This window comes from Pinus tabuliformis, chromosome 6, assembly GCF_031772625.1.
Source record: "Pinus tabuliformis cultivar Carrire ecotype Pingquan chromosome 6, CPIR1, whole genome shotgun sequence".
NCBI lineage: Eukaryota > Viridiplantae > Streptophyta > Pinopsida > Pinales > Pinaceae > Pinus > Pinus tabuliformis.
The window spans coordinates 528,766,052-528,838,140 of record NC_142292.1 but is presented as its reverse complement, the minus strand read 5'-3'; positions in this window follow the sequence as shown (position 1 = coordinate 528,838,140).

Here is a 72,089-nt window from a genome sequence, read left to right as displayed (position 1 = left end):
TGAAGTGTGAGATCTGAATCTCTAGGATACCATAAGCCATAGTTTTGAGTTCCTTGAAGGTACTTGAAGATTCTCTTCACTGCCTGAAGATGAGTTTCTTTTGGATTTGCCTGAAACCTTACAACTATTCCCACTGCATGCATAATATCTGGTCGGGTACCTGTCAAATAAAGCAAACTCCCAATCATGGATCTATAGGTTGGTTGATGCACAGCTGCTGATTCATCATTTGAACTAAGGTTGCATCCTGTAACCATGGGGGTACATACAGGTTTCGAATCTTCCATGCCATACTTCTTCAAGATCTGCTTGAGGTACTTGGTTTGAGACAAGAAAATACCGCCTTCATTTTGTTGGATTTGCAATCCAAGAAAATATGTCAATTCTCCAAGTAATGACATTTCGAATTCTTTCTGCATCACCAATGCAAAGCTTTGACTCATAGCTTCTTCATTGCTCCCAAAGATAATATCATCTACATACACAACAAGTATTAGAAATTTGTTATTTTCAATTTTTATATATAGATTGCTATCTGCTGATCCTTTTGAAAATCCTTGTTGATGAAGGTATTTGTCCAATCGATAGTACCAAGCCCTTGGAGCTTGTTTAAGCCCATAGAGAGCTTTTTTAAGTCTGCATACAAGATTTGGATCATTTCCAAGGATAAAGCCATCTGTTTGCTCAATGTACACTTCTTCTTCTAAGTCTCCATTCAAAAAGGCTGACTTCACATCCATTTGAAATACTTTGAAATTTTGAAAGCTAGAGAGGGCAAGGAACATTCTGATGGCCTCAAGTCTAGCAACAGGAGCAAAAGTTTCTTCAAAGTCTATTCCTTCCTGTTGAGCATACCCTTTGCAAACAAGCCTGGCCTTGTTTCTAATAACTTCCCCATTTTCATTCAACTTGTTCTTGAAGATCCATTTTGTTCCAACCCTGGAGTGGTGTATTTCACTGAGGTTGTGGTAGAGTGTAAGGTTGAAATTACTGGCTGGCTGACTGGGAATGATATTGTGATGCATAGGAACAAGGAGGGGCTATAGACTAAGAGGGATGAGTAGGGGGGCCCTTTGAAGGTATAGTTGTGGTTTGGTTGTGTTATGTAACCAACTCAAGAAAAAGATAGAAAAGATAGATCAACGCCTTAGAATTCAGCCTCTTCGAGGGGGAAACCTCCTTTATATTACATAAATGAACAATTCTTGGATGATTCAAATGACAAAACCTCTTTTCTATATATAGGAGTCACAATATAACCCAGCTGACCTAACAATAATAATATAAAGCCACAAAAATAACAATAGAGGGATTCTATGGGGCACAGTAATAACAATATGGGGACAATAGGGGCACAACAATATTAATAAGGGATACAACTACAATAGTAATGGGGTAATCACTAGTGTTATAGGGACGCAACATTCCCCTCTCCTTCAAAAAAGTGTTATCCTCAATGCTGGAGTAGTTCTGGATGCTTCTGTATAAAATTCTCATACTCCCATGTGGAATCTTCAGCGGATAAGTTCTTCCACTTGATAAGATACTCTGAAATTGATTGATCTCGTAGCTGTCGAGTTCTTATTTCTGTGACTGCTTCTGGTTCCAATATAATTTTCCTTCCTCGTCAAGTTCTGGCAATATTGTTTGAACTGGGATCTTGTCGCCTATAACCTTCTTTAAACATGAAACATGGAAAACTGGGTGCAATCGAGAAGCTGCAGGAAGCTCCAATTTGTATGCCATAGTACCAATCTTTTGCAACACCTTGTATGGACCATAATACTTTGGTGATAATTTATTATCCTTCTTTACTTGCTTGAGGGACATTTGCTTATATGGTTGTAGCCGTAGGAATACCCAATCGCCTACAACAAAACTTCTTTTGCTGCGATGTTGATCTACTTGTGGTTTCATTCTATTCTGTGCCAACACGAGGTTATCCTTTAAGAGTTGGAGGACTTGTTGTTGATGTTTGATGTGATGTTCCACTGCTTGTACCTGTTGTGGCCATCAAAAACCCCCCTTCTTATTGAGTTTTATTCCTAATACTAAATAAGAGGGGACCCTTGGTTAAAAATCTAAAAAATTAAAATAGTTTTTAAATTTCCTTTTTTGAATAAAATTACTGTCATAAGCTTAGGAAACCCTCTTGGAAAATACAAAAAAGCTAAGTTTTATAATAAGGTAAGATAAAATCTTTCCTTAGGAAATATCGCATCACATAAGATAGCGGGACGCCACCTTACAAGCGCACTTCCAACATTTGCGAGATCGCGATATGCGATGAAAAACAAATATCGCATCGCATGCAGCACAACTCTCATTGAAACACTTCAATTTTCCGATATGCGATAACGTCAATTGCAAGATCGCATATCGCAGAAAACAGGTTAACGAAGTTTGTCATACATAACATTTTTGTGATTTGCGATATTGCGATGTTGCGATTTCGCGATGCAGCGATAATACTATAATGTGATGTCACGAGCGATTTGCGATTTCGCGATGCAGTGATAATACTATAATGCGATGTCATGAGCGATTTGCGATATTGCAATATTGTGATTTTGCGATGTTGCGATTTGCGATGTTGCGAAGCAAATCGCAAAATCATGTCATCGCAGATCTTTCAGATGCGTTATTCAAGAAAAGTAATTTCCTTAAGCTAACACATAGTCATGCGCTTTAATGCTAATAAATGAGGTAGTTTCCAGTTTTAATGGATTATGGGTGCGTGCTTATCAAAAGAATCATTTCACGTAAGGTGGTATGCTTGATATGTCGGCAACATTTAAAACTTTTCCCATCACCTTTCCCTGTCATTCATTTTCGCTTCACTCGTGAATTGCAGGAACGGAGGACAGAGGCCAATATAAAGAATTACGCAGGTTGAAATGGGAAAGAAAGGAAAAGCACCAAGTTTAGAAGAAAAGGAAATGACGCCCTTAGATATAGACACAGCTTGTAACAGAGATGCAGGAATAGCTACATGGGAAGGCATGTATAATCTACTTCAAGAGGAAAATCCCAGGGTGATGGAAGTAGTTGCTACCATGGGCTCAAATGGGTCTTTAGAAGCTTCCCTTTTAGAGCTAGCCTACTCATTCTTACACCGGATAGCAGCAAGGCTAAAAATCCTCCCATACACGGACATGGTCAAGTGGATACTAGACAGCGCAGAAATCAGAAATAGACAATTCAAAGTTCAGGGTCAAGGACTCATTGGTTCATTTTCTGCATAGGATTTAAAGCTCATGTATCATCTTCCTGAGCCACAGGCAACTTATAACAAGCAGTTTATGGAGAAATTTGTAAAGGAAAATCAGGACCTGGCAGAAACCACCAAAGACTGGTCTAGGAGGGACGAACTGCTGAAGAAAGATAAACACGGTATGCACAGTATTGGTTCTCTTGCCTCCCCATATTTCTTTGCTGCTGCCATGCTCTGTGGATTGTTCGGAATGCCAGATATCAACAAATTTTCATCAAAATGGCTACCTTTATTAGATGCCGCCACAAATGCCACTATTGTAGATTGGGCCAAAATCTTGTCTGATAACCTAGTCACGACCATTGTCAGTTACAGGTCTAAAAGAGCTGCGGCTCAGAGAATTTATCCTCCTTTTTACCTATCTGCATATGTAATGGATGCGATATGTTATGTTTCTAAATTTCCTGTTATGGGTTGGAAGTGGACAACTCAAGACCCCCTACCCATCCACGTCTATCATAAAGAATTGTGGGATTCTCAGTTCACTCCATACTTCTACCAGATTTGTCATGGAATTATGCTACCCTTGTACAGAATGTTATATGATAAAGACCCTCCGAGATGCTCGCCTGAAGCAGAAGTAGACATCCTCACTGTCGCAAGATGGTTTGGGGAGGAATTGTTTACTTATGTCAGGGTATTTGGAAGTACTGCTCCCCCTCATGTCCTACCTTTGTATATCCCTGATAAACTCTTGGCTCGAGAGATTGCCTATCAAACCTGTGGGGAAGGTGGTCTAACTAAAGATTTAAAGGACAAAAAGAAGGCTATATGGCCACAGTTTCCTGTAGCCTGTGGGGCCTTTTCACTTTTTGATGTAGGTCACACATTCACAGAAGTAAATAATATAACGTGCCTACAGTTATTCAAATTTTCAAGAAGACCATTTGACCCTAATGAGGTTGCCTAGAATTTCACCACTGTAATCAAGATAAAGGTGTTCTCTAGAGAAACAAATTCATTCGATGATATATTCCAGTAGAAGAGCACACTTAAATAATTTCTGCATGCAGCCCAATTGTAATTCTCTCTAGAAGAATTTCAAAATTTTAAAATATACAGGAAGAGAAGGTTAGCCAGTATTCGTTTAGAGAAACTACGCATAAAACCCGCAAGAGAACCAACTCCAAGTGTTAGTCTTAGTGGGAGTTCAAGCACTAATGGATCTAAATCCAAGTTAGAAAAAGAAATGCTTGAACATTCTAAAAGATCCGGAAATGAACAGGATAAGAGCAAAGGATCAGTAAAGGATACTGCCCAGTCAATGGAACTTCTACACCAACATGTTATTTCCTCCCCGCAAAGAGATCCTCCCCCTCTCATCATTCAAGCACCGCCAGTCATAACCAAGCTAGACAAAGAATGGGAAACCTTCAATGACCTGGTCAATCTTGAAGGAAAAACCCTAAAAACACCTGTGAGCAACACACAGGTATCAAAAGAAGTAGTCACAACAACAGTCAGCGATGTCTCAGATATGGAGCATATTCCTATTGCCCCATCCTCTGAGCTTATGCTCAAAATAGAAGAAATTCCTCCCCTTGATGTGTTTTATAGCCCACAGCACAAAGCAGTAGTAAGAAGACAGAGGAAGAAAAGGAAATTGGAAAATGTACTTCCTCAAGACGCAGAACAATTAGATGTCCTGTGGCAAGATCCCACTAGCAATCCTACCGAGAATCTCACCAAACTATCTCAGACCGCAGGAGGATATGCCTCCACGACTATTGATAAAGCATCTGAGGTACAACAATTGTTAAAAGAAAGGGAAGACCAGATACAAGTATTGCAGTAACAGTTGCAACAGGCAAACACCAACAATGAAGCACAGAAACAGCTTGAGAGGTTGCAGCAGGACTTCCAGCAAATGCAAATAGGATATCAGAAAAGTTTGGATGAGAAAGGAAAGCAGTTACAGGATCTACAGGAGATGCACAAGGACAGTCCTAAACCTGCAAAATTTATCACAGAGTCCATTTCCTTGAATGAACAATTACTACAGCAGCAAGAAGCATTGGGCCAAAATATATCACAGTGGAGCTATTATTGTGAAATTAGTGATAAAACCACTAATCAAGTGGTAGATTTAAGAAGTGACTATGATCTAATTGATAAACGGGTGACTAAATATTTGGCTTGGCAAGAAAAAGATGAGGGAAAAAGAGCAGATACACCAAGGATCAATGAAAACCACAAAGAAATTCTCTTTAACAAATGGGACGAGAAAATCAGGGAGGTAGAGCAAGCAGCAGAAGGAGCAGCTACGACAGCAAGCAGTATTATTGATTGTGTAAATGAAAATTTGCACAGGGAAAATTTGATCGCAGATATCACTCCAGGATATTTACCTAATGCACAGAAACTACAGACAGAATGGAAACAAATAGCTCAAGAAAAGGCACAATCAATCCAAGGGTTAACCAGGTTGAACTAGGAATATTACTGGGTTTACTTGGTTAACCCACATAGCCAATGGATGACTGTTAAGTGTATCATCAATTCGGCCGAAAAGATGGTGCTAGCGCTTGTAGATTCTGTTACTCAGCTCAGCTAAAAGCAGAAGTCAACCAGCGGACTCTGCTCAAACAGATGCTGCATGCGTGCGATTTCAAGGACCAAATACAAAAGTGGTTTAGTCTTAGATTTAATTTTAGCTTTAATTTTGTTTTATTTTCCTCAAAAGAGGACGGTCATTTAAACTGCATCCTACATTTTTGTAATAATTTATTTTTAGAATTAGTTAAGTAGTATTTAAACCCTTCTCATGCATTTAGAGAAGGGTCCTGAAATTTATCAAAAACTTATCCCTAGAACATGCACTTATGTACCCTCTGAGGAGGCTTTGATGAATGAATGGAACAAGATTTATTAATGTTTGCATTTGATATCTGCTACTGATGTTGCACTTTTGTACTCTTAGTGGATATTTGGTCAAGGAGAGATAAATCGTGATCACTTGAAGCTCATGAGTAGGACTAGTTATAAATGGTATTTCTATCTCTTAACTATTTCTGCCTTGTGTTAGAGTGATTTCCAGTTCAGTTATTTATATATTAACGTATGAATGCTTGAGTTATCATTTGGCACATTTGTACGGTGATATAAATTTATTTATGCTTAGTGTATGGATAGCTCATTATGCGATATGTTTTACACCACTGTTTTGTCTAACTTTTTATACGAAGTAGTTCATATGTACTGAATTCTTTTCTTATAACAGCTGAATGATCTTTATTACTAGTTGTTGTTTGAAATCATTTTAGATCGCATAGAAGAAAAATCACACCCCGGGTTAGTGTAAATTTACATATTTTTGTCATTACAATATAGTTTCTTTATTATTAGATTAGAATTAGATTAGGAAGTATTCCATTTAGAAACTGTTAGAAATAGAAATATTAGATCTTTCTCTCACACACACACAAATTGGGAAACTGGTCCCATATCCCCAGTCGAACCCGCTATACCAAACGGAAAAGGAGCTGCCAACCAAGGTCCGGACCGGGCGGGTATCCCCCTTGTTGTAGACCCGATTTTCGAGGCTTCAATAGAACCTTAGAACTTTCTCTTTAATATGATGTGATGGATGGTGGCTGATATCCGTAAAGTGCCATAAATGGGGTCATTTTTGTTGATGTATGGAAGGAAGTGTTATACCACCATTCAGCCAGAGGCAACCATTTGACCCATTGTGTTTGTTTATCAGATACAAAGCAATGAAGATATCCTTCCAAACATTTGTTTACTATCTCAGTTTGCCCATTAGATTGAGGATGATAAGATGAGCTATGAGCTAACTGAGTACCAAGACAAGAAAATAATTCTATCCAAAAATTTACAGTGAAAATGGGATCTCTGTCACTTACAATAATATTTGGGTTTTCATGTAGCTTTTGAATTGTTTCCATAAATGCAGTAGAAACTGTACTAACTTTAAATGGATGTGATAATGCACAACACTGTGCATACTTGGTAAGTCTGTCAACTACCACCGTGATGACACTCTTTGATAAAATTCATTGAAACCTCTTCCCAACGTTGGATTGGAACGGATAAAGGTTGTAATAGACCCAGCGTCTTAATTGTTTCAACTTTATTTTGTTGGAAAACCAAAAATTCTACCACAAACTTTTGAATATCCGTTTTAAGGCCATCCCAAAAAAATTCCTTCTTAACCCTGTGGTAAGTTTTTAAAAATCCTGAGTGCCCTCCTAAGGTAGAAGTGTGCAATTCCATAGGAATCTTTTGTTTTAGCTAGGAATTCTTACAGAGGTATAAGCGATCTTTGTATCATAACGAATCATTTTGCCAGCTAAATGTATCAGACGTACTGGAATCTTGTTGTAACTTTCGAATAAGTGCCCACACTTCTTCGTCATTCTTCCATTCCTCCCTTGCTTCTCTTATCCAATCTGGTTGGATAATAGAAATGGCGCACAACGATGCTTCCACATCCTCATCCTTTCTTGAGAGTTCATCTGTCACAACATTTTTCTTCCCTTTTTTGTAGATGATTTCAAAGTCATAACCCAACATCTTTGTGACCCATTTTTGTTTCTCTTCAGAGGATAGTCTTTGTTCTAAAAAGTATTTAAGACTATCATGATCCATTTTACCTTGAATTGTCTTCCCATTAGGTAGGGTCGCCATTTCTCAAGTGCATGTAGTATTGCCAACATTTCCTTCACATAAATAGCTTTGGGTAAATTCTTTCCTTTGATTGGATGACTTTTAAAAGCAATGGGTCTTTCATATTGCATTAAAACAACACCAATTCCATTTCCTAAAGCATCACATTCCATAATAAAGGTTTTGGTGAAGTCCAGTGTAGCTAAGATCGGTGCTTGGTACATTGCCTCTTTAAGATGTTCGAAGGTCTTTGTTGCTTTTGGAGTCCATGAAAATTCATCTTTCTTCAATAATGTTGTTAGAGGTGCTGCTATTCTGCCATAATTCTTAACAAACTTGCGATAATACACTGTCAACCCGAGAAATCCTCGCAGATGCTTTATGGATGTGGGAATTTTCCATTCCTTAATGGCTGTAATTTTGCTAGGGTCTACCTTAAATCCTTCATGAGATACAATATGACCCAGATATTCCACCTCTTGTACCCCAAAGAAACATTTGGATCTTTTTGAATATAATTGTTTCTCCTCCAATAGTTGTAGCACCCTGTCAACATGATCCTTCCAAGACTTGCTATAGATTAGTATATCATCAAAAAATACTAACACAAATTTTCTAAGGAATGGTTTGAAAATGGAATTCATCAAACCTTGAAATGTTGAAGGTGCATTGGTAAGGCAAAAAGGCATGACCAAAAATTCATAATGACCCTCATGAGTTCTAAATGCCGTTTTTGGAATGTCTTCAGTCTTCATTCTGATTTAATGATATCCTGAACAAAGATCCAACTTGGTGAAGTAAATTGATCTATGCAATTCATCCAGTAATTCATCAATGACAGGAATGGGAAACTTATCTTTAATAGTGAGCTTGTTGAGATCCGTATAATCCGGACACATGCGCCTTGATCCATCCTTCTTGTGCACCAATGCTACTCGAACAGAGAAAGAACTTTGACTCGGTTGAATTATACCAGCCTCTAGCATTTCTACAACCATATGTTCAATTTCACTCTTTTGGGCATAGGGATATCTATACGGCTTGATGTTTGGAGGAACACTTCCTTGAATCAGATGAATAGATGATCATGATCACGAATAGGTGGGAGACCTTTGGGAGTCTCAAATACCTTGGAATGATTGTCCAAGGCTTTTTGGAGATCTGGAGAAATAGATGATTCCAATGTGGAAACATCTAGCGAAAATAATTGTGCAATTACACCTCTTTGTTCCCTTTTTAGAAGCTTTGTCATATCATTAGAGCTGATCATCTTTCTTGGTTTCCCTGCAATACCCCTTAATTCAACTTCCTTTCCTTCCACAAAAATTTCATGAAAAGTTCTTGAAAATTAAAAGCTATTGTACCCAAGGATTATAGCCATTGGACTCCTAGTACAACATCAACACCTCCCATAGGAGTGGAAAGCATTGGGCTAGTCAATACATATTCTCCCATGGATAGCTTGATATTATGGAACTTTCCAGAGCAATTTATTGTTCCTCCATTTGCAACCATCACTTGACACTCTGGTGTTGGATATAAGAAGCAATTCAATTCTTTTGCTACCTTACAATGAATAAAATTGTGGGTACTTCCTGAACCAATCAACACTATTACCTTTTTCTTCTTGATTTGTCCTTAAATATTAATTGTTTGAGGAGTGGTAATTCTCGCCAATGCATTAGAAGATATGGTCAGATTCATTTCTTCTTTATCTAGGCTTTGTTCCTGGAGTATATCCTCTTCTTTTGACCTTTCTTGCTCCTTTTCTTCTTCCTCTTCACAATCTATGTAGAATAATTTCTTCTCAGCACACTTATGACCTTTAGTGTATTTGCTATCACAATTGTAACAAAGCCCTTTTGATATTTTTTCTTCCTATTGTTGTGGTATCAACCTTATAGGTTGTGGAATACTAGGGGCAACAACACTTCCATCTTTATAGTTGTGAGTGGTATGCTTCCTGGTTGCCATAATTTTGCTTTCCATTTTTCTTGCTAACCTGAATGCCTTCTCTAATGAATTAGATTCCCAAAGGCGAACATCATGTTGGATATTATCCTTTAAAGTCCCTATGAACACATCAATCCTATGCTCCTCTGGAATATTTTTTACCCTTATGTTCAATTTTTTGAACTCCTCAATGTGCTCCATTATTGAACCCTTTTGTTTGAGACTTATCAATTGACTAAAAAAAGTGTTGCTTTTTGTATCCTCATAACGTGCTATCAATTCTTTCGTAAAAATTGCCCAAGTGATAAATTGTTTACTAGAGCAAAGCCATTGATAAATCAGAGAGAAAGTTATGACAATTTTCCCTAGGTCACCTGTTTGGAATGTAATTCAAGAGTCTGCAAAAAGACCAACTTCCTCAGATCATATCTCCGCAAATATAGCACAAAAAGCTCTGAAATTTGGACCTGAGGTTCAGTGCGATTTCTTCTCAAATGGATGTTTTTTTAGCTTCTGAAACATCGTAAAAAAAAATTATAGCGAAGAGGCCACGATGACCTATTTGGAGCAGCGAAACCCTAGAATTCAAAGCTCTGATACCAAATTTTATGTAACCAGCTCAAGAAAAAAATAGAAAAGATAGATCAACGCCTTAGAATTCAGCCTCTTTGAGGGGGCAACCTCCTTTACATTACATAAATGAACAATTCTTGGATGATTCAAATGAAAGAACCTCCTTTCTATATATAGGAGTCTAAGGAGTCACAATATAACCCAGCCGACCTAACAAGAATAATATAAAGCCACAAAAATAACAATAGAGGGATTCAATGGGGCACAGTAATAACAATATGGGGACAATAGGGGCACAACAATATTAATAAGGGATACAAATACAATAGTTATGGGGTAATCACTAGTATTTAGTGACCCAACAGGTTGGGGTTGTAATGTGCATGCAATGACACTTACATACCCTGTTGGTATGGTTTAGGCTCAGGAGGTCTCCATTGGTCGATGTAGCAAAGTTTCTTAGTGACCCCTTCAACTCCTTGATATATAGCTTTGAGTCCAGGTAAAGAAGGGCACTTTTCTATAGAATGGTTTTCTTCACAGACTGAGCAAATTTCAATACAGTTCAATGGACATTCATTCCTAAGATTCCTCCAAGTGCATCTAGGACAAAAGATGGCTAAGGATATCTCTGCTTCCTCTTGCTTCCTTTTGATGTTCATGGTGTCCAATTGCAAGGAAAGGTTTTGCAACATCTCACTTTTCAAATCTTCCACCATATTTCCAATTTCACCCTTAATGGATGAGTTGGAAGATGATGTACTGGCCATAGGTTGACTACTCCTACCCTTTTTCCTGGCTACCTTAGAATGGTTTCTAAAGACAATCTTGATATCCTCATAGGGTAATTGGTAGATATCTTCTCCTGTTAACATATGTAAGGTATCAAGAAGATCTTCCCTTACTTCTATGAGTAGGACCAACTTTATTGACTCGGGGTCAAATGTGCACTTGGCCCTTTTGTAACTGAGCTGGAATATCTCTTTGTAGTGTTATAAGGATTCATCTTGGCCCATTGTCATCCTGAAAATTTCTTCTTTAGTATCCTTTGACCTAAAATAGTCTTGATATTTGTTGTTAAAACCCTGCTGCATCTGAGCCCAAGTTGTGATGCTATCTCTAGGTAAACCCATGAACCAACACAATGCTGCATCCTTGAGGGTAGATGGAAACAATTTTAACTTTTTTTCATCATCTACATAGTCATATGTTCGGCATATAACAACAAACTCAAATAGAAAAGTGTTGGGGTCCTCTGTGGTTAGGCCATGGATATGAGGTAGGGCAGAGGGGTTAATATTCTTCATCTTTGTGTCCCCATTGGTTTCCCTAATGGGGAAGGCACCCTCAATGCTCTCTCTATTCCCTCTGTCATTTCGGTTTTCAGCCATCGGTTCAGTTAGAATGGGTTCCTCTTCTTCGTCTTCCCCTGTAGGTTCTTCAAGTATGTCAGATTGCTCACCTAAAGGTTCCTCCAGTTCACAACCACCAAAGAAGAGAGAAGATCGGTTGTTGGATGCAGTGGGGGTATTTGGCAAGAATTTCCCTAAATTGTCCCTATTCTTACGAGGCATGAAAGGAAATGTTTTTGGGTTGGTTTTTGTAAGATTTTTTTTAACTAGAAAGTGCTTTGCAGAAATAAAATCGCTGATTGGATGAAAACTACTGAAACAAATGTTACTTGCTGAATTGAAATTCTACTCGCAGAATGGAAAGGAAAGCAGATAATGGCAACATAAAGAAAGGAAGCTTCTAGATTAGTTTTGCAGAAATAAACTAATGTCAGAAAATTGGAGACTAGAAAATAGAAGAAAAGAAAGCAGTAATCACATTCCACTTAGACACCTCCTCGACAAAGATGGCAAAAATTGATGAGCGCCAGTATTGCAACAAGGATGCTACAACTCCTGGGCTACCAACTTTACTTATCAACCGGGGGTTCATACAAACTTGGAGGTGACAGTGCTATATGTACAAGTAAAAGTGAAGGTCCTACTAATTGTCACTGTTCATCTGGCGAGAGACCATAGGGGTTCCAAGCCAGACTTCTATAGAGCTAGAAGAATCTTGATTCTTTGATGGAAGAAGAGAAAATTTATTCTAAGAGAGCTACTCTACTGCAGTGAAGAGGAAAACAACATGCAATGCTAAATCACACCATATCCTAATTAACCATTTAAACAGTTATGCTAAGCAAAATTGGTAAAACAACACTAACCTAATGTTGCTATCTATGTTACAGAAGTAAAGAACATCAAACCATACTAATGTGTAAGTAAGAAAACTAAACTAAATCTGTTTTCACTTTTTTAGTTTCCATTGGTAAAATCAAGCATGGAATTTAATTGTTCTTATGGATGTGATAGGTGGATGGGTTGGGCCCTAACCCAAGAGATTCAGTCCTCTAAGTTAGCTCAGTGCTGGTTCAAAACAAAACTCATTTTTATTATCAAAACCGTGGATTACATAAACAATTGTCACAAGTCTTGCAGCTCGAAAATGGGGTAGATTTTTACAATCAAAAATCCAAATCCTACTAAGGTCCTATACCTCTCTACTTATACATCTGAAGTCTCCAACAACTTCCTTAAAATTAGGGAGGCTCGGCTCCGAAACTCTAGATAAACTGGTCCTTTGTCTTTCACTTGCTCGGTTGCCTTCTAGTCCTCATGATTTGGCTGTTTGCACTCCAAGCTGATGGAGGAATATTTGAATGGAGGGGTAGTAAATGAGGAGGATTTACTTCCTATAATTCCTCTCCCTTGCCCCATTCGAGTTTTTACCAAGGTCTTTGCCAAAATTCCTTGCTTTTGTCCTTTAATCCTGCATTAAATGCACATTATACCACAAAGCAAAATATCCAACTCTAACTCATCTCATACACAAAATATAATCAAAAGTATGCAATAAGTTGTCAGAATAGTTGGTTTTACTAAGCTAGGAGGTGAATTGAGGCCCTTATAATTACCCAATGATGAGGCTCATCAACTCCATGTGAACATTTGATACACATCTCACAGATGGTGTTGAATTCTTCCTTTGAGACATCCTCTTTTCCTACCACGTTTAGAAGTTCCAGGGATTCTTCCCTTAGTTCTCAGAGAAATATTATCTTTAAAATATCCTTATCCAAATCACTATGGTCTGATATTTGTAGGTTGTATTTAAAGCGTTCCACAAAGTCCTCCATATTCTCATCCTATTTATACATAATCTTGAATATTTCCTCTTTTAATGTACCGAGACTTGCAGTAGTCCTGGTATTTTTCAAGGAAAAATTGCTTAATGTCATCCCATGTTGTAATATATTTTCCAATAAACCCATAAACCATCGCAGAGTTGCTCCTTCTAAGGTATCAGGGAATATCTTCAATTTTTTAGAATAAAAAATACAGTCATATCCTTGATAAACAACATCAAATTCAAAGAGGAATGTGTCTGGATATTCTGAAGAGAGACCATGGATATTAGGTAACACTGTTAAAGGAATAGGTTTCATGGGTGCATCACCTCTAATATCTCCAATTGGGAATTTGATTGTATAATTTGTGTGAGACATGAATATATTCCAATATTCACTTGGAATCTCAACAGGTTCTGGTTGTTCTATAATGCGAGGTTTAGTTTGTTTGAGAGCACTCCTTCAATCAAATGGTGTATTTAGTTCCCTTGAGCCCCCTTCCTCTTCTAAATGTGTAATGCTCAATTCCTCAAATCTTCTACTTCCTAATTCTTCTTCCTTGAGTTTTTATTCTATTATTGGGGGATTCTTTGGTTGTGAAACTCTTTGGCCTTCAGATCTCATATGAGATATAACCCTAACAACAGCTCTTGATGATGCTCATGACTCGACTCTTGAAATTATTTCTTTGATATAGGTAATTCTTTCTAGATTTTTCTTTCCTCGGTCTCTTTTTGGGGGTCTTCCTCTGCCCCTTTTGTTTATTTCTCTATTCATACAATCTAAAAGAAAAGGAAAAACATCCAAATAAATCTAAGGCTCGGGTCTTGTAATAGGGTAAAAAAACTTGTTTAAGGAGGATGAGAGGGCGGCCCCTATGATTAACAGAAAAATAAGCAATCCAACAGTTTAAGCTCAGGTCCTGGAAGAGGTTTAGTATGGACTTCACCTAACTAGGGCGAGAGAGTGCTCCTAAAATCAAGAAAACAAAAGAAAAATAAAACAATCACAACATCTAAATCTTGGGTTGTGAAAGAGATAATAATTACCTAATCAGGATGAGAGAGTTTTCCTATGGTCAATACTAGTTGTACTTTTTCGCCTTGAATAGCCTCCCTGGCAACGACATCAAAATGTTGGTGTTTATATATGAATTATGAATTTCACCCCTCTTCACATTTATTGTCAACCCAGGGTTCGTCAATTATTTCAAGGCTACCATGCAAAATCTATGCAGGCCACCGGTTCCCTACCCAACATTGATAATTCCCAAAGTACAAGGTCTAACAAGCATAATAAATGGAGTAACACCAAACTAATTATAGTAACAACAGTCTGAATTCAAAGAAACTTGAAAATCCAATAAATCATTAACATCAATAGAAAAACAATCATAATAATACAACCAACATAGATCTATGCAAACAATTAATCCAACAACACCTGATCATGAGAGCGTGCCCGACTCTTTGATCAAGGCTGTGGTAAAGAGTGAAAATCACACGAAGCTCAAGAAATCGGATTTTGTGTTAATCAAGAAGAAAATATAATAGAAGTTTTTTATTACACCTCTCAGATCAGATCCTCCCCTGCATTTATGCTTTGTTAACCCTTACTTATACATTGTATCATTACATAAATAGTATTCAACAAACTCAAGAATTATTGCAGCCTTGTCTCCTCACAAATATACAATAATCATTTGAATAGAAATGTAATGCAAAAGATATTAATCATGTCGATCTATCAACTCCTCGTTGGTGAACATCATTACAGCCGTTGTCCTAGAATATCATTGCCAGCTCACTAACAATCATTATGCTGATTTGTATCCTGTTGGTCTTCATTATCTTGATTCTGCAAAGGAACATTAGTCAGCAAGTCGTATAAGAAAAGTACCCCTAGGACTATGTTTCATTTATCAATATTTCAAGAAGACATGCCAAATGGATATACCTTCATTGTTTTGAGAAATGAATTGACCTCACAAAATCTATGGAATGAATAAGGTGAAATAGATAAAATTAAGTGAAAATGAGAAATTTTATCAACCAACAACGACTTGGGTTGAGTTATTATTATGAAACCAGCTCGCAAAAATATAGAAACCATAGATCAACGCCTTATAAATAAGCCTCTTTCAGGGGGCAACCTCATTTACATTACACAAATGAACAATTCTTGGATGATACAAATGACAAGACCTCCTTTCTGTATATAAGAGTCTAAGGGGTCATAATATAATCAGAGCCGACATAACAATAATGATGTAAGGGCACAATAATAACAATAGTGGGCCTCTGTGGAGCACAATAATAACAATATGGGGACTACATGGGTACAACAATATAATAAGGGGGTTGTACTAATAATAATAAGGGGTTACAGTAGTAGTATAGGGGCCTAACATGCCCCTCTCCTTCATAAATTGTTGTCCTCAACGCTTGAGTAGTTTTTGATGCTTTTGTATAAAATTCTTGTCCTCCCATGTGGAATATTTAGCGGGTAAGTTCTTCCACTTGGTGAGATACTCTGGAATTGATATATTTCATAGTTGTTGGGTTCTTGTTTCTGTGACTACTCTAGGTTCCAATATGATTTTCCTTCCTCTTCAAGTTTTGGCCCCTATACTACTAGTGTAACCCCTTATTATATTGTTAGGCCCCTATACTACTAGTGTAACCCCTTATTGTTATTAGTACAATCCCCTTATTATATTGTTGTACCCATGTAGCCCCCATATTGATATTATTGTGCCCCATAGAAGCCCACTATTTTTATTATTGTGCCCTTACGTTATTATTGTTATGTCAGCTCTGATTATATTATGACCCCTTATACTCCTTTATATGGAAAGGAGGCCTTGTCATTTGTATCATCCAGGACTTGTTCATTTGTGTAATGTAAAGGAAGTTGTCCCCTCGAAGAGGCTTATTTCTAAGGCTTTGATCTATCTTTTCTATCTTTTTGTGAGTTGGTTTTATAACATTTGGTATCAGAGCTTTCGATTCTAGGGTTTCACTGCTCCAAACAGGTCATCGTGGAATTTTTACTATAACGTTTTTCTGCAATGTTTCAGAAGCAAAAAAAAAACCCATTTGAGACGAAATTGCGGTGAACCTCTGGTCCAAATTTTAGGGCTTTTCCCACTACATTTGCAGAGATATGATTTGAGGAAGTTAGGGTTTTTCTAGACTCCCAAATTACATCTTAAATAGTTGACCTGGGGAAAATCATCATAACTATCTCTTTGTGAATCAAATTTAAATTTCTTAAGAAGTTACGGAAAGACGACGGATTGTAGTTTTCTATGTATAGTTTTCATATTCAAAGGTGAAAATAGTGACACGTGGCACTTCTTACGAGTTCAATCTTCTTAAAAGGTATATAATTAGGTCATGTTGGGAGATAGTGCATAACGAATTCTTGGAGAATCCAATTTCAATCAGACTGGTGGCTTTGGAAATAGAACGCAGAGCACTACTGTAGGTCACAATTTTAGAACTAGAAGATCCAAAATTATAGAGTTATAGTCGTTTCAAGATTGATCTCCTAAAATCAAGAAAAGTCGATATGAGGAAGTTTGATGGCAAGGATCTGGTAAATTGGATACTACAAATGGAGAAATATTTTGATCTACATGGTGCACCACTGTTACAAAAGGTACATATTGCATCTAATTATTTAGAACTAAATCAATTTTTATGGTATAAAGGGATTTTTTCTCATAAACCACTTGTCATGTGGTCAATTTTCACGGAGGAAATGATAGCAGATTATGAGGATACTAAGAGCAACACCTTCTTTAAGCAATTGATAAATCTTAAACAAAAGGGTTACACTAGTAGTATAGGGGCCTAACAATTATTAGTCATGGATCCTTGGTTGGAAAATTTCTCTGGAGCCCTATAACATCTTGGGTTGAGTTATTAGTCATAGTCCCTTGGTTGGACAAATGCTCTGGAGCTCTCGGTGGGTTAAGTTACTAGTCTTGTAGCCTTGGTTGGAAAAAGGCTCTGGAGCCCTATATAACAAGTGGGTTGACTTACTAGTCTTGGGGCCTTGGTTGGACAAACACTATAGAGCCCGATAGCAGTGCTGGGTTGAGTTACTAGTCCTGGAAGCTAGGTGGTAATAAACTCTTTGGAGCTCTCGAAGGCCTGGATAGAGACCAATCTGATGATGGTTTTGTGTTGTACGACCATGAGGTGGAATCACTGTATGATGGGTTAAGGTGGTTGGCCACTGGAAGCCATGGATGGTTTTGATTTGATGTGTTTTATGAGATCCCACATTCATGCTTGGAATATGGCACAGGGGTGAATGGATGAAGAGATATTTAGCTCAGCCATTCTATGGTCGGGTGGAACATGGTAGCTCCATATCGGGTTGGATCTTAAATCATTAATATGAGGTTGTTTCTCATTGTACTTATATGAGTAATATATTGGTTTATATGTGGATTCTATGGCTATTATATCCTTGGTATTTCTGTTGTTATTATGTTGGTTATGAATATGTATTATGGTAGTGGCTATATATAGCTCCCATAATGTTTTTACTTGTATATGAATGAACAATATATCTATGGCCTAATTGATGAAATTCAAGCTAAAGTGACAAGGAAACAATGCCTCATAGGGAATCTTAGATAAGTATGAGACCCCTATGCTCATATATGTTATTTACACCCGTAGATTACATATTTGTGATATGTTTGAAGAATGCCTGTCATGGCTAGTAGGGCTCTAGTCAAGTTCTTATTCAGGTAATTGCATTAGTACTATTATTTCCATGTTATCGTATTGTTCTGAAGGTGTCACTGAAATCGTAGGTTAATCATTATTATGTGCATTGTGGTTATGTGTATTCCTTTCATTCTATTGATTCTACAGTTACATACATGATAGATTCTAGTTGATTAGATTAGTCATATGCATGTGTTAGATAACCATGAATGATAGTAACCTGTGGTTGTATGCATTGCTATTGTTGTTTTATGTTAGATAAATTGATGATTATGTTATATGTTGTTGATGAATATGTTATAGGTTAAAATGTTGTCGTTATGTCATAATTAGCTTGATGATTAGGTTATATGTTGTTGATGAGCATGATATATAATGCCTTCTCGTTATGTACTATTAACTTGATGATTAAGGTTATTGCATTAAGATCTTGATGTTACATGTATTGTGTTAACTTGGATTGGGCTATGCAAATGGTTAGGGTCATGACATTCAGGTATGAGTTAATATGTTGTGATATTATGTCATACTAATATAGATTGATGGCGCATATGTGATTATTATGTATGAATGATAATTGTTTATGATTTTATGATGTGAACATTCTAATTAGTGACTATTATGGATATCATGATATTATTTTTGTTTGAGATGATGTGTTATGAGGTTATATCGTGCTAACTATATTGATTTTGCAGACAAGATACCCTCCCCTGAGATACATTAAGGTATGAGTTGGCTTATGTCATCTATTGGATGTTTGAGCACTTGATTATGTCATCTAGTTGATTTAGTTAACATGGTATGTTTGAAAGTTGGTTGAATGTTTCATGAATTGCATAATATGAGTATGTGTTCAAATGATCTTGTTTTAAGATGGTTATACTAATGCATATGTTTTGAGACAAGTGATATGTACTTGAGTGTAAGTAGGTGATAGTTGTAGCATTATGTATTATGAATTATGAATGCAAGTTGATTGTGGAGTATGACATGGTTGTCAGACTTGGTAAAGGTTGATTTAAAATTCATAGAAATGATGCCTTGATTTGTGGAACATGTGACTAACATGTGTAAACACTGTAGGAAACATGCTTTTTATTAGCTTGGCAAGGTAATAGTTGATACATTTACATAACTAACAGTTGGGTGATGTGATGTTAGGGTCCAACCCTAACCCCCTTATTTATGTAATAGGGTCGAGTCATAGTTATAGTTAGTTAAAGAGTCAATAAAGCCCATATTAATAATTGTAAGTTGTTGACCCGCATTTAAAGAAGGGACCACAGTTAGTTGCAAATAGGCCATGGTATTAGATAGATGGTATTAATAAGAACCATGGTACTGACCCATGGTATTGCATGTATGAATCCTATATAAAGGATAGAGACTCCCCTTGAGGAGAGTCGTGTCTTATTTTGTAATTTAGCCCAGCTCTATTAGAGGTTGCCCCCTCGAAGAGGAAAGTGAACATTGCTTTCCTTTCTGAATAATAAAATACATGTTGTTATTTCGTATTGTTCTGTTTTTTGGGTATATTTCTTCGCATATTTGGTATTCTGGTATCTTCTCGCAGGTCAAGAGAATAACAAGTGGTATCAAAGCACTTTCTAGGGTTGGTGGCATCTCCATTTTTAGCAGATTTTTTTTTGGCTAGAGACGTGTTCCGACGTCTTTAAACCACAGGATCTGTTGTTGAGTGCATAAACCTGCAGATTTGGGGAGGCATACATGCAGGAAATACAAGAGGTGGTCACACTTGTTATACTCCCTTGTAACCCCTGTGGGTACTCCTTCGAGTAGTAGCACATTAGATAGAACCATGCATAGATTGTCTTCCAAGCACCCTCTAGCTATATCAGAAGCCCCTTAGGCTCTCTTGAAACCTCGCCATAGATAAACTATCAACCATCTTACTGATACAATACACCGAGAACAGTACTCAGGGAGATTACTCGCGTGTATGATAAGGTAGTCGGGTTGTACAGCGAAGGGTATGGTTGATCCTCCTTGGTTAGTGCCCTGAAAGATTGGGCCGAGTACTACTGTCGAACCCTTATATATATTGCGATCTGTAGCACCTTACACTCCTTGATACCATAGTTCCCTTGTCTCTTTCTAGATCACACTTCATCTTTTCCAAATCAGGCAGGTTGGGTTTTGTCGCAGCTGCAACAATCAGTTCTGTCATTCAGATCTATTAGATCCGCTAATCATATCTATCATATTTGCTATTCAGATCCAACAGTTTGGGTTCTGTAACAGTCACAACAATCAGATCTGCCATTCAAATCTAGCAGCACTAGGGGTTTGATCACTGCCACATTGCTACTCATACTCTGTAGTTGAGGGTTTCACCGACAGATCTGACTATTTGTGTGGCTCCTATACCCAGGCGTGATTCTTGCAGGACATTGGGTAGAATTAACTTTTATGGGAATCGACTACTACAGTATTCCTAAGCGAGGAGTAAAAATCCTTTCAGAGTTAAAAAAAAAAAAAAGAGTCTGAGACTAGTGAGCACTAGTATTGCAGAAATAATGCTGCAACTCCTGGGGCTTCCTTCTTTACTTTTATCAACCTGGTAGTTCGTAACAAACTTGGAAGCGACGGTACTGTATGCACAAGTACTAGCTCTAACTGCAGGCTGTCACTTGTTTAGCTGACGCAAGTTTGCTAGGAGCTTAAGCCAACTTCTATGAGTTCTCAAAAGAATCTTTTAACTGTGATGAAAGAAAACTAACTCTACAAGGGCTATTCTATTTGCAGAAAGAGAAGAAAAACTGAAATGTAACACAAACCCTATCAAACCCTAGCCAACAATAATTTACCAACTAACCCTACTTTTGCAGGGAAAGAGATGAAAACCAATGGAATGAGTGCCATTGACTACTAAAAAAGTAAATTGCATTTATTCAAGCTACTTCTGAAAAGAAATGAGAAGAAATCATCTTTTTGTGCTTTTGAGTATTTTTATGTGAAATTATTATGCTTGCGATTTATCTAGTTGTGATTGTGCAGAGGTTTGGTGGCAAAGGAGGATGGAGTTAGCTTTGGCAGAGGGTGAGGGAGGTGTGGAGAGGTCCTAAGAAGCCCCTAATACCCTTCTAAAGACTTCCATGGCGATTAGACTTCAAAAAATCATTCATAGGAAATTCTACAGGGGGCTGTAGGGGATATACAGGAGGATCTATAGGAGGAGGCTGAGAGCTATTTTTGGAGTTTTGAAGGTGGAAAAATGGTGGGAAAGGAGAATTGAAGGCTAGATAATGGTGTTGAAGTGTCTAGAACTTGTCAAGAAAGATCAGGAATGAACATGATGGTTGGATTTGTTCAAATGGCAAGAAAACAACTTTATGGAGAAAAACGCAGAAATTAGGGCAGTTTGGAGAAATGTTGCAAATGACTTGGGAAATCTATGAGAAGTGAACTAGTGCTGGCTGTTTTATGGATGTATGGTGAGTTGAGGTGTCCTGCAATAGATCTTCACATCTACTTACAAAAGCTATCCAAAGAAAGGACTAAAAATTGAAATTTCTCTAGCTTGACCTAATTTCTGACCTAAAAATACAAAATGCTGAATACGAACCCTTGAACAGAAAATCATGTAGATAGATCTATGGTAAAATAACAAGAAATGATCTAGGCAACTGAATCTGAACCAATATCAGTCTTTCCAAATCAAAGTATCACACTACCAGTTGCATGGAAGAGCAAAAAATTGTGTTTTTGGTGGCAACAATAGTGCCTTGACCTCAAATCATAGTCTCACGAAGGGAGAAAGGAGATCAAGAACTATTGTTGGCCTTTTTGAATTTTATTCTGTCACTGCAGTAACCTACTTGAACAACTGAAATAAAAAAAACTATGCTAACCATCAAAAGCAACCTAATCTAACAAAGTCAAATGAATCTATGCAACAGAAATTAACTCATGAACTGAAGCAAAAATATATAAGTACATAGTAGGAGGTGCTGGGAAGCTTGGTATGTGCCCTAACCCAAGAGTTTCAGCCCTCTGAAAGAGATCAGTGCTTTCTCAAAAACTATTTCATCTTCATTATCAAAAATAGCAATCACACTACACAAACTGTTCTAAAAAAGGAACTCGAAAATGACCTGAACACAATGCTACACAAAAGTGAAAAAATATACTAATAATGGCTAACCTAATAAGGCTCTAAACCTCCTTATTTATACAAATGGATTCCTCCAACAGTCCTCCTAATATCAAGGAACTCAGCTTCCTAGAATTGGAGATAAACAACAGTCCTACTTTACTTTCTCGGCTACCCTTAGGAATCATCAATGTGGACCTTTGTGCTCTGAATTGCTGATGGAGGATTCGAGGAAAGGGGTCATAAATGCAGGAGACACCACCCTACAAATCCTCTTCCCTGTTTTCCTTGAGTTTTGGCTACCATTTGCTCATAAATCCCTTGACTTTGTCCAAAATTGGCCAAAAAATCTGCATAAAACAACATTAGACTACATGGCAAAGTGACTAACCCAATTCACTCTATTAGCATAAATATATTCAAAAACATGCAATAAACTAATGAGAATGCTGGATTAAGTTGAAATAAGAGGCAGAATGAACTCATATAATTACCCATTTATGGGGCTCATCATCACCCCCCTACTGAATGGGTTGCTCATCTTCTGAGCAACTAATCTAACTCTTCATCCTTGATGGCTCTAATAGATTCCTTGACATCCCAAGCCTCCGATGTGATGTCTTCCTATTTATCATGGAAACCTACTTTCCAATCCACTTCTTCCCACTATTTCTATTCTTCCTCCTTTCTTACTCCTTCCAACATTCCTAGTAGCAGTGGAGGATTGAATTTAAGGCCAATCCAATTTGCCTTCAAGCTTTGCATTGAGTGCTTATACAGGGGCACTCTTCTCATGGCTTCCCTCATCCTGTTTGGGGAGCGATACTCCCTGATCCTTAGGCTATGTGGAAATGTATTCCACCTTCTCATGCAGGCACGGATGTAGTCATCTCCAAACAATCTCTCCATATCCTCGAAATGAGCAATAGCCTAGGCTTGCTTGTCAACATAGTTAGGGACAACTTGAGGATTAGCTATAAGGTGTTGGTGGGCAGGATGAGAGCTAAGGGGTCTACTGGTTCTGCTCTAATCATTCGGGGCTCACTCAGCTCTTTTGCCATCATTTTCTGGATTTCTATTGCCCTTTTATCTTCATGGCTCATCCAAGTTGCCATAGCCATCAGCTGCAAGTCTCCCAATGTAGCATTTGGATCCCACAAATTCATGTCAGTAAGTTCCATGTTGTGCAAGTAAAATTCTGCTAGCTTTGCTTTATCCTCAGCTGAACTATGAACACATAAATGCATGAATTGGCCATAATCCTGAAAAGGTATTGTGCCCCTCGGGGCCAATGTATTAATCTAAAATTGGAGCCACTGATATTTGAGGTACAGTACATATGATTTGGCTGGCTACCTACACTGCAATGCCTCCATTGCCCAGCTAGCTATGCAGGCTAACTAGGCTTCCTTTTCAAAATTAGCACTTCATTTTCTGTCTGGTATTCTTTTTCTGTTGTTGTTTTATCAATGTCTCGCTGTCTGCCTGGGGTTCCTCTTCTTGTTTCTGTCTTTTTAAGATCGACAACTCCTTTCCTCCTTGAGGTTCCCTTTCTTGTAGCTTCTTCTTCAACATTTCATTTTGTTCCTCTAATTGAGCTCTTCTGATGCTTTCTGTATGCCTAACCATGCTCAATTCTTTGCCCATCTCTCTCAACTTGTTTTCCATGTGCCCAATGTCTTCTACCGCTTTTGATTTTGCAATCTGCATCCATGTATGGGTCCTGACTCTTTCATTTTCCAGCGCGAAGAAAAGAGGCACTGCAAACTTTTGTGGGATGATCTTCCCACCTTCCAGAAGGTTATAGTAGGAGCCTAAGTTAGGCTGAGGTCCAGGCTCTGGTATCTATTTTTCCTTATCTTTCTCTTGGGTCTATTATTCTGCCTTCTTTTCTAGTTTTTCAGTTTCTTTGAGCTTTGGCAATGTCTCCTGTAGAGAGCTTTGCGCCTCATATAGGACTGCTTTAGAGTCCATTAGTTTGATCCTTTCTTTCCAGGTAGAGGTCTTAGGGCTTCCTCTCTTGTAAGTGATGGATATTTTGGAGGGAGATTCCCCCTTCGTTATAGTAGGTACATCCTCAATGATGATGGGCTCTTTTGAAGGTGGTTGAGGCTTCTCTATATTGATTCTAGTGCTCTTTCGAGCTTTGAAGTACATAGATGGTTGTATCTTCCTTTTTCCTTTGGGCTTGGCTGGAGTACTAAGTGCAGCAAGAACAATTGCTGCTTCTCTTGCTAGTGTCTCAGGAGACACTTTTTATTGATGTGCTTCTTCTTTTCCATCAGTTATTTTTCCTGTGTCTGCAGTCTCTAATTTTGTTTCTGCTATCTCTGGTGTTGTTTTCTCCTCTACTTGTTGAGTTTCTACCTTGCCCGTGACAACCTTTTTCTGAGTTATCTTGGGCTTCTTCTTTTCAGTTATTGTCCTCTTCTTTTTCTCTGTTGTGGTTTTCCCTTTTTCTACTTTTGATGCTGTCTTCTTCTCTACTTTAGGCTCAACTGTGGTGGTGTCATGTTTCTCCTCTCCTCTTTGTTTTTATTCTTGTTCTTCTTCCAATTTAATGTTTTGTTCTTCTTCATGGATTTCCTTCTCAGCTTCCTCTTTTTGTTCCTCTTCTTCATTGCCAGATGGACTAAGGTCATCAGTGAGAGATTTTATGTCATCTTATTTAGTCATGTTCCTGAAAATTTCCCAGGCTATAGGGATTGTGTATGTGTGGAGGGCATCCTCCACCAGCAATTTAATGAGTGCATGGTGAGCCAGTTGGTCTGGAACCCTTGCATTCAATTTGGTGCTACACTCTATCAAGGATTGGAGGAGAAAGTATGGAAGACTGAGTTGTCAAGATGTAGGCATGTCCATGCCATAACTTAGTTCATGTAACAATTTGAAATGATACCCATAGACTATGTCGTATCTTCCTTCAATATACTTCATGATCTAATAGCTAACCTCACCCCATGGATAAGGTATACTTGTCCTCTTGATGCCATTCTTATCCTCCATAGGATGTTCATCAGGCTGGAAAAAGGTCTTCTTAGCAACTTGTCGTAATGGTTTTTCTTCTTTGCTCCAGGGGAGTCCAAGTGGAAGACTTGTAATTTTGCTGATGAATTCTGGTGTAAGTTCTATGGTTAGACCCCTGAAACTGGATGTGGCATGGGTTTTTGAATGGGGTCTTAAAGATAATAAAAATTCCTCTGTAACTTGCTCATCATACCCATGAAATTTCTCAAAGAAAGGAATCCAATTTTCCCTAGTAAAGAGGGCCACCACTTCTGGATGTTCATGTAATTTAGTTGAATTCAGAGGCTCCTTCCTCATAAAATCCCCTGTCATGATGTTTAGTGATTGCTGGAAATTCTTAGATGAAGAGGGAGACAACAAATTTCAAACCCAGAAATATAGGAACAGCTGAGGTTTTTTTTTTGGAACCAAAGAAAGTTTTTCGTGTTTCTTCTTTTTAACAAAAACAAATTGCAAGTTTCATGCCCTTCAAACTCTGTTCTCAACCTTAATTTAATTCTTGGGCTATTTGAGGAAATCAATGTCCTTTTTTTTTTTTTTTTTTTAATCAGAGAGTATACAAGACAATGTTTTTTTCTTCACAACGTAAGCAGACCACCCAATGCAAATTCACTGTTTTACAGTCTTAATTTCCTATGGCTGCATCACTTCTTTACAAAGGAGAATATCATGGAGGAGAAAGAGACAAAATTTTAGTGTAGAGAGTAAAATTAGTAAAATGGAGAGACTGTATATTATTTAAAAAACACAGGCAGACTTTTGTTCTTACTTTTTCCTTTCATTTCAGCTCAATATTTCAATAAAAATCCCACCACCTTTTGTAGATGTATGAAATTTGGAATGGGTTTTACTGAGCCTACCTTTTTTTAGCTCAAATTTGGCATCAAATCCCGAATTTTCCCTCTACAGAGCTTTTCACTGGCCTTCCTGTATAAAGGCTCTTGCAGACTGCGTTTCTGCTCCTGTAGAGTGTGATAATACTCCTCTAGAGCCCGAGAGCAGAAGGGTTTTGAAACTAACAGAGAGTGACTATTTCGAGGTTTTGAAGGTGGTAGGTAAGTTGTTGCAGTCGAAATCACGACGATGCAAATGAAAATAAAGGTGATGAAGGCATCAACTGCAATGTACTTAAGCTTATGGAATTTTCTGCGGTGACGAGGTGAGGTGGTAGGAAGGGTAGGTTATCCCCATTTGGACCGTTGGTCCTTGCTCTAGTGCCATTATGATACTTCATGCCGCCTGCCAACAATCACTTCCATCATTCCCGTTATATGCTGCCACCACTACTTGTTTTGAGTTTTCTTCCTGAGTTGACTGAACACATGTGCCGATTGCACCCACTGAACGTTGTTTGAATTGGACAAGGCTTGTTTGAACTAGACGAGGGTGGCTAGTTAGCTAGCCCTCGATTTCGTTTAATCATGACCATCTCAATTGTTCATGCAGTTTCTAAATTATACTCATGCAACAAAGGAACGAGTTTCGTCACTTACCTGTTAGTCGCTACCGTGCTTTGCATGCTCAGACTTTTGCACTCTGTTCATGGATTACTACTGTTATTGGTGCTTGTGGCTTCTGAACTGGTGGCTTGGCTACCTCATGCTAGTGTTTTATCATCTGTGGTTGCATATACCCCGCCTTTGGAGCTTGATTTTTAAGGGGATCAGCTGTTACAGGAATCCTGCACAATTTCCTGTAACTGCTTCTCCTCTAAAATTTCAGGCTGAGGTTTGAGTAGGGACTTAAGAGATAGCTGAGGAATGTTTTGAAGGAAGAGGAAAAGCAGCTGGTATACACTAGGTAAGAAATAAGTTAAGGATGTTGTAGCTTATTCTTCATTTTTTCTCTTTTAAAAAAAAAACAAAAGAAATGGGATTTCTGTGTGTTCTGCAGGGAAGAAAGAAGCGAGTGGAAATGCAGTGGTGCATGTATGGAATGGAGATTTGGGGGGATGAATGGTAGAAGGGAGGTCCATAGGTCTTCTGGACAAATTACTAGCCCTCTGATTCTTTTCTGAACTTGATTTCGAGCTCTTTGTGGTTTCTACAGGAGCCTCCTATAGAATGCACAGAGCTTCCTGTAGGATGCATAATTTCTAGAACAAGTGAGACTAAAGCCTAGGAAAAGAAAATGGTGATGGAGAAATGATATACCAGGGGTGTATTCAACCTGGCCATGTCCCTTTTTCTTCTGTGACCCTATTGTAATCTACAATGCATTCAAAAGAAGTTAGTTTTTCTGTTTTTTTTCCTTTTTCTCTGTTTTTTCTTTCTTTTTTTTTATATGAGATAGTTGGGGCGCCTCTAGGAGGTTTTCACCCTCACTGCTTGCCCTGGGTGCCTCCAGGAGGTTTTCACCCAGGGATATTTTATTCCTCCATTTTTTTTATATTTTTTTTTGTGTGTTTAAGGTGTGGGTGGAGTGGAGGTAGAGACCTGCTCCACTACCAGCACTGTTTTACTTAGACTCTCAATGAATTCTTGCTTGAAGAGGGGCTTCCTATAGATCTTCAACCTATGCATATTAACGAGCATGGGGGTGGCTTCTTCATCGATGGTCCCAATCAGAACTCAACCATTGTCATTGCACTTTCCTACTGTGTATGGTCCTAGCCATCTTGTCTTCAATTTACCCTTGAAATATTTATATCTTGAATCATATAGCATCGTCCAATCTCCTTCCTAGAATTGTTTCTCTTTGAGGTGTCTGTTAGGCCATATTTTCCTTTGAAGTTGGACTACCTTTGAGTGGAGAAGGGCCTGCAATCTCTATTCATCCAATCCATTTAGTTGAAGTAACATTTCATTTTGTGCATGGCTCAGATCTAGGTCCAGCTGAGCTACCATCCTTAGTGTGTTATATTCAAATTCTATTGACAGTAAAGCATTCTTCCCATAGACCAGCTCATAGGGTGTGAACCATATGGTGGTTTTCCAAGTGGTGTTATAGGCCCAGGTGGCCTCAACCAATCGATTTGCCCAATCTTTTCTGCTGCTGCTCACTACCTTGGTCAAAATTCCTTCCAAAGCTCTGTTAGTGACTTCCACCTATCCATTTGCTTGTGAATGATAAGGGGTGGAAGTTCTGTGCTTAATTTTGTGATGTGTGAGTAGGTCTTCAATCAGATTGGAGGTAAACTGACTCCCTTGATCTGTGACTAATTCTCTTGGATAGCCAAACTTGTAGAAGATATTCTCTCTAAAAAACTCAGCTACTTTTTCTTCTGTTCCCACCTTGATCACCTTTGTTTCTGTCCATTTTGTCAGATAATAAGTGCACACAATGATGTAAGATTTTTGTTTTGAAGGAGGGTTGATAGGACCCATAAAGTCCATGCCCCACTTCTCAAGTGGCTTGAAAGTTACTTGAGGTTGCAGGGGCATCTCATCCCTTGGAGTAGGTTTCCCCATCCTTTGACATCAGTCACATTTGCTGATATATATCCTTACATATTAATGAAGAGTGGGCAAATAGTAACCTGCTCGCAGAATTTTGAAGGTAGTTCTCTTTGCTGCAAAATGGTCCCCACAGGGCCCATCATGACAGGTTAGGATAATGTCAAAAACTTCCTCCTCCCTGACACATCTCCTCAAAATTTGATCTGGGCCAAGTTTGAAGAGATTGCCCCCAATCCAAGTGAATGGGGCACTTTTCCTCACGATCTTGCTCTTCTCTTTTAAGGATAGGTGTGGCGAAAACTATGTTGAAACCAAGTAATTTTCTATATCAGCAAACCATGGAGAGAGTACTGAGATAGCAAATAGGAGTTCATCTGGCATATGATCATCCACCATTCCTTCTTCACCTGCAGGAAAATCTATTCTAGACAGAAAATTAGCAACAACATTTTCCTTACTTGGCTTATCAACAATGGTTAAATCAAATTGCTGCAATAAAAGTAACCATCAAATAATAAGAGCATTTACATCTGGTTTGTTTATTAAATACCTAATTGTAGCATGATCAATGTGTACGAATGTTTCATAGCTGGTGATGTAGTGTTTGAACTTATTTAGGGAATGGACTACAACTAGGAGCTCCATTTCGATTAAAGTGTAGTTTAATTCTGCCTTGGACAAGTTTTTACTTACAAAATATATGGCATAAGGTAGCTTCTCATCAACTTGCCCTAAGGCTGCTCCTTTCACTTTGTTCAAGGCATCTGTATGAATGTGGAAAGGTAGGGCCTAGTTTGGACCTCTCAAAATTGGGGCAGTTACCAGTTTACTTTCAAGGTATCCAGAGCCTCTTGACAATTGTTAGTCCATATGAACTCATCATCTTTTCCCAAAAGAACAAACAATGGAGAGGCTAGCTTACTAAAATATTTAATGAATCTTCTATAATACCCTGCTAAGCCTAGGAAACTCTGAACATCTCTTACCTTTTGAGGAGGTGGGACTCTTTGGATGATGGCAATTTTGTTGGGATCCACCTATAATCCTTGCTGAGAAATTGTATGAGCTAGCACGGTCCCTTCAGTCATCAGGAATTCGCATTTTTCAAGACTAAGGGACACGTTCATTTCAATGCACTTGTCTAGAACTTTTCCTAGGTTATTCAAAGCTTCTTGGAAGTTAGAACCATAAGGGGTGAAGTCATCCATATATATTTCCACTGAATCATGAACTAGTTCAACAAATATACTCAATATAGCTCTCTGGAAAGTGGCGGGAGCATTGTAGAATCTGAAGGGAAGGACCCAGTATGCAAAGGTACCCCAAGGACAAGTGAAAGTGGTCTTATCTTGGTCTTTCAAGCTGATTTGGATCTGGTTGTACTCGCTAAACCCGTCAAGGAAGGAGAAAAACTTCTTCCTTGCTGGGCCATCTAATACTTGATCTATGAAAGGCAAAGGAAAATGGTCCTTCTTGGTGGCCTTGTTTAGTTCCCGATAATCAACACAGATTCTCCACTTCTCACTTTTCTTTGGCACTAGCACCAAAGGAGAGACCCATTCACTGTCAGAGATGGGGTAGATGAATCCTACATTTAGCAACTTTTGTAGTTCTTCTTTGACAATGTCATTAAGGGTTGGATTCATCCTCCTTTAAGGCTGCCTAACTGGTTTGCAATCTTCCTTAATGTAAATGTGATGAGTATAGACTGAAGGGTGCACTCCCTTCATCTCCTTATAGCTCCAAGCAAAGGCATCCAAGTGGTTTTTCAATAAGCTACACAGTTCTTTCTCCTGAGAGGTGGATAGGGATGAGTTGATCTTCAAGCTTCTTTCTGGGCTAAATTCCACTTTCTTAACTCAGAGAGAGGTAGGATCAGCCACACAAAGATCAACTAAAGGATTAGCTTGGGTTTCTTCCACCAGCTTTCTAATGGCAACACACTGGGGGGCGGATTCTGAATCAAGTTTTCAATAAGATCATCCTTGGTTTGTGGGCTCCCCATGGTAGCTTCTACTACACACAATGGTACGCAATAGACTTCATCCTCATCTTTCTCCTCCAACCAGAGAGGTAAATCATGGTCTAACAAAGGTTGGGTAGTAGGATATAGGACTAGCTGCTTGGACTTATGCCCATTCTTGATTGTCATGTTCCCATCTCGACAACTGATGTAGGCATCTGCAGTAGCCAACCAAGGTCTTCCTAGGATGAGAGGATACCCAGTGAGCTTTGCCTTTGGTTGGAGAACCAGGAAATCAGCAGGGTACTCCCAAGAATTGATGGTGACCATTACATATTCCACAATCCCCTCAGGGGTCACGGTGGATCGGTCTACTAACTCTGGCACTATTGTTGTCTTTCTCGGGGAGCCCTAAAGGTTGAGTTTGAGCATAGTGTCCTTGGTCATCACATTAATGGCAGCCCCTAGATCAGTCAGGGTATGGGGGATTTGGGTGCCATTGATGTGGACATTGACTACATGACTTACAGGGTCTAGATATTTCGGACAGATTACCTGCCCCAACATCAGGTTGGACAGTTATTCTATGACATTGATAGTTGGGGCATCTCTCTTGCGCCTGCTTGGGTGCCTGAAGCACTTCTCCTTGATCATCTTGTTGTATATAGGCACATCCTTTATGGCTTGGAGAAGTGATATCTTTACACATAACTATTTTAATTCCCCTAGAAGTTCAATTTCTTCTGGGGTCGATTGAGTGGTTCCAGTTAATCTCTCAGGAAAGGGTGGAATAGCCTGTGGTTCACTTTCCTGCTTTTCTTCCTCATCCTCCTGAGAGGGAGGTTGGTTATTTGGGAGAACCTTCCCAGATCATAGGTTAATCTCCTGAATCTCCATAGCATAGGTCAGGTATGATGTTTCTCCACTATATACATGTTGGGCTTATCTATTATTTGAGTTCAAGTTCGGTCGAGCAGGTATTTGGGGTTTCCTTGGTGGAGTAGGAGGCAATGGTTGTGGTTGAGCAGGTGGTGGAGGCAAAAGAGCGGGAGTAGAGTTGTACTGGGGCCTCCACCATTGATGAGGTGCATTCCATTAAGGCTATGGCTGAGCATAAGAATGAAACGAATGAGTAGCTAGTTGAGCATGGTGTTGAGATGGATATGACCAAGGAGGGGGTGTGGACGAGGATGGATGAGTAGGGGGTCCCCAAGAAGGCATGGAAGTGGCTCAATTAGGGTTGTAATAGGTCTGGGATGTCCCTTGCATTCCCTGGTGGTAAGGTATAGGCCCATGTGGCCTCCATTGGTTCATGAAATAGAGTGGTTCAGTGGCTCCTTCGGCCTCCTGGTATGCAGCTTTAAGTCCGGGAAAGGAAGGGCATTGATTCGTAGAATGGTCTTCTGCACAGACTGAACACACTTCTATAGAGTTCAATGTACATTCGTTCCTAGGATGCCTTCTAGTGCACTAAGGATAAAAGATGGATGGCCAAAGCCCTCTCTGCTTCCTCTTGTTTTCTTTTAATACACAAGGTATCCATTTGCATGGCAAGAGTCTATCTCATCTCGCTCGAAATCTTTGAGCTGATTCTCAAATTCACTTCTAAAAGATGAATTAGATGAGGATGTATTGGCTAAAGGTTGACTTCCCCTACTTCTCTTTCTGGCTGCCTTAGAGTGGTTTCTAAACACAGTCTTTATGTCATCATAAGGTAGTTGGTAGATGTCTCCCCCAGCTAGCAAGTGGAGGGTATCTAGAAGGTCTTCAGGGACTCCTATGAGTAGGACCAACTTCAGAGGTTCGGGGTCAAGTGTGCACCTGACCCCTTTATAATTGAGTTGAAACCTCTCTTCATAGTCTTCTAGGGATTCATCACTTCCCATGGTCATTCGAAAAATCTCTTCCTTGGTATCCTTTGACCTATAATAGTCCCGGTATTTTTTGTTAAAGGCTTGCTGCATCTGAGCCCAAGTTGTGATGTTGTTTCCAAGTAACCCCATGAACCAACACAATGATGCATCCTTGAGGGTAGAAGGAAATTGTTTCAACTTCTACTCATCTTCTGCATAGTCATAGGTTCGACAGAGAACAACAAATTCAAACAAGAAGGTATCAAGATCTTTGGTAGTCAAGCCATGGAAGTGAGGTAAGGCTGAGGGGCTTATGTTTTTCATTTTAGTGTCCCCATTGGTCTCCCAAATAGGAAAGGTACCCTCTAATCTTTCCCCATTTCCTCTAACGTTTTTGTTTTCAGCCATGGTCTCAGGAGGAATGGTTTCTTGCTCTTCTTCTGCTATAGGATCTTCGTATATATCTGGAGGTTCAACTATAGGTTCTTTTACATCACTGCCACTAAAGAAGAGAGAAGGGTGACTGTGTGATGTGGTGGGGGTGTTGGGTAGGAATTTTCCTACATTATCTCTGTTCCTACGAGGCATGAAAGGAAATCTCTTTTTGGGTGATTTTATTTTATTTTATTTATTTTTTGCTTGTGCCTGCAAAAATGAAATGGATTGAATAACAAATTGTAGCTACTAAAATGAACTTGTTGAAATGAAATTGCAGAATTGAAATGAAAGTAGGGAAATGACTAATCTACTCTTGCTGAAATGGAAATTGTAGAATTGAAATGAAAGCAAGAAATGCCTAATCTACGTTTGTTGAAATGGAAACTGCAGAATTGAAATGAAAGTAGGAAATGACTAATCTACTCTTGCTAAAATGGAAATTGTAGAATTGAAATGAAAGCAGGAAATGCCTAATCTACTCTTGTAGAAATGGAAATTATAGAATTGAAATGAAATAGCTACTCTATTTTTGTTGAAATTAACTACTTAGCAGAATATTGCAGTGGAAAATAGAAGAAAAGCAGTAATCACAAAATACTCTAATGCATCCCCGGCAACGGCACCAAAAAGAATGATGAGCACCTGTATTGTAGAAATAATGCTGCAACTCCTAGGGATTCCTTCTTTACTTTTATCAACGTGGTATTTCGTAACAAACTTGGAAGCGACGGTGTTGTATGCATAATTACTAGCTTTTACTACAGGCTGTCACTTGTTCAGTTGGCACAAGTTCGCTAGGAGATTAAGAAAAATTCTATGAGTTCTTAGAAGAAGCTTTTAACTGTGATGAAAGAAAACTAACTCTACAGGGGCTATTCTATTTGCAGAAAGAGAAGAAAAACTGAAATGTAATGCAAATCCTAGCCAACCCTAATTTACCCACTAACCCTTCTTTTGCAGGAAAAGAGATGAAAACCGATGGAATGAATTCCATTGACTAATGAAAAGGTAAATTGCATTTATTTAAGCTACTTCTGAAAAGAAATGAGAAGAAATCATCTTTTTGTGCTTTTGAGTATTTTTATGTGAAATTATTATGTTTGCGATTTATTTGGTTGTGATTGTGCAGAGGTTTGGTGGTAAAGGAAGATGGAGTTGGCTTTGGTAGAGGGTGAGGAAGGTGTGGAGAGGCCTTAAGAATCCCATAGTACCCTTTTGAAGACTTCCATAGTGATCAGACTTTGAAAAATCACTCATAGGAAATTCTATAAGAGGCTGCATGGTGTCTATAGGAGGATCTACAGGAGGAGGTTGAGAGCTATTTTTGGAGTTTTGAAGGTGGAAAAATGATGGGAAAGGGGAAATGAAGGCTAGATGAAGGTGTTGAGGTGTCTAGAACTTGTCAAGGAAGATCAAGAACAAATGTGATGGTTGGCTTTATTCAAATGGCAAGAAAACAACTTTATGGAGAAAAACGCAGAAATTAGGGCAGTTTGGCGAAATGTTGCAAATGACTTGGGAAATCTATGAGAAGTGAGCTAGTGCTGGCTGTTTTATGGATGTATGGTGAGCTAAGGTGCCCTGCAAGAGATCTGCACATCTACTTACAAAAACTATTCAAGGAAAGGACTAAAAGCTGAAATTTCCCTAGCTTGACCTAATTTCTGACCTAAAAACAATAAATGTTGAACAAGAACCTGTGAAGAAAAAATCATGCAGAGAGTTCTATGGTAAAAGAATAGGAAATGATCTAGGCAACTGAAATTGAACCAATATCAATCTTTCCAAATCGAAGTATCACACTACCAGTTGCATGGAAGAGCAAAAACTATGTTTTTGGTGGCAGCAATAGTGCCTTGACCTCAAATCATAGTCCCAGGAAGGGAGAAAGGAGATCAAGACCTGCTGTTGGCCTTTTTGAATCTTATTCTATCACTGCAGTAACCTACTTGAACAACTGAAATAAAAAGAACTATGATAACCCTCAAAATCAACCTAATCTAACAAAGTAAAATGAATCTATGCAACAGAATTTAACTCATGAACTGAAGCAAAAACATATAAGTACACAGTAGGAGGTGCTGGGTAGTTTGAGTTGGGCCCTAATCCAAGCACTTCAACCCTCTAAAAGAGATCTGTGCTGGCTCAAAAACTGTTTCATCTTCATTATCAAAAATAGCAGTCACATTACGTAAACTGTTCTAAAAAAGGAACTCGAAAATGCGCTGAACACAATGTTGCCCAAAAGTGCAAAAATCTACTAATAATTGGCTAACCTACTAAGGCTCTAAGCCTCCTTATTTATACAAATGGAGTCCACCAATATTCCTCCTAAAATCAAGGAACTTGGCTTCCTAGAACTGGAGATAAACAACAGTCCTACTTTACTTGCTCAGTTGCCCCTTGGAATCATCAATGTGGACCTTTGTTCTTCGAGTTGTTGATGGAGGATTTGAGGAAAGGGGTCATAAATGCAGGAGACACCCCACCTACAAATCCTCTTCCCTACTTTCCTCGATTTTTGGCTACCATTTTCTCATAAATCCCTTGACTTTGTCCAAAATTGGCCAAAAATACTTCATAAAACAAACATTAGACTACATGGCAAACTAACTAACCCAATTCACTCTATTAGCATAAATATATTCAAAAACATGCAATAAACTAATGAGAATGGCGGATTAAGTTGAAATAAGAGGCAGAATGAGCCCATATAATTACCCATTTTTGGGGCTCATTAGAGACCCTCCCAGGACACTTATAGGAAACTTAGCCCATAAGAATCAGGTCGACGGGCTGAGCAAGGTGGTACCATTCATTTGTCAGCGTCAAAATTTCGGGTGGTCCCAATTTTTTCATAGTAACGAAAAGTGCATTAGATCTGTGCATGGTACAAACCAGAGTTCAAGCTATGGCCAATGAGAAGATAGACACCCTTGAACAGAAGTTGGAGGCATTAACGAAGTAGATCCAGACCTTAAATGACACAATCACAAAGGGAAAGTCAGGGGAACATTTGAAGGCATATGATTTTAATGAAAACCTTGAGGGCGAGTCTAGCCATTCTGTTCACTTCTATGGAAACCACCAACAATCCCAACCTCGACCACCCAAGCTGGACATGTATAAATTTGATGGCTCTCATCCAACCATATGGCTAGCACAAATGGAGAAATATTTCATATTGAATCATATCAAATATGATGCGACTAAGCTAAGTGTGGAAAACTTGTACTTGGACCAAGAAAGATGGCAATGGGGGCGGTGGCATCAACACTGCTATGCAAGGCCAATGACTTGGTAGATATTCTCAAAATCCCTTTCTAATCACTTTGACCATGAATCTAACTTTTTGGGTCGTCTTACTAAGCTCCGACAGACAGGTACAGTGTAAGAATATATTAAAGCCTTTGAAGCAATAGCCTTCCACACAGGAGGTCTAGCAGATGAATTCTACTTTGAATGTTTTGTCAGTGGTCTCATGGTTGGCAGCTTGCAAGATATCTCATGAAGTAGAATGCACATTAGCGGCCCAGTCAACTAGTCCAAATTTTATAGCCAAGGGATGCCCCACCTAGGCTCCGAGCACTACCCAAACACTTAAGGTTCAAAAGGTATCACCAGCGGAAATGGCGGAAAGAAGAAAGCAAGGATTGTGTTACTACTATGATGACAAATACTCCCCAGAGCATAAATGAAATGAAGCTAGATTCTTTCAAATTGATGCTACTGATCATAATTCATCTGAGGAAGCCCCACCATTTGAGGGACCAGAGGAGGAAGATGAGGACAACGAGCTGGACAATGAGCTCCCAGCCACACCTGAAGAACCAGTTATCTCACTTCATGCTTTGGCAGGAATTTCTTCTCCCCAAACTATCAAAATAAAAGGTTTTATTAAGCATTGCCCTATAGTAGTCTTGATTGATAGTGGTAATACGCATAACTTTATCCATCAAAGAGTTGTTGAAGCAGTGCATTGTTTTGTCAGAGCAGTCTCTAATTTCCAGGTCCAGATTGTTGATGGGGATTATCACCTAAAGACCCACATGTTTGCCATAAACATGGGTGGGTGTGACATTGTCTTGGGTGTTGGATGGCTCCGCACACTTGGACCAATCAAAATGGATTTCCAGGAGTTATATATGAGCTTTAAGCAGAATAACCACACACATACCCTCCGCGGACTCCAGACAGGTGCTCCTTCTATCATCAGCTCGCATAGGATGGAAAAATTGTTAAAAAAGGGCCACCATGGAGTTATAGCCCAATTTAATGCCATCTAGGCCTTTGAACCCATTTCTCTTCATATTCATCCTGAGATGTAACAGGTCTTAAACAACCATTTGCAGGTCTGTGACAAGCCTCATGAGCTTCCACCCTCGAGAGGGGAACATGATCATAACATTACTTTTTTCCCAGGGGCTCAACCACCAAATGTGTGCCCATATAGATATCCTGTCACCCAAAAGAATTAAATTTAAAAAATCATCAAGGAACTCCTGGAAGCCGGTGTCATTTTTCCTAGCATTAGTTCTTATTCATCGCCTGTGGTCATGGTGCTCAAGAAATATGGGGAAGGGCGTATGTGTCAGACTTTAGGGCCCTCAACAAGCTGATGGTCAAAGATAAATTTCCAATCTTGGTTGTTGATGGTTTGTTGGATGAAGTAAATGGGGCTCAATTATTTACTAAGCTTGACCTTCACTTAGGCTATCACCAAATTCACATGAAAGAAGTGGACATTCCAAAGACTGCTTTCTGAACTCATGAATGTCGTTATGAATTCTTGGTCATGCCATTTGGTCTCTGTAATGCCCCATCCACTTTTCAGAGCCTCATGAATCACCTGCTTAAACCATATCTCAGAAAATGTTTCCTTGTTTTCTTTGATGACATCCTCATCTACAGCCTCACCTGGGAAAACATCTTCAACATGTAGATATGCTCTTGCAACTACTCTAGAAGCATAAATTATTTGTCAAATTGTCCAAGTGCTCTTTTGGCATGGAAGAAGTTGAGTATTTGGACCACATTGTGGGGCGTGAAGGTGTCAGGGTGAATCCCAAAACAATCCAAGCAATGCAGGATTGACCTTAACCAAATACCTTGAAGAGCTTGAGAGGATTTTTGGGTCTCATCGGCTACTATCACAAATTTGTTCACAATTATGATCGCATTGCTAGACCCCTCACTCACCTTCTCAAGAAAAATTCATTCCTCTAGAATGATGAAGCGCAACAGGCATTTATAGCTCTCAAACATGCCATGTGTTCCCCTCCCGTATTGGCACTACCTGACTTCACCAAATCCTTTTTGATTGAAAGTGATGCTTCAGGCATGGGTATTGGGGTTGTCTTAATGCAGGAAGGTCGACCCTTGGGCTTCACTAGCCAACAACTAAGTGGGAAAAATCTGGGACAATCTACCTATGAGAAGGAGATGATGGCCATCTTACATGCAATGGATACTTGGCAACCATACTTATTGGGGCAGCGTTTCCAAATCCGCACAAACCATCAAAGCCTTAAATATTTTTTGGAGCAACGCTTATCCTTGCCACAACAAAATAAATGGCTAGCCAAAATGTTGGGATATGATTATGATATAATTTACAAGAAAGGGTGTGAAAATGTCGTAGCGTATGCTTTATCACGCCAATTTGAGAAGGAAAGCACCCTGCTAGCAATCTCTCTTCCCATTCCAGAGTGGATTGAAGAGGCTCGTAAGGAATGGTTTTCACATCCTTTACTCTCCCAACTCATTAATAAATTGTAGGCATATCCAAATTCCACGGCGAGCTACTCTTGGCAAGATGAGATTCTTCGCTATAAGGACAAAGTAGTGATATCACCAACATCCACCCTCAAAAGTCGCAATTTGGCAGAGTTGCACTCACCTCCCACTGTAGGCCATTCAGGCTTTCAGAAGACTTATGCTCACACTCAACATTCATTCTTTGGAAAGGCATGAAAAAGGACATTCTTACTTTTGTAGCTGAGTGTGATGTGTGTCAGTGCCACAAAGAACAAACAATCAAATCCCCAGGCACATTACATTCATTGCCCATCCCTGCCTTAATCTGGATGGATGTTTCTATGAATTTCATTACGGGTCTTCCGAATTCAAGCAACAAGTTAGTCATCATGGAGGTTGTGGACAGACTTTCTAAGTATGCTCATTTTTGCACCCCACCCTACCCTTTTACACCAGATTTAGTGGTTCAATCTTTCATGGACTAGATCTTCAAATTGCATGGCATGCCCACTTCCATTGTGTTTGATCGTGACCCGATCTTCACCAGTAACTTTTGGCAGGACTCTTCGGGCTACAAGATACCCAACTACAACTCAATACTTCCTATCATCCCCAAACTAATGGTCAAACTGAAGCAGTCAACAAATGTCTGGAGACCTACCTCAGGTGTTTCACTTCAGAAAAGCAACATCTATGGGTACAGCGTTTACCTCTAGCCGAATGGTGGTATAATACTAACTATCATGCCACCACCAAAATGACTCCATATGAAGCAGTTTATGGTCAAATTTCTCCTTCACCTACTTCTTATATCCAGGGATGCTCGAAGGTACAAGCAGTGGATCAACTCCTACAGAACTATGCAACCATGTTGGCCCACCTCAAAGAGAATCTCCATCAAGCTTTGTTATAGACATATTTGGGCACTACAACCCCAATCACATATGTGCATAAACCAAGGGCTTCTAAGTCCCTAAAAGTGTTGTTTCACACCCTAAAGGAACAAGGTCAGCTGCTTAGATCATCTCTCAAAAGTTCTCCATGGAAAACTGCTCAGAACTGGTCAAAACTGGACCATACAGACTACTCAGTGCTAAGGGTGCGATGCATCTCACCTGCCACATGTAAAAAGTGTGATGCATACTAAAAAGCCCTTCTATAGGGTGTGATCGGCGAGAGTAGAAAAATGGAAGAGATAGTTTGCAAGGTGGATGATCATGGAATCTTCTAGAAACTTCTCCTATGACACTTGCCTCTCTGAAGTCACCCAGGGATGAGTAAGAGATCATGAATCTCCAAGTGGAACCAAGAACTATCGGAGAGAAGACACTAATCAAAATCCTAGAAGCTGACTCACCCACCGGCAAAAATCTATATATGGATCCCTCATCATAGAGATCCAGAGGCTGGAATCTTTTATTTTGTAAGGAAGTGCTGTTGGTTTCTTGGTGGAACATCATAGTGTTGGGTGATCTAAGCTTTTCATGAGGTAAAGAAGGGCTTTCATGTTGGGAGGATGACACTAGGTCAGATCAATGGGTTGTAATCCTCTCCTCTACTCTTTCTATCAATAAATCTATTTGAGTTTTCTCCACATTCTTGTATGTTTGAGTTGATATATGCATTTGTGTGGTCAATATATATCTGGTCCTATATTGTTTATGATTGTAGATCTCTGTGGTTTGATGGTATTATGCTGCTTTGACTTTACAGGTGCTCTTTGAAACGGGACAAGAAAGGAAGGAGTGGCAAAGATCTGTCAGAGGGGAGAGGAAACAAGCAAGGAGCCAAGTGAATTGAGGTTGGTACTCTCTGCTTCTCTCTCATCTACTTCTCATAAAGGAAAACACAAGTAACTTTAATTTGTGTGTTTCTAAGATAGCTACCCATCTTTGTGGGACTAGTAGCTTTTAATGGACACTAGATTTCCCAATAACAAAATGGCGACTCCACTGGGGAGCGAATAGCTTGTTTGCTTTATAAACTATAGACAGAGCCTGAAGTCAAGCTAGCTAGCCTTTGAACTACCTTTGCTATGCAAGTGCAAAGTAGATCAATGTTGCTTCAGTTCATCTCCGGGTTTTGTTTATAAACTGAACAATTGATATGCAAACATCCTAATTTCCCTGGTGGTGGCTCAAGTAACCTCATTAGATCAGTCCCCGTGATTTGTATTTACTGACTATCATTAGCTCAGCCTAAATCCCTAAACTAAGCTACAAACTGTGACCAAAAACCAAGTTAAAGTCTAGTCCGTGGACCATCACACCTTCTACTCTTGGCAATCTAGATGCATCTCACCTCCCGTGTGCAGTAGTTGGGATGCATCCCTGTTTCCCTGTGTTACAGGTGCGATGATCAGATAAGACTGTTTCTGCCTCTAGATTTTGGTTTTTCTTCACTCTCTTTAGCTTTATTCAGGAGTTTTGCTGTCTGTGATCAGTATACCACTATGGAAACTCCCTTCCTTTGCATTATTCAACCTCCATTGTATAAATAATTGTAAATGTTTTTATGTATTTTTCGCTATTTACAGTTCTCCTTTACAAAGAAGTAGCTTAATCGAACTATCGTCTTTTGATTTGGAAGTGTCGGAAGTATCGTTTTCAGTCAAAGAAAAGAATTATACTCTTCTTGATGGTTGATTACACTGTTACTCTTGTATTTGGTTCAAATTAATAGTATTTCAAGTTTCGAAAGTAGTTTTCAATTCAAAATCGCAAAGTGTCATCATTGTCTTCCTTTCGTATTTTGAAGAAAAAATTATTAGTATTGTCACTTTGAAAAGATAATTCATATTTGTACTTAGCATTCTTTTTTTCATTCACACATTAAGAAAGCGGAAAACAAATACATGCATGTGCATTTGCATTTAGACTGCTTTTTGATTTTGATTTAGGATAGTGCATCTAGGGTGTGCTCTTTGCTCTAGGTTGAAAGAATCTCGCTTCTCTTTCCTTAGTAGCTAGGATTTTCATTGCAAAAAGAAGAGTAAACGACCATTTATCATCTTAGATTGCATTTTAGGAATTGTATATCTACATCACGTGATGAGCCTTAAAGGGAAACTTCTTAAGAAAGATCAAGTGTAAAATAAATTCAATGAACATAAAAACGCTTTGGAACCTAAGACACAACATTTAGAAGTCAAGGCTAGAGATGTATTCCAGCGTCGTAAAGCCTGGTAACTATCGCTTTCATCATAGGTTGGGTGATTCCTCCTCTTTGAGATGACAAGTGCCAGTATAGACTTGTGCTCCCACGTACCATTGAGTATATATTGGGAGACCACAATAGGCTATATCCTTTATCCTTAGGAGGCCATGTTTGCCGCCCTATCAATCGCAATGCACTAAACACAACAATTGGGAAGATTGACTGTCATACCGTAAAATGTATTCTGTAGTTTTGTGATTGGTTTGGTAATCCCTCTGTCTATATTTCCAGAGTAGTCTCTTTCATTCCTTTTCAGACTCCTTAAAGGAAAAAGTCCATCTGAGCACTTGTCACTTCAGGCTCATTAGAAATTGAAGGTGACTAGAGTCATCTTTAGCTTTTTCTCGACTCTTAAAAATTGAAAAAGCAAGTTGTGTCAAAGCGTCATAGAATTTATTTTAATCGGAATAACGTCACTGTTCCCTCATTGATCTTTGGTAGAGAAAATGGAGTCCACCAACCAAGGATTTCCCCTTGGGGGAAATCCTAGTCCTTTCTCCTCTTGGGGGGATGTTGGTGCACCTCATATGGCCACATTGTCCCTTCATGGACTGACAATTGGCCTGCCATTATGGCTCTTCTCGACCTCTGTCGTTCAAAGCATCGTGATTCCTGAGCAATCAAATCAGCAACTAGATGATACCAGAGTTACCCCCAAACCTTCTACTTTGTTTGTTTCTCCCTCTCCTTCTTCCTCTTTGCTTGGTGAAGCTAGTAAAACGAAAAACCAAGTAACTGAGAAGAAGAAGAGAGGGAAGGAGGAGAAGAAGAAGGATCCAACGAAAAAAAGGGGAAGTTGTATATCATCTAGCGAAAATCTGCACATTACATCGTCCAAACCTAAACCTCCATGTGTCATTTGAAAAGGAGACCACTATCATCGAGATTGTCCTTGCATCCCATGGATCTTAAGGGACTAGTCTCCTCGGTTGCATAATCCGGTGTCCTCAACTTCTGACAATCATGTTGAAAGTACACTGTTAACTAGTGAAAATGAAGTCATCGAACAAAAAGGAAGATCTAAAATTCCTTGTAGAATGTGTGAAGGCGATCATGCCATCCACCATTGTCCCTTCCCAGAAAAAGCTAAAAGAGTCTTGGATAACTGTTCTGCTTCACTGCTACAGTTTCCTCTTGGATACAAGAAACTCTTGCCGAGTCCATCACTAGTTGAAAACCCGACTGACACCCCATTATTGTCGATCGAAGAACCTATCAATGAAGATAAACCCTCTAAGTCCACCCTATACCAAATTCAACAGGTTGAGACGATAGTCGACCCGGTCTTGTCTTCAGAAGGTCTACCTTCAGATGATACTGTCACCAAGGAGAACGAGAAAGACACCGTTCAAACTCTCTTCATGAGCACAGACTCCGATGAACATGGGGGAAATCTACCCGTTCCTTTACCACAGGAAGGAAGTTCGTTAGAGATGTATCTGGCCATTTAGTTGGTCCCACCTCCAAGCAACCTAGTCGTTTCCTTCGATTGGAATCTACTAGGCAGATCCTATCTACCATCTAATGTACCATTCCGAATCATAGTACAAGCTTATAGAATGGTCATGGTCGATACCATCATAGATGAAGAGGCTTCTGTGAGTATCCTTTCCTCAACTTCTTGGAAAGCGCTTGGTGCACCATCGCTTCTGCCTAAGATGCGAAATCTGACAGGCTTCGACAAAGGAACCAGTTGACCGTTAGGGATCCTTCCAAGTTTACCTATAACTGTGAGAAGGAAAACCGTCTACCTAAATGTAATGGTAGTCCAAGGACCTTTAGATTACAATCTACTCCTTGGGCGTGACTACATTTATAGCATGGGAGCCATTGTCTCCTCGCTCTTTCAAGTGATGTGTTTTTTGCATGAAGGCAGAGTGGTCCAGCTTGTAGACTAGCTTTCATTCCCCAGCTCACACATAGCTAATAGTCAAATACCATCCCTAACTGGTCTTTTTACGCAAGGAATGTCTCATCAGTCTCTAGTCCGTCCACCTAACGAGTGGGAGTGATTCAGTGATTACGACTGAAACCCAGGGGGCATGCACCCTGGTCTGCTTCGGAAGGAAAACTTTAGGTATAGGGTGGGTTTCCATGAAGGATATATGACTAGTCTGACACACCCATTAGGCTGGAATAAGATACCTCCGTTCGAAGGTAGGCCTTTCCCGATAGAACAAATGTTTTGTTTGCAAATTAAAGGGTAACCTGGAAACTCTACTTTGCTATACCTGGGGGCATGCAAACCTTTTTACATGAAAGTGAAAATAGGCCATTTATTTTCTTAGTTTGTACGTTCTTAACCCTTTAAACTCGTAGGATTGGTCATCCTTAGCTTACATAATGAAAGGATGCAGAGCAAAGTTTTGCATGGTGCAAGCTCCCTAGAAATTGAACCTATCAATGAAACATCCTTATTATACGACTAGCACGAGCAGTTTTACACAAAGTTTAAGCTCGTTAAAAATTAAACCTGGCAATGAGAAAATGTTCCACCATAGTTTAAGCTCACTAAAAAATGAACCCACCTCCGGTAAATAACCATTGCGAACTCATTATCATTAGCTTTTGAGCCTTGGTCGTGTTCTTACCATCACCTCCACTCTGTTTTAGCCGATCATATGCCTCCAGTTGATTCTTTACCCTTTTGAGGAACAACTGAGATAAGTGATTCTGTTAGCCATCCTCTTGACACTGCCATGATTGTAAAGTTCCAAACCTTACCTGGAACCAACTGCTACCCGAAAATATCACTCATTCCTCAAAAAATGAGTCTCCTTTAAGCTCTTTCCATCTAACTCATAAAATATAAAAAGATTGTGGAGCGATTGGCCTCTCCAGCTCATTAAAATGATTGGAAGTGTTATCCCTCCTCTATATTTTAATCTTTTTGGACCTGAGGGATTATTGCACAAAAATATCGAGCGCTTGTTTTATTCGGCTCATTAAAACTATTGAAAATTCATCCCTTTTGTATTATTTTATACTTTTTCAGAATTAAGGGATTATATGACGAAAAAGGATTGTTGGAGTTTACTTTCCGTCCATTTTCAGACTCTCTAAAATTGAAAAAGAACTGAGTTATCTTTGTCGTTAAACTCGTTAATAGTGACAAACTTGTCCATGCAGACAAGAACGAGTTCCACTGCCTCTAGGCTCGTTAAAACATAGCGACGGGTTTTCCCAAAGGGAAAATTATAGAACAAGCATATGTTATCCTCCTCAAGCTTAAAAAAAATAAAGAGGTACTGGTCAGCAATGACTGGGGAAAAATTGGTAAGAGAACTTGAAGAAACTTTATTGGTAGCAAGTCGCTCTTGAACATGACACTTTCACTCCATCGCCATGATTGAGTCGGGTTGGGTTATTCCGTTCACCGGTCATATTACCATTGTTCCACCGTACCATCCATTTTTGGGGTCAATGCTACCAATCCATTTCAGCGTCACGGATATGTTCAAGAGAATTCGATTAGAGAATTCACCAACCCAGCTTGTGTCTCATCCGATGTAATACCTTCACACTTCATTCTTTCATGACTGCCACCCTATGACTGCCACCCTGAACCTTGTATCATCAGATCGTTTTCACCTCCACAAAATCATTTTCTCCATTCCGTGTCGTAGATGTGGGATTCATTAATGCCCTCCTACGATGGATCACTTCTTGTCGACATCAGCTTATTATCCAAGAAGTCGATCTAGGAACAACCCTTTTAGTACTTTGAAGCTTGCATGCCTCAATGGAAAGTTTCTCACTTCCGGCGACAGGTTTACATCAATGGCCTTCGGCCTAAAGATTTTGGGTGGTGTTCGATGCCAAGTCCAATTTTCACACCACGTGAATTGTACTGTCGTACCTTGAGGGTCATCATCATTATCGGTGATTCCTCTTGCACTTATTAACAACTTATATCATTGGCTGGTAATCAGGAGATGTCTTTCCATGTTCGACTCCAAAACATCGTTTCACATGGATAGACTTGTACTTCGGTGAAGATTGAACGATTTTGAAGACCCAAGATCTAGTTTCATCCATCCGAGCTGCAATATATTCAGGAAAATAACGACATCAAATGTACATCATTGTTGCACAGATGATCATCCAAACCAAAGGATGATGGCTCTACCAGAATCATCAGTCTGCCACACAGACAATTCTCTGTCCTATGTAGATGAGAATGGATTTATAAAGCTCAGCATGGGAATGCCTGCCTCAGCTAGATCACGAAAATATTATGAAGATAATGTATTTTATTGTATCTTATTACAGGTCACCTTCCAGTTCGAAAAACCTCGGATCCTCATGATAAAGAATTTCACCTGACATCAAAAAGATTTACGACCTCATGCTTTAGGGGGCAACTGTTATAGACATATTTGAGCACCGCAAACCCAATCACATATGTCCATAAACCAAGGGTCTCTGAGTTCCTAAAAGTGTTGTTTCACAACCTAAAGGAACAAGGTCAGTTGATTACATCATCTCCCAAAAGTTCTCCATGGAAAACTGCTCAGAACTGGTCAAAACTAGACCATACAGACTGCTCAGTGCTAAGGGTGTGATGCATCTCACCTACCACATGAAAAAGTGTGATGCATACTAAAAATTCCTTCTATAGGGTGCGATGGGCGAGAGTATACAAATGGCAGAGACAGTTTGCAAGGTGGATGATCATGGAATCTTCCAGAAATTGCTCATGTGACACTTGCCTCTCTGAATTTTCCCAGGGATGAGTAAGAGATCATTAATCTCCAAGTGGAACCAAGAACTATTAGAGAGAAGACACTAATCAAAAACCTAGAAGCTGACTCACCCACCTGCAAACATCTATATATGGATCCCTCATCCTAGAGATCGAGAGGCTAGAATCTTGTATTTTGTAAGGAAGTGTTGTTGGTTTCTTGGTGGAACATCATAGTGTTGGGTGATCTAAGATTTTCACGAGGTGAAGAAGGGCTTTCATGCTAGGGGGATGATGCTGGGTCAGATCAATGGGTTGTAATCCTATCTTCTACTCTTTCTATCAATAAAGCTATTTGAGTTTTCCTCCACATTCTTGTATGTTTGAGTTGATATATGCATTTGTGTGGTCAATATATATTTGGTCCTATATTGTTTATGATTGTAGATCTCTGTGCTTTGATGGTATTATGCTGCTTTGACTTTACAAATGCTCTTTGAAACGGGACAAGCAAGGAAGGAGCGACAAAGATCTGTTAGAGGAGAGAGGAAACAAGTAAGGAGCCAAGCGAATTGAGGTTGGTACTCTCTGCTTCTCTCTCATCTACTTCTCATAAAGGAAAACACAAGTAACTTTAACTTGTTTGTTTCTAAGATAGCTACCCATCTTAGTGGGACTAGCAGCTCTGAATGGACACTACATTTCCCAATAACAAGCTCAAAATCGCATGAAGCAATAGGCAAACCAACATCATTCAGAGTGCAAATTTCAAGAAGGGGGTCAAGTATTCTTGAGGCTGCAACCATATAAGCAAACATCACTCAAAGACAAGGGTTGTCAGAAATTATCTCCAAAATTCTACGGACCGTATCAAATACTTCAGCGCATCAAAGAAGTAGCCTACAAGCTAGCCTTGCCACCCACTACAAAAATGCATCCCGTCTTTCATGTCTTGCACCTCAAGAAAGTGGTTTGGAACCATTGCAGAATTCAAAACAGTCTACCGAAATTCGATGAAGAAGGTTCAATTTGGCTCCAACCTGAATAGGTTCTTGACACGCGAGAACGGAACCTACGCAGCTGCACAATCAAGGAAGTCCTCGTCAAGTGGAAAGACACCTCTCCAGAAGATGCAACCTGGGAACCATCCACTATTCTTAAACAGTTTCCACAGCTTCAGCCTTGAGGACAAGGCTATTTTTATGGGGGATGGCATGTCAGGGTCCAACCCTAACCCCCCTATTTATGTAATAGGGTCGAGTCATAGGTATAGTTAGTTAAAGAGTCAATAAAGCCCATATTAATAATTATAAGTGGTTGACACGCATTTAAATAATGGGCCACAGTTAGTTGCAAATGGGCCATGGTATTAGATAGATGGTATTAATAAGAACCATTCTACTGACCCATGGTATTACATGTATGAATCCTATATAAAAGATAGAGACTCCCCTTAAGGAGCGTCGTGTCTTATTTTGTAATTGAGCCCAGCTCTATTAGAGGTTGCCCCCTCGAAGAGGCAAGTGAACATTGCTTTCCTTTTTGAATAATAAAATACATGCTGTTATTTATTATTGTTATGTGTTCTGGGTATATTTCTTCACATATTTGGTATTTTGGTATCTTCTCGCAAGTCAAGAGCATAACATGTTACAACGCATAGCAAGGCTTGATTGCAACAAGGTAATAGGTAAAAGAAATGAATTGGGTAAGAATTCCTTTGGCTATGTTTGGAAACCCTAATTCCAAATGAATGAGTGATTTGAATATAGGAAGTATTCTTAATCTTAACCTTGTTTGACATTACATGCAAATATGCTAGATTCATGAACTTGTATATCACAGGTTAATTAGCTAGTCTCTAGTTATAGGTGGATCTGTCAAGGGAATTGGAGTCCCTTAAGAGATGACGTGGATGTGTTCAGTTGCAAGAAACATGCTTGGAACAATAAGATAAGGTAACCAGTGTATTGTTATGTTCATTTATGCACCGACAATTATGTGTTGGTGGCAATATGATGCAAGGGATTGCATGGAAAAGAGGCTGCCATGAAAGATTGAAGAAGGCTCAGATTGAGCTTTACCTTGGAAGCATTGGGGACCATATTGAGTCATGGCATCTATTGTTAGTCTTATTCTTTTGGTCTTTTGTTATTTTTTTGCACTTGATTTGTGGTTTTGTTTATGTCTGGTGCAAGGCCTTGCCACTTTGTTGTGGTGTCGTGTTGTTATTGGTTTTCATGGTTTTCTTATTCGTTGCTCCTTGATCTTGCATTTATTGTCTTGAGGGTCTTGGGAATTGGTTGGGAAAGAGGAAATTTAATGGAACTCGGGGAGAGTTGTGTGGTACCCGATAGGTAAGGTAATACCTAGATGAAGCTCAATTCATGTATAAGGGTAGTTGAAGGTAAGAGTATGTGAATGAGTTGGACTTTTTGGGTCTATTGGTGTAAATGGACAATGATAGGACAATCATGGGAAAAGTAATCAAGGAAGGCAGGGTGAATGAATTTGAGGCGTCAAATGCCTTGGCTATGTTGGGAACGATTGTTCTCAATGTTGTGCATGGTGTGCACAGATAAAGGGAGATATCTTAACCCTAACCTTTTGCTATTTGGTACATATGTTATGATCATGATTATGTTGATGTTTAGATACATATTTATGTGTGTATGTATTTCGTTGTCTGACAGAAACATGATTTTTTTATGCTAATGTTTATGTATATGTATCTATGTATCCATGTCACTATCTGGCAGGATTGTCAGGGATCATCCTTATGGAGGAATGGTTGCTTATGCGGGTGAATGGCATGATGAGGTTCCCGGTCTTATGGGAATCAAGTGGGAAGAGTATTCATGACAAATATATGAGGTCAATATCACGTGGATATGAATTTATATTGTATGCTTGTATTATGCCTATGTTTATGTTATGAGTCCCATAGAAAATTTTAGGGGCTAATATTCACAAGTGGGCTAATTTTCCATGGTTTTTCCAGAAAAACGATTCGCCAATTTCCCTTTTCTTCTAAAAATTATTCGCCCAAATTTTACAATATAAAATTATTTTAACTTAAAAATTGCAAAAATTATATAGATATTGTATATAAAATCAATGGAAATTTGAATATTTTTACAAATATGTCAACAAACATTTTTTAGTTTGCATATTATAGACTAGTAAAATTCACCAAGGTTTCTAAACTTTAAGATAAAATTCCACCCTTAAAATTTTACCTCATTATGACATGTAACGTTAAAGGATACATCAGTGAAATGAAAAAAATGTGCTTTGTGACATGCTAGGATAAGCATGGATGACAGAGAGGCACTAGAAGCAAGGTTGCTTGGTAGGGATAGTGTGGTTTTGGATGTGTGGTACTACTGTTGTGCATATGTTGTATATGTTGTACATGTTGCATATGTGATGTTGTGCGCATACGTGTTGTGCATATATAGTGTGTGTACATGTTGTTTATGTAATGTGATGTATAGGGTGGTACAAATAGTGTTGTGCGAATGTTGCATATGTAGTGTTGGGTATAGATGGTGTTGTGTACATGTTGGATATGCGATGTTGTGTACATACTGTAGTGTGCACATGATGGATATGTGGTGTTGTGTGCATATGATGTTGTGCGCATGTTGGATATGCAGTGCTATGTACATAAGGTGCTATGTACATGTTGTATATGAAGTGCTATGTACATATGGTGTTGCGTGCATGTTGTACATATGATGCTACATACATATGGGGTTATGTGCATGATTGCACAAGTGGTGCTATGAGCATGTGGTGTCTTGTACATGTTGGAAATATGGTGATGTGTGCATGTGGTGTTTTGTACATGTTTTGCATGCGATTTTGTGTACATGTGGTGTCGTGTACATGTCGTGCATGTGGTACTGTGTACATGTGTTATTGTGTACATGTTGTACAAGTGGTACGATGTACATGTGGTGTTGTGTACATGTTGTGCATGTGGTGCCATATACACATGATGCTATGCACACGTTGTGTAGGTGGCACTTTGATCTGAAAATGGGGCACTTAGGCTTCTTGTCTAACTTACAAGAACCTCTCCCACTTCCAAAGCTTAAATATTCCCAAGTCCTTATGATTAACTAATGCGGAATTAAATATGTGCTTGAAAATAAGGTGTATGCTAGTCTATTTTAAACTATTTATGTGCTTTAAGTTGATGTGCTTAAGCTGATATATAAATACATACAACAGTAAATAATGCAGCAGTAAAACAAACACATAAGACAACAATTTAATTAGGAGTTCACCCAAAACTCTTGGGCTACATCTCCGTGAGCTCTAGTCAACTCAACTAGGCTCTTTGGGATTATGGGAAAGTCATTTTACAAGATCTGCAGCTTAACTCCATTGGTTTACACAAAACACAATGGGTTTAGACACCATCTTATTCCTGGCTCTAAAGCTCTTAGCTTTCTGGCTCTTGGCTCTCGCACTAGCTCTCGGCCTTAGTTCTGGCTCTGGCTCTTGGCACTGGCTCTTAGCTCTGGCTCTAGATCTTCAACTCTCGCTCTAGCTCTGGCTCTTCAGCTCTTGCGTCTTTGAGCTCTCAGAAGTCCGCTTGACCTCCAAGCGACTGTCTCAGCTACTCTGTGCATTAGATTTCACTCTCTCTGCTCTGCCTTCTACATTAGCTACCCTCAATTGAGCTCTCTACCTCCTTTGAGGTCCTCTTCTAGCTTTTCGGCTACCCCAGCCATTTCTCTGCGATTCATTATCCCTCTGCGGCTTCTCTGCTCCCTGTCAGTTAGACTGACCATCTAGCTCTACGGCTCCGTGACTTCAAAATGCATCATTGCCTGTAAAAATTCCTTCTTGTAGCATGGTGTGATGATCAGGAGTGGTTACAAAGGTTTTGGGCCGTTTCATAGGAAAAAAACCTGAAAAATGAGAAAATCCCATCACATAGAGAATGTCTGCAAAATACACTATCGGGCATGATTTTCGGATGTGAAATCCCATTCAATCACTCCTAAATCCCTATTGGGTCCACCATTAGGCGTTATATCGCATCACATTAGTGTATTGGAAAAAATCCTAAATACATGGGAAATACGTGAAAAACCCAACAAAATCCTTTTTATTGGACTTGAAAATTTATCGCATCCACCCTATAATCACATTGCGTTCACCTTTGGCCGCTATTGCAATCCCCATTGTCAATCTACGGGATCTCTGATCAATGGTTGATATCCAATTTTTGGCGGCTTAGGAGTACGAGGGTTACCTGCCTAAAAAGGTGGTTTTTCTCTCTCCTCTGCTAGCCACATGTTGACTAGTGTGTGGAAGTGGGCGGAGCCAACCCAATACTGCTTTCCGCCAGACACCTACCTGAAATCTTGCCTTTTCGGAACTCAAATAGTATGCATCGTGTTTATAATTCCCTTTCGAGACCGCTTTATTGCTTTGGGGGCTTTTTCCTTTGTATTTCGGTTTTATGCCGAAATGCACCAATACACAGAAAATCCCTTTACAACGAAACTCAAACATTATGAAGCTAAGTTTACCAAATCCATCGGGTCTGGTGATCGCATGTGCATGTATTATCACCCCTTTTATCACAGTGATGCGATGTTGCAATGCCATATATCACAATCGCTCATCGGATAGCACCAGGGGTCCATCCCTTGTCTTATGCCATCTCTGATTCTGATCCACCGATAGTAGTGATTGCAACATCGCATCAGCTTGGGTCCTTGCCTTTGCCTCATGGCATTGCCGACTGCGATCTGCCGATACCAGCGATCGCAATCGTATTGACCGGGGTCTCGCTATCGAACATAGGCCTATCTCCAACCTGATATATCGGAGATCGGAGATCGGGGGTCTCTTCCCTTTTTTCTTAAGTCCACCTCTTGAACCCTTTTCCGATGCGATTTCCCTTTATAAGGGTTTTTTTTCCATTTTTAGGGGATTTTGCCTCTTTTTCCTTAGAACAAAGGGCATCTTCTTTCTGTGATAACTTCTGCATCCTAAGTCCATTTTTTCCGATTTAAGTTGCAGTAGATTCAGAATGAAAATCTCTCTGCAATGGGGCTATTTCTAGGAACTTCCTTGGCCTTTCCATTTCCTCTGTGAGGAACACTTAGACTTAGGAGTCTATCCAAAATCCATTTTGGATCACGCCTTCCCACTAAAATAACTTTTGGTCTCCAAAATACTGATATACTGATCTGAGAAATAAATGAGAGTAACAACATCCTCTTCTTTTAGCCTCCACACACTTTCCTTGCATAGTGCCTCTGAACCAAAGTCTTTGACCACTTCCCTTCCTAGATGGGTTGGTCCTCCTGGGAAGAACTGTCTTCCTCCTTGCCTTCCTGTAGAACTCCTGTTGAAATGGTCATAGAAGGTAGTTTGAACTTCTCTGCCTTGATCATTGATCCAAGGTGGCTCAAACAAATGTGAAGTACATATGCTCCACAAAACTTTCATTTGTACCTGTTTGAAAAGCTATCAACAACAACTGTTAACAACAACATAAATACAAACAATAACTGGATGGCCTAAACTATTGCTTCAACAAAAGAAACAGATTTCACATCTTATGAACACCTCCATGTCTTACATCTGCATACAAATGACAGACTAGATAATAAGCCCACAAAACATGCCTTTAAAACAAATGACCCTTCAAGTCAAGCATGTAGAAAAAGACCATTAGGACTCTTTTTCAAAAGATGAAACACTTCATTATTATCTCCATCTTGGAGACCAAGTTAACTTCTCCCAAGTCAACATTACATCACATGCATGTCAAAGCAATCAACCCTGCAAGTTAATTACACATACATGTTCAAATACAAGGAAATCATCAACATCCCTATGTTCATGCATCTCATGCTCATGCATGCATTTCATTCTTCAACTTCCACTTAAGCACATTTTACTTTCGAAGCTGAAATGAAATATAATGTTGCAACAAAAATGTGAGCCTCCTACTCAACTTCTCTCATTCACCTTCTTGGTAAAGTCTTGCGACTTGCATTCCATTTACAAAGAAATGCAAATAGATGCATCAATAGATATGTAATATTAATTGGATAAGAACTCCGACCATTTCTCACCAATCCCTTTCAAAGGTACTACCTTTGTTTGCACATCAGCATCAACATGTGAATCATCTTGAGACACATCATTCATGGAATCTTCCTTTCCATTTCTGCCATCTTCTCTTTCCACTTGCTTCAGCTTTGGTGGAAGCATTGTTGGATTCAGAGTCCAACACCTTTCAGCAAGACGTCCTTGCTTATGGTAGTAAGTGCAACACATGTGCATCCTCTTGAAAACATGATTTGCCTTGTCCAATGGACCTTTGGCTTCTTGCTTCTTTTCCTTCAAAATTTTCCTGTACGTGGCCATTCTCTTCCAACATCTAGAAATATTATGGTTATCCAAACCACAAAAGGAACATGAAATTATTTTCCCATATCTATGTGGAAATTTACCATGCTTTACATAATCAAAAGGAATATGTTTAGAACAAGATTTATACCTTTCTCTTTCACCTTTATTGCCTTCATGAGGAGGTGAATTGAGTGAAGAAGTAGCTCCATTTGGAACACCATCAACCTCTTCAAGTTTTTTAGAGTTTCCACAACTCTCTGGTCCAAGTGTGTGCTTCTGAACACCTGCATCATGCAAATTATGTTTCAAGCTATTGCATTCCTCCTGAATACAATATTTAAACTCTTCAATGCAACTCCTTCTGGGAGCTGTTTCAATGGCCTTCATGGCAGCTTTGGAACTTTCTCCATAAGCTTTTTCATAGTCAAGACCCAAATACTTAGGCCTTTCCTCAATCATTATTGGTTCAACAATACTTTGTGCATGTCTACCCAAGCCTTTTCCTTCATAGCCCATCTTGGACATTAGCTTGGAACCTATGCCCTTGGTATGTTTTTCAAAAGAACCAATATAGGCATTCTTAGAAGAATTTGAAGACAAACTAGAATGGTTTAGCTCTTCTTTAAGATGATACTTGACCAAGGATTCTTTGGCAACAAAGAGCTATGACTCCAACTCATGCATCCTTTTCGAGTTCATACTTGCAATATGAAGTTGTCTCTCCATTTCCTTCAATTTGTCAGAAAGCAACTGCTTCTCTTCCTTCATGGAATTCAACTGCTCTCTAAGTATGTTGTTCTTCCTTCCCTCCTCACACATTTCTATCACCTTATCCATCATAATGAACAAGTCTTTCTTCATGTCTTTACCAAAGAGTCTTGTGATGCAAGAGGAATTTGAGGACTCACTTGTAGAAGTTGTTATTATACCAATGAACAAAAGAACTTCAAACAAGATTACTAAAGATCTTATTTAAGAAACCTTTTGCAACAAACCTATTCTGCTTCAAGGATTTCCTTGAGGTCCTTTGGGATAGAAGAATGCCTTCAGCCCTTCTTCCTTCTTGTCCTTCTTGGAATGAGCTATCAATAGCTTTCCCTTCACCTCTGCAAACTCAAACAATATTCAATCTACAAACAAGCATACAATCAACCTCTGATTATTTAAACACCTTTCAGACAAGCAATCTTTGCTCTGTCAATCAAGCATTCTGATATAACCTTCTTTGAAGGTAGGGTTAATCAATCTCAAGCTCTGATACCACCTGACCTGAAAATGGGGCACTTAGGCTTCTTGTCTAACTTACAGGAACCTCTCCCACTTCCAAAGCTTAAATATTCCCAAGTCTTTATGATTAACCAATGTGGAATTAAATATGTGCTTGAAAATAAGGTGTATACTGGTCTGTTTTAAACTGTTTATGTGCTTTACGTTGATGTGCTTAAGCTGGTATATAAATACATACAATAGTAAATAATGCAGCAGTAAAACAAACACATAAGACAACAATTTAATTAGGATTTCACCCAAAACTCTCGGGCTATGTCTCCGTGAGCTCTAGTCAACTCAAATAGGCTCTCTGGGATTATGGAAAAGTCCTTTTACAAGCTTTGTGGCTCAACTCCATTGGTTTACATAGAACACAATGGGTTTAGACACCATCTTATCCCTGGCTCTTAAGCTCTCATCTTTCTGGATCTCAGCTCTGTCTTTGGCTCTCAACTCTGATTCTAGCTCTAGCTCTGGTTCTTGGCTCTGGCTCTTGGCGCTGGCTCTGGCTTTGGTTGTTCAGCTCTGGCTTCTCTGAGATCTCAGCAGTCCGCTTGAACTCCAAGCGATTGTCTTAACTGCTTTGAGCATTAGATTTTGCTCTCTATGCTCCGCCTTCTACATTAGTTGCCCTCAATTGAGCTCTCTACCTCCTTTGAGGTCCTCTTCCAGCCTTTCAACTACCCCAATCGTTTCTCAGTGATTCATTATCCCTCTGCAGCTTTATGGCTTCTTTGCTTCCTGTTAGTTAGATTGGCCATCTGGCTTTGTGGTTCCATGGCTTCAAAATGCATCATTTCCTGTAAAAATGCCTACTTGTAGCATGGCGTGATGATAAGGAGTGGTTACAGAGGTTTTGGGGCCGTTTCATAGGCAAAAACCCGAAAAATGAGAAAATCCCATCAAACAAAGAATGTCTGAAAAATACACTATTGGGCATGATTTTCGGATGAGAAATCCCATTCAATCACCCCTAAATCCCTATCGGGCCCGCCATTAGGTGTTATATCGCATTGTATTAGTGTATTGGGAAAAATCCCAAATACACGGGAAATACGTGAAAAACCCAACAAAATCTTTTTTATCCGACTTGAAATTTTATCGCATCCACCCTATAATCTCATCGAATCCGCCTTTGGCCGCTATTGCAATCCCCACCATCAATCTATGGGATCTCTGATCAACGGTCGATATCCAATTTCGGGCAGCTTAGGAGTACAAGGGTTACTCACCCAAAAAGGCGGTTTTCCTCTCTCTTTCGCCAGCCATGTGTCGACTAGTGTGTGGAAGCGAGTGGAGCCAACTCAATACCGCTTTTCACCTGAGGCCCACCCAAAATCCCACCTTTATGGAACTCAAATATCATACACCATGTTTATAATTCCCTTTCAGGTCCGCTTTATTGCTTTGGGGGATTTTTCCTTTATATTTCAGTTTTTATGTTGAAATGCGCCAATACACAGAAAATCCCTTTACGGCAGAACTCAAACATTATGAAGTTGGGTTTATAAAACCCATCGGGTCCGGCGATCACATGTGCATGTATTATCGCCCCTTTTATCACTACGATGCAACGTTGCGATTCGATATATTGCAGTCGCTCGTCGCATAGCCCCGGGGGTCCATCCCTTGTCTTATGCCATCACAGATGCCGATCCGCCGATATCAGCGATTGCAACATCACATCGCCCGGGTCCTTGCCTTTGCCTCGTGGTATCATCGACTGCGATCCGTTGATATCGGCAATCACAATTGCATTGCTCGGGGTCCCGCCATCGAACACATGCCTATCTCCGACCCGATATATCGGAGATAAGAGATCTGCAGTCTCTTCCCTTTCCACTTAAGTCCACCTCTTCGACCCTTTTCCAATGTGATTTCCCTTTATAAGGTTTTTTCCCCATTTTTAGGGGATTTTGCCTCTTTTTCCTTAGAACAAAGGGCATCTTCTTTCTGCGATAGCTTCTGAATCCTAAGTCCATTTTTTCCCATTCAAGTTGTAGTAGATTTAGAATGAAAAGATCTCTGCCATGGGGCTATTTCCAAGAACTTCCTTGGGAATTCATTTTCCTCTGTGAGGAACACTTAGACTTAGGAGTCTATCCCAAATCCATTTTGGATCACACTTTGTACAAATGGTATTGTGTACGTGTTGTACATATGGTACTGGTGTACATATGGTATTGTGTGCATGTCATACATGTTGTGTTATGGGCGTGCAATACTATGTATGTGCATTGTGTAGTCATGGTATCATGACATGTGCATTTGTTATGTTGTACTCTATGTATTGTGTGGTGCGGTCCATTGGGTATAGATGTATTGTATTGTGTTGTACGCCAGGTGTATGTACATGTATTGTGTGCCGTTGTACATCAGGTATAGATGGATTTATTGTGTTGTACATCGGGTGTCTATGTATGCATGTGTTGTGTTGTATATTAGGTGTAGGTGTATGTATGTGTTGTGTTGAACTCTATGTGTACGCATATGTATTGTGTGGTGGTGTACATTGGGTGTAGGTGCATACATTGCGTTGTGTTGTACACTGGGTGTAGGTGTGTGTGTTGTGTGTCAAGTGTACTTGCATGTATTGCATGGTGTTGTATGTTGTGTGTGGTTGTATGTGTGTGATGCACACTATGTGTATGTGCACATGGTTGAGGATAAGGAACTCAAGTGTTTGTCAAGTGTGGCAACTCATCCGGTGTGTGTACAAAATAAGGACAAAGGTAGAAGCTAAGGATCAACTAAAGGATAAGTATCAGTATTTTATTTTAGTTCAATAATGCATGTTATCTATGATTATGGTCTATGATGATTACATGTGATTTATATGATTCTGGTTTATGATGGTTACATGTGATTTATGATTTTTATCTATGATGGTTGTGTTTTGAGCTAACCTGATGCAATATATTTATACATGATGATTTGATCAAACAGTTATTTTGACTTGTTGTGACAGGAAGTACACAGGATTGCAAGTGTACCTTATTGATGAGCTACCAATGAGGTATGATTTGAAGTAATTTCAATTTAGTTTTGAATCTAATGGAATTTATGTGCTTGGTACAGGAAAGCATGAAATGCTTGGTTTGGTGGTTGAAACTGACTACAAGATTAGCAGCATCAACAAAAAAATTAAAACAGGAAGCAGTATGATGGTAGAGCACTTCAGGAGCAGAGTCGTTATGGGACACTGGTACCCAATAGTGTCCATTGATTTCCATGAGCATGCTATGAACAACATCATGGTTTTAAGGTAGGGATATGCCTTGGTTTTTTGACCTTCCGATGCGGACTTCCCATGATGGGGGTGCCAGCGGAACTTGGAAGGTGTGTGATTGCATGGAAGGGGGTGACTGGATTTCCCGAGGGACTATGTAGCAGAGAAGGGAAGGCTGGGGATATATTCGGTTTGGTCATTAGAGTTTCGAGATGGAATCATATGCACATTTGGAGTGTGCCCTGGAACAATGAGACAATGACTGTTCAATGAGAGGACAAGTAGCGCAGTATTATAGCACTGGACATTCCATGTAGATTTGACTTTCAGAGTGTATTCTAGACTTCTTCAGAACGAGGTGAATCCTGGTATTACCTTTGTGGATGGAGGTGTGACCCTCTGGATTTCCTTGTTGATTGATACATGAATCATATCCTTTTATTTGTTGGTCAAGAAAATGTATATATGTGTATATTATTGTAAATACTATATCGAGCTAGTTTATAAAGCTCCATAGATAGAATGGTTATTTGTTGGTTTAAGGAAATGTGTATAAGTATATGTGGACTGTAAATACCATAATGAGTTTTGTTATAAAGCTCTAGTAAACAATATTTTTATCATGTTTTATCATATGGTAATTGTAAATACTGCAATGAGATGTGTTATAAAGCTCCATTGGCAATATGTTTTTTTCATTGGTCTCATTGGTTATAGGTGTGATTGAAAATTGAGGACGGTGTTCCCCCAAGGGGGAGGGTTCTGTAACAACCGTGGTTAAAAATCCATGTAAAAATATATAATACCATGGTCATGGGACATGTATTTCAAGCTGAATGGTGGGAAAGAAATCCTAGTGGGTGTTCATTCAGTTTAATATAGATAAATAAATTGGAAAAGGCAATGGCAAAGGCGTTGGAAAGGAAAAATGGCATTTTGGCACAGTTATTATGAAAATAATGGAAATTAGGAGAAAAGGAAAGTGAAAGGTCACAAGTTGCATGTGAGGAGGAAGTTTAAGGAAAATAATGGAAAATGAAGAAAATAGAGGCCTCCTTAATAAAAAGGCTTATCAGGATCAATGTGTAGGCTTGGTCAGTGTAAGCTTCGTCAGTTCAGTTTTGGAGCTCTCTCTCTACTTTCTCTCTCTCTCATACTCTTGGACACTTAGGTTTTTCTTGGAGCACTCTTGGAGAATGTGGCAAAATTGGAGTTTTGGAGCAAGAAGGCAAAGGAAGAGTAGGAAAGGCCAAGAGTACATCAAGATCAGAATCTACAATGAGTTTTGCTTGCAGGTACCGAGTTGCATGTATGTTTTCTTCACTAGTTTCAAAATGCATGGCACATGCATGTGGTTTCTTGGTTATGGTATTTCATTGGTTTGGAGGATTTCCTAAATTGATAGTGGATTTTCATAGCCTTGCCATTTCTTGGATAGCCATGGTGTTGTGGGTTTATTTCTTTGTTTTTCTAGTTAGTCCTCATGTTTCCTTTAGCTTGGGTTGAGTTATTAGTTCTTGGAGCCTTGGTTGGATAAATGCTCTGGAAGCACTGTAACGAGTTGGGTTGAGTTATTAGTCTTGCAGCCTTGGTTGGACAGATGCTCTACCCCAGTAATAGCTTGGGTTGAGTTATTAGTCCTGGAGCCTTGGTTGGACAAACACTCTTGAGCCCTTGGTGGTTTGAGTTACTAGTCCTAGAGCCTTGGTTGGAAAATTACTATGGAGCCCTATATAAGTTGTGGGTTGAGTTACTAGTCCTGAAGCCTTGGTTGGAAAAATGCTCTGGAGCCTGGTAGCGGCCTTGGGTTGAGTTACTAGTCCTGGAAGTCAGGTGGTAACAAATGCTTTGGAGCCTTGGAAGGCTTGGATAGAGACCATATGATGATGGTTTTGTGATGTTTGAATGTGAGGTGGAATCATTTTTTGATGGGTTGAGGTGGTTGGCCACTAGAATCCTTAGATGCTTTTGGATTGATGTGTTTTATGAGATCCCACATTCATGCTTGGAATATGGCACGAGAGTGAATGGATGAAGAGAGATTTGGCTCAAATATTCTATGGTCGGGTGGAATGTGGTAGTCCCATATCAGGTTGGATTTTACATCATTAATATGAGGTTGTTTCTCCTTGTACTTATATGAGTAATACACTAGTTTATATGTGGATTCTATGGCTATTATATCCTTGGTATTTCTGTTATGATTATGATGGTTATGAATATGTATTATGGTAGTGGCTATGTATGGCTCCCATTATGTTTTTGCTTTTATATGAATGAAAAATGTATATATGACCTAATGGATGAAACTAGAGCTAAAGTGACAAGGAAACAATGCCTCATAGTGAATCTCAGATAAGTATGAGACCCCTATACTTAGATATGTTATTCGCACCTATAGATTACATATTCATGATATGTTTGATGAAATGCATGTCATGGCTAGTAGGGGTCTAGTTAAGGTCTTATTCAAGTAATTCAATTATTATTTTTATTTACATGTTATCTTATTGTTTTGAAGGTGTCATTCAAATTTGGGTAGTGACCTGGGCTCTGGGCCTGAAAATGTGGCTTGAATCCTGGGGATGCTAGCACAAAACTGAGCAAAAGATTCCTTGGAAACTAGCTTGCAGGCCCGTGAGAGCATCCTGAGGTCCTTTGAAACTGGCATGCCCATAACATGATAGCATCCATAGGTAAGTGATAAAAAATATCAGTGAGACCAGGGGCTGGTTGGCACCAAGGCTGGGCTGGTTCTTGAGGGTCCTAATGGTGATGTTGAATGTATGTATGGTGTGTTTCTATCAGTTCCACTCCCTTATTATGACTTAGGAGGTTGAATCATATCATAGTGGCCTCTCATTGAATGTTTACCTTGAGTGGATGGTTGCTTGGGTAGATGTGGGAGGAGGGTGTTATAATCATAAAGCAAAAACTTCTTCAAAACATAGAACCCCCAACCACCATAATTGTAATATTTTGGCTTCTTTAATTGACCTACTACTATGATGATTCTCTACAAAAGAATACATCTACCTTGAGACTCCCCCTGATCTAAACACACCATTCATCTGCCATCCTTTCCCATTTGATATCAATGTTAACTCAGCTGACATTAATGCCAACACACTTGATGCCATGCCAGGTGTCCAACAAGTTTGAAATGTTAACAAGAAAAGGTCCTATGTGGTGGAGTTGGAAGATGATATCCAAATCAATTCTATACACAAAAGTCTCAATGAGATATTCAAAATTAAGATAGATTTATGTCAATTCCTTACAATACTACTTATATGATAATTAACTTTAATATATCTATATATAAAAAAAATTATTTCTATTTTAATTAAAACCCCCATAATATTTATTTCTAAATATATATACCGTTTATGTTTCCTTTTGACGTGTTTTATAGATTTTTTATAATTTTAATTTTTAATGTGATATATATATATATATATATATATATATATATATATATATATAGGTATATATATATATAGATAACTAACATCATTCCCTGAAATCCAAATCAATTCTATTCTACACACATAAGCCTCACTTGAGAAATTCAATAATTAAGATGGATTTATGTCAATTCCTTACAATACTACTTATATGATATTTAAATTCAATATATCTATATAAAAAATATATCTATTTTTAATTAAAACCATCATATTATATTATACTAAATACATATATTGTATTTCCTTTTGACATGTTTATGACTTTTTTTTTAAACTTATATATATATATATATATATATATATATATATATATATATCTATATATATATATATATATATATATCCTGCCACCTTTGACATGATGACAACTCAAATGAAAGGGGGTTGTGGCTCCCATTCTACTTGGCACATTACATGCACTCCAATCAAACCATTATTTATGGTACGAAATTGACACTAGCGGAAAGATCATTCAAGCTCCGCGGGAGGAATAACGGAGCACATGAGATATTATTTGGCACTCACAGCATACCCTCTCCATGCTCGAACCATAATTGGAATGAGAATGACTCCATATTTGCGTTATCATTATGCATGTAGGATGCCTGGCATGGGAACTTCCACAAAACTATTATATGGCACTCAAGAATCACACAAAATTCAACTCCTCTAGCATTAACAACTCTATTTTATGTCTTGGTCTCTCTCAAATAAGTTCAATTACTATTTTTTTCCTCCAAGTAATTGACCTCTTTGTGCTTAAATCCTTGGCCTTGACAATGCTCCACAGTCCAATGCATACGTTGTGCTTATATACACTAGCTTCTTCTCACTGGTCTCCATTAGATCACTTGGACTTGGCCTCTCCATAGACATCTCTCTACTTCTAACACTCAATAAGAAAATATAATTAGATTGGAAAAGTTGGAGGAAAAAATTGACATATAGATTGCAATATTAACATTCTTTCTAGGAGATGAACCAACATCTCTGTTTCCTTGGACGAGGATGGTGATCAACTTACCCAGACACCCAAAGGTTTTGACCACTAGTTATTATGAATCACTACTTTTTTGTTAATATTTCTAGCAATTTATTTTTGTATCCATGTTGTAGTATGTAAAGGTTTGGCGAAACTAGCTTATTTATATGGGTTTTTATTTAGAAGATGCTCTAGTTAGATGAGGTCTTAGAAATATCAAAACTTTGAACTTATGCTAGTCCAATTTCCCTTTGGGTGGACAAGTAGCAAATAATATTGGTCTATGTAATCCTATTTTGATATAATGAAAAGTACACACACACACACAAATATATCAAAAGAGTATTACATAGACAAATATTATTTGCTATATATATCTATATATCTATCTATCTATATATATATATAGATATATATATATATATATATGTTGGCATTATGATTCAGGTGTTGTCCTTGATGGCAACCCATTCAGGTGGTAGATCACTATTCTTGATGATCAGCTCTCTATTTTTAAGAAGGACGCAGGCAATCTGTTCAGAAAGTGCGTCCCCGCAGGTATACCATGCAGAACCCGCGTCCAGGGACGCAGGCCAGCCGTTCAGGGGGTGCGTCCACCCAGTGCACACATTTCAAGACAGAGAAAAGCACGTGGGGGTTTCTTGTGTGGTATCTAGCCGACGGTTTTGTGTTTCTATGGTGTCGGCTCGTGGTATTGTTCCATGTTTTGGGGAGGAACTTGCCTATATAAAGAAAAGGAGTTCATTTGGATTAATCATGTTTTTGGTTGAACATCTTATGAGGGTAAGATCTGGTCTAGATCTAAACAAGGCGAATCTGATGGACCGAGATCTCTTCGACTCTTGCTCGGATCTGTGATCTGACTGTCTGGGTTATTTCTAAAGTCTTGAAATTCTCTTTGCCCGGAAGGACGCAGGTGCAGTAAGGGTTCAGATGCGTCCGAGACGCAGGAGCGAAGGGTTTCAGGTGCGTCGGACGCAGGTGCAGTAAGGGTTCAGGTGCGCCGGGACGCAGGCAGTTCAATAGACTCAGTGCGAGGGACGCAGGCTAGCAGTTGAGCAGGGTGCGTCCGGGACGCAGGCTAGCAGTTGAACAGGGTGCGTCCAGGGACTCAGGTCAGCAGTTGAGCAGGGTGAGTCCAGGGACTCAGGCTAGCAGTTGAGCAGGGTGAGTCCGGACTCAGGTTGGCAGTTGAGCAGGGTGCTTCCTTCTCTTAAAATCTTTGTTTATCATTGTTCTGGTTACTACAGTTGATTGGGTGATACTCTTACACTTGATGATCAATTGATGCTTATGGATTTATGAAAAGAAGTAGGGGGTTGTAGCTCCCTTCCAGGAGAAACTGGAAAACGAGAGAGAGAGTTGTAGCTCTCTGCAGGTTGCAGCCTGCGTACTGGTAAAGGACTGCACCAGTACAAAACCATTGTAAAAAGAATTTCTAAATTGAAAGAAGATAGAGACATATTGCAGCAGGTGGTTTTCTCCCACATTGGGTTTCCACCTTACATCTTGTGTTCTTTGGTGTGACTGTCTATTTTCTTTGTTCATGCTCATTATTTTATTGTACTAATATGCAAGAATAATTCAAAAGATCAAATAAGGAAGATTTGTTAAATTGCTAGATAATACTGATTCACCCCCCCCTCTCAGTATTATTTCCAACAATATATATATATATATATAAATATATATAAATATAATTGGAAATGTTTTTCGAACAGTCATGATAATTTATATTAATAAATATATGTTCTCTAAAAATGCATCAAGTACATCAGCGTGATTATTAAAAAGAAAATTTCATCCATGAATGTAAAAGTAAAAGATATAAAATCCATCCTCCACCCAAAAAGAAGGGGGGCACAGATCGAAAACTAGATCTTCTATGGCTTACGCCGACTACACCTTGAGAACATCAATATATTCTTACAAATTGCTTCTATAGGATGATGCAAAAGTAAAACATTTCTAATATTTGAGAGAAATCGACTCATCACTAGGCCCACAAGAGGAAAGATAATTTTTGTCATCATGTTTTGTGGTTTTATTGCTTCAATATCGACCCAATTTATCTACCATAGCCTAGAAAATAAGTTCACCCCAACAAAGAAGCGGAATATATGGAAATATGATCCACATTGGTGCAGTATAAATTTTCATCATGGGATTCAAATCCAAGCACCAATAGGTGAGAAACATTCCTCTAGTACCCATGAAATAAGGTCAAGATTTTTAGATGTGATCCTTGTCAACCTTGTTTTACAAAAGAAAAGCATAATGACCATTTCCACAACAAAAAATTCCAACAAGCTCATGATTTACCCAATTAACATAGGTCAATTCTAAAGTTGAATTGTAGCTAGGCCAAAGGCCAATTAACTTACCAATTAACCCTCTATATGTGAATGTAGTCACATTCTTCTTCTCAAAAGGGGAAATCCCAAATAAAGAGAGGGAATTGACTCCACATTTTCAATAAATATTTTGCGAAGCCCATTGAACAAGAAATGATCTCAACCACTCAAAATATAGAGAAACACCACCAAATCATATTACGGAAGAAGGAAAAACCCCAATGAGTTACGAATCCATGGAACAGAAAAAGAACACCTGAGATAATAGGAAACCAAGATGAATGAAAACTAAGACACCCTAATTCAACAGAAAAAACTCCAGATCTATCATGAAGAGCGAAGAAAACCACACTCAACCACAAATGAAACCCCAGATATACATCAAAATGATTAACACGAGGGTGAGGAACAATGATGACTAGAAAACCCTAGCCACTCACTCTCGCAGCACATTCAACTCCATTCTCTAATATATAATTATAAATGTTAAGTATATATATATATATATATATATATATATATATATATATATATATATATATATATATATATATATATATATATATACAGATGACTCTGAATGTCCAGAACCATAAGCTGGACAAAATTCTACAGTTGCTCAAGGAAAATGGTTTCGAGATCAAGGCAGAAGGTGGACCACAGCTGGATATCCCAACTTACTAAGGAATGGACTATGCTGTCAACAGGTTTTCGGAAACTTTTTTTGTTTGTCAATTTTTGTAATCCTCAATGGAATTGTCTCAAACAAGATACAGTTTGCTTGTGAAACTTATAGTAGAAAATTTTGTATGGATAGATAGTTTGGATATGTATTTCTTGTGGATGGCAGTCAAAAACTATCGATGGTTCCCGGTTTCCCTTAAGGGCGGGCAATGACCTGTTTATTTTTGTATATAGCTTGTTTGTAAGTTTTACGTTGTTGAAGTAATAGAATTTCTACCTCAGTTTACAGAATATATATATATATATATATATATATATATATATATATATATATATATATATATATATAATTAATAATTAAAATTAAACATGAAGTTACGAAATATATGATTATGGATGTGAATTATCATTTTTTTAAATATGATATGAGTATTATGGTTTTTCCTGTTAACACCCAGGTTGTTCCCTATGACTCCCAAGGGAATACGGCCGGGGTAACCACTAACCAATCTTTGGATCACTGTTTCTAGCCAAACTGTGATCAGAGAGGGCTCTCTCTTTATGATTTGTAACTGTTTACGATAGGGTTTTAGGCTAGCTATTATGCACAGGTTTTGTTTATGTTTTGGTTGATGAAACTCCTTTTAGATTCCAGTAATGTAGTTTTCAGAGAAGTTGAGTACCATTGGGCAATGGAGTCTGTGGCTATATGTGTTTGAAACTTTGAGATGAAAGATGGAACTTACAAGGCCATTTGAGTGCTTAATAGAACAGATTTTTGATTAAATGACTGGAAACAGGTAACACAAACAGTGAAAGCATTTAAGAATTTTCACTTATTGTTTATATATTCCCAACAGACAGGTTTAAGAGGAAAAGACAGAGGTCTCAGGGACAAAATTGAATCCCTGAGAATGCCTATCACAGTAAAAGACACAGTTTTGAAATGCAGCAATTAAGAATTACAATTCTGTCACTGTATCTGAGGAAAACATGTATAATAGCTCAGTTTGAGTCCAGGGTAATCATGGGTTAAGTCCTGGAACTATCCTTTCACCTTGCTATCAAGTGTAAAACATTTAAACAACAAAAGAGAACAAAAGACTCGAAAACATATAACAAAGAGATTTGAGAATACTTATTGTTTTATGCAACACCCTGGAATCCTGTAACATTCATCTTTCACCACAATACTTCAAAGTATACCAAGCCTTGGAAATTCCATTCTTCCTTTGTATTACTTCTCTGAAAATATTACAGTAAGAGAGAGTTCTCGAAAGAAAATTACAACAACCCCTTCAACTGCTGTGAAGGGTGAATATATACTTGGGGTGATTTACAAAATATCTGAGTTCTGAGTTATCTCAGATTTTACATTCTTACCAACTACTTAAGATATTATGACCAAAATTTAATACAGCATTGATTACAGAGTACAGGCATTTTAATGCTCTGTCAGAAGATATTTTAGCCTTTGGAAACAGCTAAGTCGGTCGAGATATTCTGAATAAATGCTGGAAGACCTGTCTTTAAGGCTTGTACGCTGTATCCTGGACTTGTCACCTGTGATTGTGACTGCTGCTTGTGGTGAGTCAATGGTCCTGCTGAGTTGGCTCAGCCTCTGCCTCTTCCCTGTAGATATTTTTCTTCAAAATTGTGCCTGCGCATGTATGCTCATTCGCCTGGGGAATTAGCGCTACTGATTCTGGCCTGACAAAACTGTCTGTGTCAAATTTCTCCAGACATCCTGTGTGGGCAGTTGGTGTGCTAAGATTGCCCCTAGAGTTTCATCTGCTTCTGTGAATTTGAAGAAGTTAGGTGGTGTATCAAACAGATGCTCAACTTCATTCATGAGGAAAAACAGGTTCTCCACCCTGTCATACATAGTCTGCCCGGTGGCTGGCCCTGCGTCTGCTGAAGTGCTGGGCGGTTTTGCAATCTCTGCTACTGCATGGGCATCAATTCTCTTATTGTAATTGTCTAGGGTGAGCAGTCTTCCTACACTGCTTAAAATGCTGGGGAGGCCTCTGTTCTGTAGTGCCACGAATTTTTCCAGGAATCTGTTGATTTCAGTCTGCATATCCTGTGTCCTCCTCTCCAGTGTTCCAACTAAGTTCCTCAATGTTATGACTCTTTTGGCTACAGCAATTGTTTCTGTCCTGTTGGTGATTCCTATGACAGCTAATTGAGAGCTAGTCTTATAGTTCAGAATATTGATCATCCTAGTAGCAGCTTCTGGCATGTGTCCAAGGCTTGCCCTGGCTCTCTGTATTTCTCTGTTTGCTTTAGTGATGAGCACCATTTGCTCATCCATGGTCTCAATATATTGCCACTGGTTGGCAATGGACCGCCCAATGTTGCTCCATAGCACTGCTTTCATTTCAGCTGTCACTTTTTCTAGTGCAAGCTCTTTCTCTAGTTCAGCAATTCTCCTCTTAAGAGCTTTTACCTCTCTCTCCTTGGCTGCCTCATTCTGTTTGATCTTGTCAAACTTTTCATTTACCTTAGCCAAGGTTTTCTTAAGTTCATCCAGCTCTTTCATTTGAGATTCCATGGCTTTGATCTCAGCTTGCAGCTTTTGCATGTCTAAACTAGTAGCCTGTTCCGATGTTGTAGTTGTTGTTGCTGTGGATGGCGCTGTAGTTGGTGCTGTAGCTTCTGTTTGATGAGGAGGAGGAGTAGTCTTTGGAGGGACTTCCTCAAGATTTATTATCACAGGAGGAGGCTGGGAGGGTTGGCCCTCTTCTCTTTGCTTCAGTGCTTCTTGTAGTGCTGCCTTTGCAGCTTCAGTTTGTCCTAGCTGGTCTTGAGTCCTAACCAGCTCTTTGTATAGGGATACCAGCAGGTCTGTAGTATCCTTTTCTTGCCTTTGCTGGGCAACTTCATCTGTTTGTGGATGGATGGTGGCCGGGAGTTTGATTTTCTTTCTTAGGGCCGCCATGTCTGCATCCCTTATCTTCAGGAGTTCTTGGATGCCTTTGACATCTTTAGGATCATGCCCTATCTCTATAATTACCTCTTCCAAGGACTTGATCCTATTGTCCTTGGCTTGTGATGATGCTCTTTCTAATTCCAGCTGAGAAGTTGTGTTATCCAGGCTGCTCTTTAGTTTGTAGTTCTCCAATGTCTCATCTGCCAGGGAGGCATACACCATTTCACCAGTTTGTTTATGTAATTCAATCTTGTCCATAGGGTGTATGTCTTTGGCAAGAACCTCCATGTTGGTTCTTAGATAGTCCGAGGTGGACTGAGGATGCAAAGTTGTGGGCATGAAGTGGCTCATTATCATTTTTCCTTCGCTCACATCGAAAGCAGACATGAGTCTCTGCTGGTTGCTAGGAGCTAGTTTTAACAAGTGATCATACAGCTGCACTTTTATGGGATCACTCCTCCTTTTGATGTCAATGAATTGCTGCTTTATACTTGACTGCCCTTCTCTATGTTGTCCGGAGGAGCTGACCTCTCCTCCCATAGTCATGTCATGTCCACGCTGAGATGAGCTGGCCGAAAGTTCTCCACTGGGTGGGCCCATGCCCATGGCTTGCCTTACTGCTATGTCCTCCTCTTGGGAGTCATTCAGTTTTTGTCTCTTCTCTCCTCTGATGAAGGATGAGGTGTGGGGGGTCTCTCTCTCCCTTTTCCTGGTCAAGTCCTCCTTCTGTGGTGTTTGGAGGACTGAGGTGTCTACATTGATGTCTGTCCTGGGAGGCACCTCTGTTTGGGGCTGCTGCTCAGTGTAACTAGGTAGATCTGTCCCCTTTTCCTGCTGCAAGGGCTGCTGTTCACTGGACTGTGCTTCTTCTTGTTGCTGCCCCAGTTCTTGCTGTTCCATTTCTTCTTGCTGCTGTAGCAAGGTGTCAACTTGTTCTTCTGTCAATATAGGTGGCTGTTCCACCTGTTTTCCTTTGTCTTTGCTTGCTGCCTGGGGTGTCTTCTCAGTAGTTTGCTGCTGTGCTGCTGAAGATTTAGCAGCTGTTCCAATTTGCTTTCTGTAGGAGAGGGGCACCTGTCCACAAGTTTCTAAGTCAGCTTCTTTTTGCACATTCCTGGCTTCTTTCTCAAGTAATTCTTCCTTAGTGACTTGTTCTACTAGTGTACCCTCTTCCCAATCTAGTGCATTGGCATACTGTTCAATTTCAGGTTGTCTTTTATGTGCATAGTTTCCCAATTTGTATCTAATTCTTCTGAGGGAGATAGAATGATTGGGGTCATAGGGAATCCATTCAAAACTGGTCTGCAATCTGTGGCCTTCCAGGATGCTGTCTGCCTCTTTCCACCCTTCCTCTTTCCTGTTATATAGGAAGGAACCTAGCTGGTTTCTTACCTTCAATTGTGACTTCTTGTTTCTACTCTGAAAGTGAAGGTAATCTGAGTTCCCAAACTGCCTGAAATATTCTAAGGCAAAAAGCCTCATGGGGACATACCTTGGCAACCTAAATGGGTTCAATTCACAGCCATATATCCTAATGACTGTGTGGTTCTGGTAGAAGTACCAGTTGCCAATATTGTAAGATTTGTTCAAATGTAGAATCCTCTTCATTTCATCGGTTAATCTAGGAGGAGGAGTACCTTTCAGCGCTGTTAGGGCTGGATGAACAAATAAATCAATAAACTCACAGTATGTATAGGGTGATACTGAGGTAGAATGAAAGACAGAGGTCCAGAAAACAACTGATCTTGGGATTCCTTGGGCATTGAGTGGCCTCAAAGGAGCTGAGAAGGTAGCTGGCTGGTAGAAAAGGAATAAATGATATATATAGGAGGAGTACCTGAACAGTCTCTCCCTTTTCAAATTCATGAACTGCTCATGGATTTTCTCTGCTATGTAAGTTGCATAATCATACTGCACAGCTGGAGGCTTACCAGGGGCAAATATAGACAGCATTGCCATTATGCTGTCATCTACATCTTCCAGCCCCCTGAATCCTAGGACATAGCCAATTAGATCCACCAACATTCTGCCCAACTCATTTAGATATTGGTACCCAATAGGAGGGGTTCTGACTGTTTCAGAGCCTGGAGTGACAAACAGTTGGTTGATTTTGACAATCTGGTCACTGGACAGCTTGATCCCTCTGTTAATCAGATCCTGCATGGATAGAGGGGTCAATTTCTTGGCTGTTTTGAAGCGCAGCATCTGGTTTATGCTCTCTGGGGTGATCTGGAACAGGACTAGGCCTGTGGGGCTCATGACTGCTCTTTGGCTGGGGTCATAGCATTCCTGGCAGCTATAAATGAGCTCTGGCATAGGATTGACTTGGGGAAGGTTGTATATGGGCAAATTTGACTCCCAAATCCCCAAGATATCTGCCCCACTGAGGTGCTGGGCTCTTAATTCATTCAACATTTGAATATTGTACTTGGTTCCCATAGGGAACCAATCCAGCATTTGGTAGTCCATGTCTCCCAGGGCTTTCCATGCTAATTCCTGGTGAGGAGCATTGATGGGCTTAATATTCAGTGCAATAGGGGTTTCCATAGCTCTTGAAGTTGCAAGAATTGCAGGTGGACAGGTGGAATGGTAAAAACACAGTCTGGAGGCAATTCTCTGTGGAAACAGTTGATGTTTTGAGTATCTAAGGGGAATTCTCTCAATAGCAATTGAAATACTACTGGAGTCTAGTGACAGAACTTCTCTATGGTCTAACTGAACTCTCCAATCGGGTGAATTATGTCTATTAGGAGCTCTGCCGGGAAAACGCAGAATTACAGTGGTTTTATGTGAATTGCAGGTTTCTAAAGCTCTGCAGATACTTCTTGGCCCTCACAATGACAATGGTGGATGAATGAATGGAAATGAACGGTGTAAATATCGTTTTTATGGTTCTACTATCCCTTTGAGCAATTTCAAGCTTAATGAAGGTCGTATGGAGGGCG